Source organism: Oryza sativa, chromosome 2 (genome assembly GCF_034140825.1).
Source record: "Oryza sativa Japonica Group chromosome 2, ASM3414082v1".
Lineage (NCBI taxonomy): Eukaryota > Viridiplantae > Streptophyta > Magnoliopsida > Poales > Poaceae > Oryza > Oryza sativa.
The window spans coordinates 19,943,458-20,014,676 of record NC_089036.1 but is presented as its reverse complement, the minus strand read 5'-3'; the positions used below and the strand labels follow the sequence as shown (position 1 = coordinate 20,014,676).

Here is a 71,219-nt window from a genome sequence, read left to right as displayed (position 1 = left end):
GGTCCTGGGGATGCAATCGATGTTTATCTGCAACCATTGATAGAGGAACTGATAGAACTTTGGGAAGATGGAGTTGACACATATGATTCATCAACCAAGACAAATTTCAAGCTACGTGCACAGCTCTTCTTTGGACAGTGCATGACTTCCCTGCTTATGGAAATATATCAGGCCATAGCACAAAGGGAAAGTTGGCATGTCCAGTTTGTCATAAAGAAACAAATTCAATGTGGCTTAAGAAAGGTCGGAAGTTTTGCTACATGGGTCATCGGCGCTTTCTTCGCAGAAGCCACAGATGGAGAAATGACAGAACTTCTTTTGATGGTACAAAAGAGAGCCGAGAACCACCAAAGGAGTTATCCGGAGATGATGTGCTCAAGCAAGTGCAGGATTTACAGGGAATTATATTGTCAAAGGATATGAGTAAGAAGACAAAAGTATCACGCAGTGATAGGGGAGATAACTGGAAGAAAAGGAGCATTTTTTTTGAGTTACCATATTTTAAAACTCTATTGCTACGTCATAATCTTGATGTGATGCATATAGAAAAAAATATATGTGATAGCATTATTGGAACACTAATGAATGTCAAAGGGAAGACCAAGGACAATATTAATACCCGTAGTGACTTAAAACTCATGAACCTGAGGCCAGACTTGCATCCAGTAGATGATGGAGGAAAGGTGGTTTTGCCACCTACGCCTTACACGTTATCTCCAGACCAAAAAAAAAAGCACTGCTTAGTTTTTTTAAAGAATTGAAAGTTCCTGATGGATTTTCTTCAAATATAAGTCGTTGCGTTAATATGAAAGAGCGGAAAATGTCAGGATTGAAGAGCCATGACTGTCATGTTATTTTAAATCGTATACTCCCTCTTGCTCTGCGTGGACTGCTCCCTGAAAATATTTATGAACCACTTGTGGAGCTATCCCAGTTCTTTAAGAAATTAAATTCGAAGGCATTGTCAGTTGAACAGCTTGAAGAAATGGATGCTCAAATACCAATAATTCTTTGTAAGCTTGAAAAGGAATTTCCACCATCCTTCTTTGATGTCATGATGCATTTGCCTGTTCATTTGGCTAGAGAAGCTCTAATTGGTGGACCAACCATCTATCGATGGATGTATTTATTTGAGAGACAAATTCACTGCCTAAAATCACTAGTTCAGAATATGGCTCGCCCAGAGGGTTCAATTGCTGAGGGATACATTGCAGATGAGTTTATGACATTAAGCTCTAGGTACTTGGATGATGTCGAGACAAAACACAATCGTCCAGGAAGAATACATGACACATCTATTGGTAACAAATTTAATTTATCAATCTTCTCCTGTGCTGGAAGGCCCATTGGTTCTCGTAAAACTCGAGATCTTGATATGCTTGAATCAGAACAAGCTCATATTTATATTCTGCGGAATTGCGATGAAGTCCAAGAATATATCAGGTATCCCTTGATAAAAATGGCACTTATTTATGTCATGTTTCTTACGATTCATTTCACAAGCTTATGTAATTTCTAATTTAAAATGTTGCAGTGAGTACTGCAACAGTACAGAGGGTTCTTCAATGGTACAATTTACCTCAACATGGAACAAAAAATTCATCAACTGGTTTAAAGAGAAGGTAATATTTATATAATTACATATATGGAATAAACCGTTTCAAATATGTATATTTGTTGATGTTATTTTTTTTAATCTTTTTGCCCTGTAGATATATCAGCAGCACCAGCATGATAAGAGTGAGGTCATGGAAGACCTTTTGTCATTGTCGCGTGGTCCGCTGAAGAATATAACATGCTTTACTGGATATGACATGAATGGGTTCAGATATCGCACAGAAAGACGGGACAGCCGCAGGTGTACACAAAACAGTGGTGTGATGGTTCTTGGTGATGATGTGGAATATTATGGAGTTTTGACAGAAATACTTGAGATTCAGTACTTAGGTGGAAGGAGGGTGCCGTTATTTCGCTGCAACTGGGTTGATGTATTTAATAAAGACCGTGGAATACGGATAGATAAATATGGGCTTACTAGTGTTAACCTACAGCGGTTGCTTCAAACAGACGAGCCATTTGTTTTAGCTAGTCAAGCTGCTCAAGTATTTTTTGTGAAAGACAATCAGATCAAAGGTTGGCACTTGATTGAGAAAATGCAACCACGTGACACTTACCAAGTACCAGCAGGAGAATCAGATGACGAAAGCACTGAAGTTGAGCAAGATGATGGCAATGAAGAAGACATACTAGATGATTCTCCCTCAGCATCACTAAAAAGAAAGAGAAAACCATGATGATGCTTGTCCTTACATTCCTTGTTTGCATAAAGATGGAACATTCGCAGTCCTTCTGTGTTCTTATCTGACAATTATATTGATCCATAATAATGATAATTTCCTTTTATCATTTCAAATTTTATTGATAAAACATAAACATTTTATTTTATCTTTTGATCGCTATCAGATAACAATTGTTAATTATTTTAACACTAGTGTAGCCTTGTAGGTTGTTGTGATGATTTCTGGAAGGTATGGAAGAAATAGAGTGTCTGCACTACAAAACAACAACTCGAAGTTCATTAGTCCTGGACTACTTCAGCAACAAGTTGCAAGACGGACAGCACCTTCAACAGCTGATGATTTATTTGGGTCACCAGAGAACATGGTGTCAGCTACAGCTATTGTGCAAGAAGGAAAGAGCAAGCCTGTCTATGTAAGGCAGAGCAATCTAAAGTACCAGAAACACACTGCTGTGCCACAACCTGGTAATTATCCTTCATGAATGTATATTCAAAATTAAATAATATTTACCAAGTAACAATAGAATTAATATGCTTCTTTTCTGATAATATTGAACAAATAGCTAGCTAGTATGCTTATTAAAACTAATTTCTTGTTTTCTTAGGAGAGGAGGATGATTCAGACGAAGAGTCAATAGACACATGGCTTCGGAGAGCTAGGGAATATAACAATTCCAAAAGTTAGAATATTCCCCTCTCAATATCTACTCTACTTATGCCATATATATTTTTATATCAACAGCATTAACATGTATTGTAGACATGGGCGATGCAAATGATGATACCACCGAAGAGGATGGCGTACATAATAGTAATCAAGCTGCTAAAAGAAGACTTCGTCCGCAAACTAATTCACGTGCTCCAAGTGATGGTACGACAAGAATTTATTTTATTTTCTACATAAAGTACTTAGTATAATTTGTTTTTCAATTGTTTTAGGTTCTCAATCAGTTAAGCGCAGTAGCTGTGGCAAAAACAAATGTGAGGACTGCATCGTCTCAAGGAGTAAACTAGTAACAAAATGAAATATTGTTAAGTTACTTATTTTGTCCTCGTATCAATTTGTTGTGTCATGTAGATATTAGTAATAGCAATAATGGATCCCATGCTTCGGATGATGCACATAACAGTATCCTTGCTGCAAAGAGAAGACGTTCTACTCAACCTAATTTGCAAGATACAGAACAAGGTATATTAAAACATTCAATACAAGTTTTTCCATTCAATAAATAAATTTACTATAATAGTTGTTTTCTTGACATATCTGTTAGATACTGAGCAAGATGTAATTGAACGAGTCCAGGTGCAGAGTTTGAATGGTACCTTACAAAATGGTATGCACGATAATTCAACTATCATTTGTTTAATTCATATCTAGAGTTCATATTTTTATGTTTATCTAATTTGCCAGGTACTAAAATGGTTCAGCACAAGGGCCATGGCAAGAACAAATGTAAGGAAGTTGCCAAACTCAAGGAGAACCAAAAAATTAAAGTTGAGTTTTACAACAATCGTGCTCTTTCGAATAGTTTGTCACGTCATCTGGGTAGAATTGTTCGTGATCGGAACATTACTCCGGTCAAAGTGAAGAAATGGTCAGACATTAGTAACACAGAGCAGGAACACATATTTGCCTCGATTACAGTACGCATCTGTCTTCCTATGAAATGTTCTCTCTTGTTTTCAATAAAACTATGCTTGCACTGAATCATTTGTTTTTATAATTTTGCAGGACAAGTTTGAAAATGAAGATCCAGATATTAAAATTGATGTATACAAAGATGAGATAATGGAACATGCCAAGTCTCTTTGGATTAACTGGCGTGGAGATTTGCATCGACATTTTGTGAAACCGGCAAAAACTATGCAGCAGGCTACAAAAAATAAGCCAAAGGATTTTGACCCATCTGATTGGCAATGGCTTGTCCAGGAGCATTTTTATAGCAAAGATTTTATTGTAAGTGATGATGTCCCCTCTTTTTCCAGTATGTTCTATGCATTTTACTTGACTTATATTTGCCCAAAATGAGTCCGTTTGTTAACTAAATACAGGCAATGAGCCTTAGAAACTCTCGGAACAGAGCAGGCTTAAAAATGCCTCATCGCACTGGAAGCAAACCCTTCAAAGAGATAATCTACAATATGGTATAAATAAAAGAATTATGTACATAATTTTTCATTAAATCACACTTGTTTTCTACTATATACATTTCTCTGCTCGAATAGGGAGGAAAGGAAAACAGACCACCAACTTTGGATGAGTTATTCTTTGAGACTCGCAAGAAGGGAGACACTTTGGTGGATGTTGAATCTTCTAGGATGCATGTAAGATTCAGGTTTTGTGCAGAATAACTATCCTGTGAACGCCTCTTAGATAATGCATAGTTTCATTATGGTTTCTAGTTGGTATTGACAGTAGCATTTGTCCAACACTATTATTGGTTCATTTCAGGCAGAACTTGTGGATGTAGTTAGCTCAGATCCTAATCTCTCCAATGTTGAAGTTATGGATAAATGTTACAACGGTAATAAGCGGCGTGATCATTTAATTGGATTTGGTGGTGGTGTCAAAGCAAGAGATGTACGAGGCCCAGCACTTAGCAAAGCTGAATTGCATGCTAGACTTCGAGCAACAGAGAGGGAAAACAAAATGCTTCGAGAAGAAAATAGTCAGGTTGTTGAGTCTGTAAATCAAATGCAGAATGAATGGGCTGAGATGAGGAGAGACTATTATGCTAACTGTGAAAATAGAAGTGACACTGGCTCACAAAGACGTCATGAGAGGTAAATTCATGCACCTAAAATGACTTTCATATATGATATGTGAAATATAGTACTCATTAACTTGCGTATCTAATATATATGTGCTCATGGCAGGATCCACAGTGAAAGAGATGACTATGATGCAAATGAAGATGGTACCTGCTGATGAAGGGTTGATTCCTCGTAAAACATGAAGGAATAGTCCATTGCAATTCCAATTTCAGATTGAAATTTTGTTCACCATAAGTTCTAGTGATTGTTTAATTAGGCATCATGTTGGTGCTGTCTGAATAATTTATCTAGTTGGATGCAGTGAACATTATTATTTTGTATTTGCACCGAGTAAACACGTGGCTGCTACAGGACAACTCAATGTTATATTCGTTGTGCTGTTAGACAAATGTGGGAATCAATATATTACAAGGTGTGGTTGTTTAAACTGATCCGTGAGTGTTATTGATGTATTGCTAATGGTAACACATTATGCCATCGTGAATAATTATATGATGCATTATCATGGTCACTAAAAAAATTAGGAGGCTACAGTTTCTCGGTAGTCTATAAAATAACAATGGTATAGTTTCACGGTCGTTAATAAAAATAGCGACGACGGAAAAGCACGATCGTTAAAAGAAAAATGAAAAACGATGGCATATTATCACGGTCGTTAATGAGATTAACGATGGCAGGATATCACCGTCGTTAATGAAAACAACGATGGCAGAAGAACACCGTCGTTAATAAAATTAACGACTGGAAAAAAATCGGTCGGTCGTTAATACTTTTAACGACAAAGCCTTTAACGACCACTGACGACCACACTTCTGTAGTCGTTAATGACCTTTAACGACCACATTTGGACTTTTAACGACCAAATTTCCGGTCATTAATAGTCGTTTCTCCAGTAGTGCCCGCGAACCATCAGTCCTTCACTTGCTTGAAGACTATGGCTCGTCATCTTCCAGTACACCACGCGACGTGTTTGCCATCGGTGGAACTAGCACGTATGAACAGGCTAACGCAGAGGCGGAGAACCAGACGGCCACGCCAGCCCAACATTTCGGCACCGTTAATGCAATATTGAGAGAAGCACCCTATGACCCCGTGCTTAACGATGACCTCGCACGATGGACGGAACGACTACGGGAATCGGTGGCCAATCTCAGTAACGCATTCGAGGAAGCTACTACCAGAGCACAACCGGAACGACCAACAGCTGGCGGTGCCGACGGTGAACCACCGGAGTAGCGGACGTAGCCTGCACGAGCTACCCCTCCACCTCGCGGCACCGGCGATCTCCGCGACCATCTGAACGGCCGTCGAGAAGCATGACGCGCACGAGACAACGAGAATTGTTCCCGACATCGTGTTTCCTCACGACGTCGCGAGAACGAGGAGCGAGGAGGCCGCTCGAACGAGGACCAACATCACCGTGATCGTCATAACCGCCGCGATCGCGATAACCGTGAACAGCGGACACCAGAAGATGATGGTCGAGGGCATCGACATGAAGAAGATGATAATGGTGACCGGCGTCAGGACAACAATGGTGGACGATGACAGATTTCTCGAGAACCTGAACGTCGCCCTCGGAATCGCACGCCGGAGTCGAGTGAGTCATCGTCGTCATCGTCATCATCATCTTCGTCTTCGTCATCCGATAAACGTCCACGGAGGACACACGATCGCCAACAACCCGCTGCCCCCAGCGCTGGGTGTAGAGCTTTCAACCGTTCTCTACGTGATGTCCGATGGCCCGAGAGATTCTGACCCGGAGCAATAGAGCAGTACGATGGAAGTACTGACCCTGAGGAATTCCTCCAAGTCTACTCCACGGTACTATACGCTGTTGGGGCAGACGACAACGCGTTAGCAAACTATTTGCCAACGGAGTTGAAAGGTTCTGCGCGTTCGTGGCTGATGCACCTCCCACCTTACTCGATCTCTTCATGGGCAGATTTGTGGCAACAATTCGTCGCGAACTTCTAGGGAACTTACAAGCGCCACGCGATCGAAGATGATTTACACGTGTTAACACAGAATTAGGGTGAATCTTTGAGGGACTATGTTCGGCGCTTTAATGAGTGCAGAAATACGATCTCCGATATCACCGATGCTTCTGTGATCCGCGCTTTCAAAACAGGTGTCAGAGATCGCTATACTACCCAGGAGTTGGCAACAAGGCGAATCACTACTACTCGAAGGTTGTTCGAGGTTGTCGATTGATGTGCCCACGCAGACGATGCGCTGAGACGCAAAAACGACAAACCAAAGGCGGGAGGAGAGAAGAAGCCAGCCAAGGACGCACCCGAATCAAGCAAGAAGAAAAGCGGCAAGAGTGGGAAGAGGAAAGCTCAAGCAGAAGTCCTTGCATCTGAATACGAGCGCCCGCCCAAACACCCAGACCCACAGGACGGTGATACAAAGAGAATATGGTGCCCCATACACAAGTCGGACAGACATTCTCTGGAGGAGTGCCTCATCTTCAAAAAATCGTTGGAAAGGCAGCTGGCTTTGGAGAAGGGTAAGCGAGTACGTGTAGTCAAGAAGGCAACTGAGACAACTACTCAGGACTCGGACTCCGCGTACCCAGATTCCGATCTTCATGTCTCGCACATCTTCGGAGGTTCCACAACGTACTCTTCAAAGCGAGAATACAAAAAAGTGGAGCGTGAGGTTTGTTCGACATGGCAGGGGGTCTTCGGAGGTTCCACAACGTACTCTTCAACCCAAGATGAAGTGGGCTGAACAGAAGATTGAGTTCTCAAATGAAGACCACCCCAAGGCTGCTGTTATAGCAGGACGATATCCGATCGTGGTCGAACCCACTATTCGGAATATCAAAGTAGCGCGAGTCCTCGTCGATGGCGGCAGCTCCATCAATCTTCTCTTCACCAGCACTTTGGACGCAATGGGAATTCCACGAAGCGAGTTGACACCTACTGATTAACCCTTCCATGGAATCACCCCTCAATCTTCGTCCAAGCCATTGGGCAAGATTATGCTCCCAGTGACTTTCGGCCAAGCAAGCAACTTCCGAACGGAGCAGATAACATTTGATGTTGCTGAATTCGACACAGCATACAACGCCATCATTGGAAGAACGGCACTCGCGAAGTTCATGGCCACATCTCACTACGCGTATCAGGTACTTAAGATGCCCGGGCCGAAGGGAACAATCACTATCCAAGGGAACGCAAAGCTGGCGGTCCAATGCGACAAGCGGAGCCTCGACATGGTCGAGCACACTCCCAGCCCACCCACCACAGCCGAGCCACCCAAGAAAGTGATCAAAACGACTAAGACGCCGAAACCAGACGGCGCAATCAAAATCGTCCCACTCTCTAGTGCCAACCCCGACAAGACGGTCAAGATCGGGGCATCACTGAACGAGAAATAGGAACTCGCGCTCATCACCTTCCTCCGCGACAATGCGGACGTATTCGCTTGGCAGCCGTCCGACATGCCGGGGGTCCCCAGGGAGGTGATTGAGCACAAACTTATGGTGCGACCCGATGCCAAGCTAGTAAAGCAAAAACTGCGGAGATTTGCACCAGATCGGAAACATGCCATACGAGAAGAGCTCGATAAACTTCTTAAGGCTGGTTTCATCAGAGAGGTACTCCATCCAGAGTGGCTAGCCAACCCATTCATGGTGTGGAAGGCCAACAGGAAGTGGAGGATGTGCGTCGACTTCACTGACCTCAACTAGGCGTGCCCCAAGGATCACTTCCCTCTTCCTCAAATAGACCAACTGGTGGACTCAACAGCTGGTTGTGAGCTGTTAAGCTTCCCTGATGCTTACTCCGGCTACCACCAAATCAGCATGGCAAAAGAGGACGAGGAGAAGACAGCATTCATCACACCGTTCGGTGTATTCTGCTACGTCAAAATACCGTTTGGACTCATAACCGTAGGGAACACTTTCCAGTGCACGGTCCAAGGGGCACTTAGCGATCAGTTGGGTAACAATGTTGAGGCCTACGTCGATGACATTGTTGTCAAAACCAAGACAGGCGACTCATTGATTGACGATCTACGGGAAACCTTCGACAACCTCAGACGATATCGCCTCATGCTCAATGCTGAAAAGTGCACGTTCGGGGTACTGTCGGGCAAACTGCTCGGATTCCTCGTCTCTGGCAGAGGAATAGAAGCAAATCCCGAGAAGATCAAGGCAATCAAGAACATGAAGTCGCCCACAAGGCTCAAGGACGTACAGAAGCTAACCGGATGCATGGCGGCGCTAAGTAGGTTCGTCGCTAGGATGGGAGAACGAGGACAACCTTTCTTCGCACTGCTAAAAAAGCAAGACAAATTTGTATGGACACAAGAAGCCGAAGAGGCGTTCATCGCACTCAAGCGCTACTTGTCAAATCCCCCTGTACTTGTTTCTCCCCAACCTAATGAAGAATTGTTCCTCTATATTGCTGCTACGCCCTACTCTGTGAGTACTGTCATTGTTGTCGAAAGAGAAAAGGTGCAGAGACCAGTCTATTACGTCAGCGAAGCTCTACACGACGCAAAGACAAGGTACCCACAGATCCAAAAACTGCTCTACGCAGTAATCATGACGTCAAGAAAGCTACGCCACTACTTCCAAGCCCACAAGGTCACAGTTGTCTCCGCCTTCCTTCTTGGCAAGGTCGTGAGAAACAAAGACGTTGTCGGCCGTATTGCGAAATGGGTAGTCGAGCTAAGCCAGTTTGACGTCCACTTTGTACCACGAACAACCATCAAGTCTTAGGTTCTCGCCGATTTCGTAGCCGATTGGACTATGCCTGAAAACAGGTCAGATAGTCATATCGACAACGAAACATGGACAATGGCGTTCGATGGCGCGCTCAACAGCCAAGGAGCAGGTGCGGGGTTCATCTTGACATCACCTTCAGGAGATCAGTTCAAGCATGCAATTCACCTCAACTTCAGGGCAACCAACAACACAGCCGAGTACGAAGGACTACTCGCTGGGATGAGAGCTGCAGCCATACTTGGGGTCAAGCGACTGATCGTGAAAGGGGACTCCGAACTAGTCGCAAACCAGGTGCACAAAGATTACAAATGCTCTAGCCCTGAGCTGTCCAAGTATCTCGCAGAAGTCAGGAAGCTGGAAAAAAGATTTGATGGGATCGAGGTCCGACACGTATATCGCAAGGACAACATCGAGCCGGACGATCTAGCATGGTGTGCGTCTAGACGAGAACCACTCGAACCCGGCACCTTTCTGGACATCCTGACAAAACCATCAGTGAAAGAGGCAAACAATGAAGATAGCCCAGTAACCCCCGACATCAGCCCGGGGGCTACAAAGGCAGAATGCGCCGTTGTCGACATCGAGACCACGGACGACTGGCGGACCCCACTCATTAAATTCATAAACAGAGACGAGTTGCCCCAAGACGACGCAGAAGCCGAGAAAATAACCCGTCAAGCAAAAATCTACTGTATGATCAGCAATGATTTATATAAGAAGGCACCGAACGGGGTACTTCTAAAATGCGTCTCGTCCGACGACAGCAAGCACCTCCTCCTCGACATACACGAAGGGGTCTGCGGGTCACATGCCGCCGGTCGTACATTGGTCGGAAAAGCCTTTCGACAAGGATTTTTCTGGCCAACCGCCCTTAAAGACGCTTGCGACATGGTACAAAGGTGTGAAGCTTGTCAATTTCACAGCAAACACATAAAGCTACCAGCGCAAGCACTACAAACCATCCCTCTCACTTGGCCGTTCTCATGCTGGGGGCTCGACATACTCGGTCCATTCCCACGAGGACAGGGCGGCTACAGTTTCCTGTTCGTGGCGATCGACAAATTCACCAAATGGATCGAGGCAACACCCACGGGAGAAATCAAGGCCGACAACGCCATCAAGTTCATTAAGGGGATATTTTGCCGATATGGATTGCCTCACCGCATCATAACGGATAACGGCTCCTAATTCATCAGCGCCGATTTTCAAGATTATTGCATCGGACTGGGAGTCAAGATATGCTTCGCCTCGGTTTCTCACCCTCAGAGTAATGGATAGGTCGAAAGGGCAAACGGCATAGTACTACAAGGGATCAAGACCCGTATCTACGGCAGGCTCATGTCACATGACAAGAAGTGGGTCGAAGAACTCCCCTCGGTACTATGGGCCATGCGCACCACACCGACAACGTCCAACAAGGAGACACCCTTCTTCCTCGTGTACGGCTCAGAGGCCATGCTCCCTACCGAGTTACGACATCAGAGTACACGAGTACAGAAGCACTCCGATGAGGATCAGGAGGAACAGCGAAACGATGACGTGAACCTACTCGAGGAATATCGAGAACAGGTCGCCGCAAGAGCAGCTAGCTACCAACAGGCCCTCCGCCGATATCACGAGAAGCGCATCCGAGCACGCATACTTTCGATCGGCGACTACGTCCTCCGACGAGTTCAAAGCCAGGCAGGGCGAAACAAACTCTCGCCCAAATGGGAAGGACCGTACACGATCACACAAGTCTTGCGGCCAGGCGCATTCAAGATTGCAGACGGCGATGGTCGTGAGTTAGCAAATTCTTGGAACATTGACCAGTTGCATAAATTCTATGTATAAGTCAATAGTGTCCATACTTGTAAGACATCTTACAAATTCAATAAAGTTTGTTTCAAGGAACAGATTTCAATCACAGTGCCCCTTCCCGATTATCCCTTACCCAGACGACTGAAACCTATCCTCATGTCCCTTTACACCGTCTTGACAAGGCCTCCGAGGAACCTAAGGGAACTTCAGCTGGGGACGCCCAGAGCTGATAAGGCCTTGTCGGATCCTTCAGAGACGAAAGACTATGTAAGATCTGGTCGTGTAAGAGTTCTCGCCGTGCGTATTAACCAAGCCGTGTAATCGGAAATGGATTTTTCCAACTTCACGGCTGGGGGCTAGGATCAGTGCTTATTCAACTAAGGCAAGTCGAGAGTCCAAGAGTCTTATCTTCCGAGAAGAATCCTCCGACGACAAGGCTAGGGGCTAGGGAGAGTGTATAACTCAAGTGACTGATCGAAGTCGCGAAGTGAGAAGACACTCGTGCACACCACATCCAGAGTAAGAAAGCTTAGTTAGATAGATTTCCCTTCTATTTCACAAGCATTCCTTACAAGTCGCAAAAAATTCCAAAATATATTACATTTTTCTTAAGATGTTTTGTCACAGATATACAAGCACTACCAGGAAGGCCAACGCCAGTCCATTGATTGGAAGATTTTCTCCGCTAGCGGAGCCATCGACTTTGCTAGGTTGTCTATCTCCATAGGATTCCTCCGAGAATGGGAAAACCCTTCGTGAAGGAACTCGAGGTGCAACTGCGGACGATGATCTCGTATACACGCCAACATGTGCCCTCCGGCGTATCGGCTCGATCAACGACATTCCTGCTTCAGGGCCTCGTCGATACGCCCGCCGATGCCTTCAAGCTGAGCACAAGCCCCGTTCAGCCACGAGATGTAGCCAGCCGCTGACTCCTCGGGACCCCCGCAAGGTACTCGGAGCTCTCTGCAGACAACGGCCATGGTTGTGCAACAACTCCTGAGGTACGAGTTGAACCATACCTCGCGACCTCGGAGCATTTCCACAGCCCGGTCCCTCTTCACCTCCAATATAGTTCTCTCAAGTTCGGCCACCTCAAACTTCGTCCTCCAGTACTGAATGCGACGGTCGCGATCAGCAAGCACACTCTCGAGGTCCGCCCAACACGCAAACACCTAAGTCAAACTAATCAAGACAGACGAGGTAAAGGAAAGGGAGCCGACAAGAACCAACCTAAAGAAGTCGATGCCACGTCCGTCTCCTCAGGCGGATCCTGGTCCATGTTGTCCCGCGGCACGTACGGCTCGAGCTCAAGTGCTGGAGCGACTACAGACAATTCAGGCTGCCCGCGCTGCTGGACATCCTCGACATCAACATCTCTACAAACAACAGACAAAGTACCCGGAATCAAAATGCCAAAGAAGACTAAGGCGACGGTTGCACACACAAAAGCAATCGAAATCGACGAAAAGTTTTACATAACGCGATTGGTTAAGGGGTACAGACAAGCGGCGGCCCTACTCTTCAAAGAGCGGGAGGATAGACTCCCCCAGATCACCGACCTCTTCCATCACATCCTTGCGCGCGTCGCTAGCCGCCCCCTGATCCAGGATCTTCTGAAGATCGAGTTCAGGATGCGCCAGCCTCACACACGCAAGGACATGGCACGCCCCGGTATAGATCCCGTTGGACGTCTCCTCTCCGATCCTAGCCGCATGCTTGGAGGGGATTGCCTCCATCGCAGTCGCCAGTTCCGCAAGCGAAGACGTCAGCGAGAACTCGTTGGGATTCGCCGAGATGGTGGTCTTGACGCCACACTCCCCGGCGAGCTGGTGCAGACCGGTGTAGGTGACCCGCAGCGAGCCACGGATCTCCAACAAGTTGTTCTCGAGCTCCGACATATGGCGCTCGAGCCCTTGCCGTTGTCGCTCGTTGCCGGCCACCAGCTCCCTCATCTTCTGGAGGTCCTTGCGAACCTCTGCCAAGTCGCGCGTCAGCCTGTCGGCGCGCTCATTCACCGCCGCCTCCGCCACCGCCCTCGCCTCCGCGATCTTGTGACTAATGCCGCGAGCACCAGCCTCGAGGATGCATCCCATCTCGACCTGGAGCTCTTCCCAAGTGAGGACGGCAGCTGGCAGGCCTCGACCAGCCGCGATATCACTGGCCGGGCCGCTGGGCGTCACCTTGCGGCTCCTGGGCATGACCACGACCTCAGTTGAGGCCACTGCAGGAGATGCGCTGGAGTTTGCTCCAGACCCATCTTGCGCCACCTTCGCCCGCGCCCTACAAAAGACGGTCACGTCGATCATCGCAACGAGATGATAAAATCCGATTAAGTCAAGAGCCTCAAATCTCGTCCACTTACTTCTCGCCGAGTGTCACCAGCCTCTGCCGTCGCGGAGGCGGGGGAGACGCATCCGAGGCCTAAGTAAACCGAGCACGACATGAGGGCGACATTCTCCGACTACGTAAATCAATGACCTGGGAAGCTTACCGATGGAGTGGGCATCTTCCAGCGGTTGCCGAGCACGGAGGAAAATTTCCTCCCCGTCTTCGGAATCTTGCCGCCGCTGGTCGTTGCAGCAGCAGCGGCAACAGCCGCATCGGACGCCTCCCGGGCAACGTCCTCCTTCAACGAAGCCGCCGTCTGATGGTCCACGAGCGGCCCGATGACGTCAGTCAAGGGGAGAGCCTGCGCGACATGAAGTCACGATGCGGTCTAAGTATTGAAAGGGAAAGGACCGTCGACTACACTCACGTTGATCGCGGCTTCACGCTCAACCGCCTCCCTCTCGCAAAAAGGGGTGGGGACGTTGCTCGTCGTCGTGGGACCGCTAATCATCACCTGGGCAACATGGTGTTCCATGGTTGCGCCGCTCAGACCTGCAGATCGAGAACCAAGTTTCAACAAGTCGGGAGGAATGCGCATAAAAGGAGAGGAACCCAAAATACAAGAAAATACCCCGAGGAGAAACCCGGGTCGCGTCCTCCGGCCCAGAGTAGCCAAAGGCTGGATGGGCTCGAGCCTGGAGCGGCTGGATCCGTCTACCAATGAAGTTGGCAGTGACTTCATACCCCGACAACCCCCGTACTCGGAGGTCATCAATGATATCGATGAAAGATTGGAGGGATGGGGTCAAGGCGGGTTTGGCGGTCCAAGATGGAATCTTGTCTGGTTGCTCCTCAAGAACAATGAAGACTGGATCCGAATCTTCTATCTGAAGATAGAACCACCTCCCCCGCCATTTGTTGCGAGATGAGGGGCACTGGAAGGGGAGAGAGAGAACGACGGCGCGAGCTCGATTCCGACGGGGAGAGAGAACGGCGAGTGGCGGAAACGGTGGAGGGAGGCACGGGGAGCGTTTAAATAGTGTTGGGAGGGGGAGAGAACTGCCGGATGAGGGGGAATCGGCCGCGGAAGATCCGGCCGCCATTGATGCGCCGGCGAAGTTTGCGGGAGTGTTTCCAAACGAATCCGAGGGAGAGAGAGGGAAAAGTGGGGGGAAAGGGAGAGGGAATCACGGGGAGTGATTTCCCCCTCTTTATTGCGCGCGGGGGCGGCGGGATGCGGCGGAATCCGCGGCGGCGGCGGCGCTAGGGCACGGGCGAGGCGGCGGGTGCGGCGCGAGGTAGGGGATGACGGGTGGGCCCCACCCGTCAGCGAGGGTGGCGGGCGGGCCCGCCCGTCAGCGGCGCGCGCGCGGGGGAAGGCCGGATGGGCCGCGGGGGAGAGGAGAGAGAGGGAGGGAGCTGGGCCGAGCCGGCCCAAGAGGGGGAAGGGGGGGAAAAGACTTTTTAGGGTTTTTCTTTTTATAAAACCTTTTTAACTTTGTTTATTTCTTCTTAATTATTATTTGTGCTCTGAAAATTCCACTAAAATTTATTTACGCATTTTAGGCTTTTAGGAAATATACAAAAATCCTCCAAGCCTTATTCGACTTTTAACTTTGCACATTTTAATTGTTGGAGGCTTTCACATGGATTTTACTTATTCTAAGCACAAATTTGAGGATGTATTTTAGAGTCGTTTTGGGACGCGACAATACCCATGGACAATTCAGGGCATAGTGTCCTTGTTCTCTACAATCGTGACAAAAGGGGACATCCTCTTCTGGCATTGGAAGCTCATTGACCTGGGTGGCAAATGCTCGATCAAACACATACTGATTTTGGTCTTGACTTCCAACCAATGGTAGCTGTGAACTAAGCAGCATGCTTGGAATGGACCAAGGGTGTGCCCTGGTTAACTCTCTTGAGGCCAGTGGTGGATTGAGTTGAAAACTTGAGTTACTTGAGGCATACCCGCTGACATTCTTTCCTTTTTCTCTGTTAAACATCTGTTACAGGGATTGAGGTGAGAGAGGAAACAAGCCAGGAAAGAATAGACCAGAACTAGAGACAGGACCTTAAAGGAACTAACTCTTCTTGCTGATGTGTTGTTTGTTTCACTTATTCTGCAAGTTGATTAAGCAAACAACCTAGCATGGTTACATCACAACCCACCGATGCAAACCACGCGCTACACACACAAGCAAGGAACACACGACTAACAACACTACCCTATAGGGTGGCTTAGGTTCTGCGACGGGTTCCCAAGATCTTCACTCCTTCACAGCTGGCTTCACTACTTCCTTCGCTTCGCTAGCGGATCCTGCAGTCTTCCGGAGCTTCGGCAAACAACTGACGACATCTTCTTCTTCGCAAAGCTGACCATCTAGTACTAGTTGAAATTTGAAGAAGGAAGAAAAGGGTAAACCTTTTGCAAATAGCATTAGGGGAAGGAGAAAAAGAGGAACTTTCGCAAATAGTTTTATTTATAAAATATGTCCTTAGTTTTTATCCACTTGGCTTATCCTACAGTCGAGATGGCTCTGATACCTGCTTGTCATTTACTTCTAACTTGCCACCAGCTTGTCGCGACCGAGAAAATTGCCTTTTCCCGAACGCTAGTGTATTAATCCCCGTCCCAGGAAATGCCGGGGTACACCAAACAAACATGATACAAAAGGCACATCTTTATTATATCGATTATATTTACATTATTACAAAGGCACTTCAGGCCTGACAATCAAAAATAAACAGCAGCGGACTAGCGGGCCTACGGCTCCATCTTCACAGGCGCTCAACTGGGGTATAAGCCAAGACTCCACCTAAGACTTCTTCTCCCAAAGCTTCTCTTACTGAAGGGGGGAGAAAGATAGAGCAAGAATGAGTACAACCACAGTACTCAGCAAGCCACACCGGCGAATGCACGATTAATGCAAGGGGGTAAAAGGGGTAATGATATAGGGGTTAAGTTTTGCAGAAAACAGCATTTAAAAGTCACTTAGTTGCCCAAAGCCATTTTATAAAGACGATCCTAGAGCTACACAGTATTATTAATCAAGGTCGTGAACCCGCACGAACCTGCCTTAACCCAAGGCCTACGATGATTCAGACCGAACTGGCAACCCGACCCTGGGTCCCAGCTCGTCCCAAGCCAACCCAGGCCAACCATTCCATATTTTAGTTGTTAAGCCAATTTTAAGAATTAAAACACTAACTTGGGTACATTGCTAGGCTTGCCCATAACCGAGGGCGCGGCTATTCGAATAGATTATACTCTGATCAGAGGTGTACATCTTTACCCACAAGACACATCTTCCTCACGTGTAACCACGTACCACATACCACCACGGTATACGGACGGAAGACGTGACATAGTTCCCAACCCATCCTAGCCATAAACAAGAGTACCGACCCAACCCCACCTACGGCCGGAACCCCCGGGACAGGCAGGCAGGATTGAGCCCCCTAGCAGCAGGACACCGGCCCTGTGCCATGACATCTCGACTACCGGGCCGCAGCTCGTGTAGCCTTCATTTGTCCTAGAGATGTCCATCGACCCCCGACTTCGTCCATTTCCATCCGTGTACTTTTGTTTATAACCAGACTGAGCCACAAACTAAGCCTTACCCACTAGACATGTGGAAGTACGGTAGTGCTTTGCAACAGAGGCCCGAGCTTAATCCTTATAGTGGCCGGGGTGCTACTTCCCACAACTAGCATGCACCCAAACCCCACCGAAAAACAGGTTTTAGGGGCTTTGAAAGAGGAAGAGAGGGGTATGTCCAATTCCACAATAAGCCAACCATTCCATAGTATCCAAGTGATATGAGAATTCCCCAAGTCTAAACTTATAAAACCACCTAATGTTGCCTAATTAAACAGCGAAGCATCTACCTAAATTCATACTAGTGGAACCATGAATAGAGTGTCCACTAGTTGGGGTTTTGTTTATTCTAGGGTGAACAAGGTAATAATAGCAATAGCAATAATAATAAGGTCATAACAAAGGTAAATAGGCATGGCTAAATAAAACAGTGATAACGCAGGAATTTAAATAAAGCGATAATGCATTAATTTAAATCAAAATAATTTTATAAACTGGGATTCAATATGCTCAAGGATGATGTGACTTGCCTTGCTCGCTTTCCCAAACGTCGGCTTCAACCTCCACGAAGAGCGGATCTTCCGAAGCTGCAGCGTCTACACGACCAACGGAAAAGAAAAGGCTTTACTCTAATAAACTCCATATAACAAGCAGGAACAAAGCACAAAAATGGGTTCTTGACTTCTTAAGGAAAAATTAGAGACTTGAACGGTCCAATTCCGAGTTCAAATGGCCAAGTTATGGCCATTTGAAGTTTATATGCTCTTTAAATGGATATTTGCGAATTTCTTCATTTAAATTTTAATTTAAAATTGGATTTATTGCGTCAGCCGAGGGGAGGGGCGCGCGGACCGGGTCCACAGGAGTGGGGCCCACGCGGCAGCCTCACGGTCCACGGTGGACCGGGTGCACCCGGCTCACACCGGTCGGCGCCGTGGGTCCCACGCGTCAGCCGCACCCGAGGGCGCGGGCGGCTGACGGCCGGGCCCCACATGGCAGCCGCGGGGCGCGCCCGAAGGCGGCCACGCCGGCACAGCCGACGGGAGACGGCGCACCCGCGCCCCGATGGTCGCCGCCGGTGACCACCGGCGCGGCGGAGCGGCGCCCGAGAGAGGGGAGGGAAGGGGGAAGCGAAACGGCGGTCCACGGCTCACCCCGGGTCGACGGCGGCGACGGGAACGGCGACCGGAGCGGAGGAAGGCGGCGGCGCGGCTCGGGTAGACGGGGACGGCGGCGTTCCGGCGGTCGGCAACCGAAACGGAGAGGTGGACGAGATCGGCGAGGACGCGGCGGAGCCGAAGGAGGCGACGCCGAGGCGGGAGAAGGTCCGAGGCGACGACGGCGGCGGACCGGAGCTCGACGGTGACGGCGGAGAGAGAGAGCGACGGCGCGAGCTCGATTCCGGCGGAGAGAGAGAGCGGCGAGTGGCGGAAACGGTGGAGGGAGGCACGGGGAGCGTTTATATAGCGTTGGGAGGGAGAGAGAGCGGCCGGAGGAGGGGGAAACGAGCGCGGGAGACCCGGCCGCCATTAATGGCGCCGGCGAGGTTAGGGGAGGGGTTTCCAAACGAATCCGAGGGAGAGAGGGAGGGAGAAATGGGGGGAAAGAGGGAGGGAATCACGGGGAATATTTCCCCCCACTTTATTGCGCGCGGGGACGGCGGGAGGCGGCGGGATTCACGGCGGCGGCGGCGCTAGGGCACGGGCGAGGCGGCGGGAGCGGCGGGAGGACAGGGATGACAGGTGGGCCCCACCCGTCAGCGAGGGTGGCGGGTGGCCCGCCCGTCAGCGGCGCGCGCGCGGGGAGAGGCCGAGTGGGCCGCGGGGAGGAGGAGAGAGGGGGAAAGAGATGGGCCGAGCCGGCCCAAGAGGGGGAGGGGGGAGGAAAAAGACTTTTTAGGGTTTTTCTTTTTATAAAAATCATTTTAACTTTGTTTATTTCTTAATAATTATTATTTGTGCTCTGAAAATTCCACTAAAATTTGAGGGCTCCTTTTTGACCAAGGAGAATTTAACAAAAATTCTCCGGGCCACATTTGAATTTTTCTTGTACGTATTTTAATGTTTGCCAATTTCTTTTCGAATTTTAATTAATTCTATTATTCCTTTTAGAGAATGATTTTTATTTCGGGATGAATTTATCAGGACGTGACACGAACCTAGGGTTTGTGTGGGAGCGGAGAAGACGAAGAACGTTTGGAGGCAGGAAGTTTCTCACAAACGCCGGACTCTAAAATGTATTCTCAAAACTCCCTTAAATAGGCGCACTACCGACGGTGCGAATTCCAAGGAAAGGAGAGAGGTGGCCGCCGGAAATTTCTAGGTCCGTTACGCGAGGCGGTTTATTGGACTTCAATTTAAATTCACTCATAACCGTTGGACTTCACATGGTGTTGTCGAATGCTCTTTGTCTCTACGGCCCTCACACCGAGATCGACCAGTCAGGAACGACAACAATTCCGATACCAGAAGTCGCGATTGGTTACATGAGTTCATTTAAGTTGAAGTCGGGGACTACTGTCAGGGTTACGGATAAGGTATAACCTCTACCCTTCGATATATGCTATATGGCAATACAGTATATCGGTGCATATACGGACATTCTCTGAACACGTTAAGGAAATCCATCACAAAGTCTGCCAATGGAAAGGTTACTACCCGTATAGGACTGGGTCGTTACTATATCGTGCAGGGTCCGGTGTCTCCGAGTCCTACTTAGAGACCGTTTGACCTGCGATATAAAAGGGACCCCCCGGGGGAACTTAAGGGATCGAATCTCAGAGCCTACACAACGACCATAGCCTACGAAGTCGGAGACTACAGGAGCCAAGTCGCCGGGTGATCTAGGCGAATCAACTTGACTATGGTCTCGTCGGTACCGCTGAGTTTTACTACTCCCTTTGTAATCTGTGGTTCTTTCCATATAATCCCATATCAACTGGATTAGGGCTATTACCCGCTAAGGGGCCTGAACCAGTATAATCTTTGTCTCTTGTTTCCTTGATGTCGTATTACGTAGATCCTCGTACCAGCGTACCCCAATACCTTCTATATCCGGTCTACGGGTACTCACCGTCGACAGAACCTCACATGGAAAAAAAAGGAAATTCTTAGAGTAGAATAGACAGTATGGATGCATGGTTGAATTTCGTGTAAGATCACTATGGTATCGACGATTTATTTGATTAGGCCTTCTTTAAAACAAAGGAAAAACATAGAAATTCCAAAGGATTTATACCCTATGAAAAATAATCCTATAAGACCCTTTGAAATAAATGATTGATTCCTACCAATCCCTTTAAAATTCCTATGGAATAAAGTATTGTAGAGGAATTTTGGAGGGAAATTAGTATGATGTCTTATCTCGGGTCTCATCTTTTCGCTTATGCTTATCAACCAAAATTTGAATTTTGAACCTTAAATTTGGAGTTGATTTTTAGGTTTTTATTTGAAGTTTATTTTTCAACATTTGCTTTTAGTTCACTAAGAACACGTATGTAGAAGTTTTATTCATAAATTACTTTTCGTTTGCAAATATGCTGTTTGAATAAGCGAAATGATGGCTCCGCTCGTGTTTTCTTCTTCCCGTGTCTTGAATTTCTACGTTTTTCCTGTATAACTATCAAACGGTAGTTTTAAAACTTTTATGTGTTTTTAAATCCCGTAGGAATCCAAACAGTCAATTCCTACTTTTTTTTCTATACCCGTATTTTGACAATCCTGCGTACCAAAGTCCTATATTTCCCGAGTACAAAAATCCCCAAAACACAGCGAGGTCACACGAGAGAAGGGCCCTCAGTGCTCTCATTGACTCATCCAACGGCTGAAATGCTCACCGACCTAATCGAACGGGCGAGAACGCGGACACGAATCTTGGGAAAACCCCAACCAATATACACATAGGAGTTGTACAAGAAGCGGTATAGGAGTAGTACAGAAGCGGGTCGTGGCGAACGGCGAGCGCCGGCACGCCGCCGCATTTCATCCGACCGCTTCCACCGCCCCCCAAACATCCGAGCCTCATTTCCACCGCATCTCCGCACCCCCACGTCTCGCGTCTCCCTCCCAGTCCCACCCCCACGGTTCGCGGAGCCCGAGAGAGCGGCGCGCGCGTGCCAGCGTCTCCGCGTCCGCATGGGGGCGTGGGTGGGCTACGTGTCGCCGCGGCGGCAGGCAGGCGGAGGAGGGCAAACACCTGGAGCGCGGCCGCGGCGACACCCACTCCGCCAGTCGCCACCGAGCGTAGCGAGCCAGCCCGTTTATATTTAACCGCGGAGGGGGGTGGAGAGATGGTTCGAGATCCCTGATGCTCGTCGCCGCTCCCTCCTGTTCCTCGCCCACGCGTCATCATGGTCTGCGCTGTTGTACTTGTGCCTCCTCTGCTCTTTGCATTGCCGCCTCCATCTTTTTCTTTAAACTTTTAATCCATTATTCATAGCAGCTTTGATCTTATAGTTTGCAGTTGTTTGTGTGGACGGATTGTTTCTTGGTTGGCCCTTAACCTTTGTGAGTGTTCAATTTGTAGTAGACTAGTAGTAGCTCTTTGTTTTCTCTGAGATTATTGAGTATTAGTAGTGTGCTTTGCTTGCAGCTTGCTAATCAGGTTCGCCAATTGATGGTAAAGATTATCTAAGATTCAGTAGTTTTGTTGGGTAACTAGTTTATTAGTTGCTAGTTCAACGATTCTGAATAAGTAGATTCATATGTGTTGGAATCAACTTCACTAAAGCTTTAGCCTTCAGGAATTAGGAGTTAAGACATCTGTTTTTCCAATCATGAGGGAGACCCCCAACCCCAAGTCGTCTCCAGTTTTAACAATTGGAAAGTGGTTATTTTCAAAATAATCACTTTCCAATTGTTTGTGCGAATCTCATTTTGAACTGTTATTATCTTTTCAGGTACACGAGACAAGATCACGCACACTAGCGGCTTCCCAAGAAGAAGGGAAGGCTGCTCCGAAGAAGCAGAAGACAGAAAGCAAAGAGCAGGAAGGTGGCCAGCAAGCGCCCTCCAAGAACAAGAAGACAGCCGACAATGAAGAGCACGACGGGGAGCAGGAGCCATCAAAGAACAAGAAGCTCAAAGCGGAGGAATCTGACCTGAATGGGAAGGCAACAGCCGTGAAGGAGTTCTCTGAATTCTGCAAGGCCATAAGGGAACACCTCACGATCGAGGACATGCGCAAGATCCTCCAAGGCAATGAACAGGATGCATCTGGATCAGAAGATGCAGTTGTCCCAAGATGGTATTGTCTATTTAAAAATATGAAACTATTCTTTTATCAAAATATCGAATTTAGTCTTATGGTGGATTCAGTGTAACGATTTGCTCCATCGCTGCAGTGAGGATGTGATGTTTTATGGGCCTCTTGACAAGTGCCCCGTATGCGGTGGTCAGCTCGAGTGTAAGGGATTGAAATACAATTGCACTGGGACTCACAGTGAGTGGGCATGTTGTAGCTTCAGTACTAACAATCCTTCGAGGAGAGGTGGTCCTATAAAGGTCCCTGATGATGTCAAGAATGATTTCGTGCGCAAGGTAACGAAGCTGCATTTTGAGTATTTATTTGCTATCTTTGCTGCATGTCTTGGGTTACTGTATATAAGCTGCATTTTGTTTCTTCTTCTGCAGTGGCTGAAGCAACAAGAAGGGAATAAGTACCCTAAACGTAATTTGGATGACGAGGGTATCTTCTCGGGCATGATGATTGCATTGTCTGGAAGGATGTCACGCTCACATGTAATTCCTCTGAACATTGCTTCCAATTCACTCTATGTTAATGGGTTTCAGGAATCTAATTCTGTTGGTACTAAAATGGACAGGGTTATTTCAAGGAGCAGATTATGAAGCATGGAGGGAAAGTCAACAACTCCGTGATTGGTGTGTATCTTATCTATTTAATCTAGTCTGATCTAGTTCATCATAATGCAAGATAACACAGTTGGGAGTCCATTCCTTTGTGCTCGCAGGTGTCACTTGTGTAGTGGCTTCCCCAGCTGAGAGACATCAAGGTGGCTCTGGAGGATTTGCCGAAGCACTGTAAGCCCTTGCCTTCTGTTCTTTGATATATTCCTTCCTCTGAACAGCGATAGAATGGATTAAGATGGTTGAATAAAAATACTTGCGACACTGGATGATGGAACGTATTACTGAATATTGATTTCTTCTTACATCTGGGACCATACCACAGGGAGCGTGGAACTCCTGTTGTGAGTGAGAATTGGATAATTGATAGCGTCCAGAAGAAGGAAAAGCAACCTTTGGCTGCTTATGATATTGCATCTGATGTTGTTCCAGAAGGCCGAGGGCTGCCGCTGGGCAACCTTGATCCAACTGAGGAGGCTATCGAGACCTTGGCTGCAGAGGTTGTTGCCTGGTCAAGTGCATTTCATAAATTGCACCTTTGGTTTTAGTATCTCTAGTAATTTGCTTGTTTTTTCTTCAGCTTAAACTTGCAGGCAAAAGAGCAGTGCACAAAGATTCTAAACTGGAGAAAGACGGAGGACATATCTATGAGAAGGATGGCATCATCTACAATTGTGCCTTTTCTGTGTGCGATTTAGGAGGCGATATTAACCAGTATGTTTATATTCTCATTACATATTAAGCATTATGTTCTCATTACATATTAAGGGAATGGGTGGCAGTCAAGTGTATCTGGATTTAGCAACTTAAGACGGCTCTTTGCAGGTTATGCATTATGCAGCTGATCATGGTGCCTGAGAACCATTTGCACCTATACTACAAGAAGGGTCCTATTGGACATGACCAGATGGCAGAGGAACGGGTTGAAGATTTTGGTAGTCGTTTCAATGATGCTATCAAGGAATTTGTCCGTCTTTTTGAGGAGGTTACTGGAAATGAGTTTGAACCATGGGAGAGAGAGAAGAAATTTAAGAAGAAGTGTATGAAGATGTATCCCTTGGACATGGTACTTCACTCTTCTAGCTTATTTCTTTTTGATTTCATACCTGTATTACCCATGAATGTTGTTGTATTTTGTTCTCCTTGATAGGATGATGGTGTTGACGTGCGCCATGGTGGTGTGGCTCTTCGTCAGTTGGGAGCTGCTGCAGCACACTGCAAGCTTGACCCTTCTGTTACTTTTATCATGAAACAACTATGCAGCCAAGAAATATACAGGTCTTATATAAATCACTACTTCTGAGTTACTCAGTTGAGACAATGTGGTTCTTTTATTATTATTTTTCCGCTTGGATAATGAACTATCATGTGTTTCTTATGGAGCTTACTCTTAGAGCTTCTTGTCACAGGTATGCTTTGACAGAGATGGGCCATGATGTGCCAGACCTTCCTATCGGGATGCTTACAGATCTCCATCTGAAAAGAGGTTAGGTTATCTTATTTATTGCATTTAGCAGTTACTTCATCATCGTCGCGACTCATGGCGTGCAGAGTTCATCAACTGTTCCATTTGGCAGGGGAGGAGACGCTACTAGAGTGGAAACAAGATGTCGAGTCTGCTCCAGAGTCTGGGCCTGCTGCTGACGCATTCTGGATGGAGATCAGCAATAAGTGGTTCACCCTATTCCCCACAACTCGTCCATATACAATGAAGGGATATGAACAGATTGCTGACAATGTACGATGCACAGTGCATCTATACTCACACTGTTATTTTTATGGTCTGTTTAATCTGCTTTGTTGATCTTTCTTTCTTTCTTTCATAATTCGTATGGCATGCAGGTGGCTTCTGGTTTGGAGACTGTTCGTGATATAAATGTCGCTTCTCGTCTTATTGGTGATGTGTTTGGTTCAACTTTAGATGACCCACTGTCTCAATGCTACAAGAAACTAGGCTGTTCTATCAATCGTGTTGTTGAAGACTCGGAGGACTATAAGATGATCCTGAAGTATCTGGAGAAAACCTACGAGCCTGTCAAGGTTGGCGATGTGGTAAGATGCCAGATTGTGCTACATTGGACTCCCATTCATTTTGGTTTAGAAAAAAAGAATCTTCGTTTAAATTCGTATTTTTCCTTTGAAATATGCCTATTTTCATCAGGTTTACAGTGCTACTGTCGAGCGGATATATGCTGTTGAATCGAGTGCTCTTCCTTCTTATGATGAAATAAAGAAACTTCCGAACAAAGTTCTCCTCTGGTGTGGTAAGTGTTTATAACTTTCTACTCAACCCCCTCGCAGATATTAAATTTATGTCACTTTTTGGGTACTCTAGGCAATGGTTTACCAATTATCACATGAGCTTCTTCTCTTTTCCACAGGAACAAGAAGTTCAAATTTGCTCAGGCACCTGCGCGATGGTTTCGTGCCTGCTGTCTGCCATATACCAGTGCCGGGATACATGGTAATAATTCGTCGGCCATGCAAATCATTTCTCATCCTAGCATTGTGCTGAAAGATTCTAAAAGACTATTCGATCCATGGACGCAGTTTGGCAAAGCCATAGTTTGCTCAGACGCAGCAGCCGAAGCCGCGCTCTACGGCTTCACGGCGGTGGATCGTCCGGAGGGTTACCTGGTCCTGGCGGTGGCATCTCTGGGGAAAGAGATCCAGGAGATAACAGGCACGCCAGGCTCAGAGGTACTCTCTGATCTTTGATCTTTGGATCTTTGACATGTTTACTAGAATGTTGCCATTATCTAAAAAACTAGAATGTTGCCATGGTTGGGTCCTGACGCTGCTGCCGTGTGGTGTTTTGCTAGGACGTGAAACGCATGGAGGAGAAGAAGATGGGCGTGAAGGGAGTCGGGAGGAAGACGACCGACCCGTCGGAGCACTTCACCTGGAGGGACGGCGTCACGGTGCCGTGCGGCAAGCTGGTGCCGTCCACGAACAAGGACGGCCCGCTCGAGTACAACGAGTACGCCGTGTACGACCCCAAGCAGGTAACAACTACATATTGGTTTGGTGTGGTGATCAAATCTCAGCAGAAGTCAAGAGTCTTATCTCGCTTTTTCGGCTTCGGCTGACGACGATTTCCTTTGCTAATCTGTGCAGGTGAGCATCGCGTTCCTCGTGGGCGTGAAGTACGAGGAGCAGAACATGGAGGTGGTGCCGGACGAGTGATCGATCGCCGGCCGGTCACCCGACCGAGGCCGGTGGCGGCCATCTGCCGTTCTGCAGCTTTTTAGCTTAGAGTAATGGTAGCGAATGCATTTTGGGCCCGTGTCCCATTTTGGGCTGTGTACTTGCTGGAGCCCGGCAGCGACGGTGGTGGCTGGTGTGTTCGACGGTGGCAGCCCGTGTCCCGTTTTGGGCTTTGCCTTGTTCTCTTCTCTTCGTCGTTTGCCGTGCGGGTGTGCAGCGCAGCCACGCTCTGTAGGCTGAAAGAACCCGTTGTCGCAGTGTCAAAAGTTTGTACATATTTGTTATGTGAATCGTAATGGGATGTCGGGGTTATCAGTTATCACTTACTTTTCAACCCTTCGTCCTTGCAAAGCCATGTGCAGCGTGCTTTCAGTGTAGTACGTTTGTCTCCGCCATGAGAAAAACGAAACGGAACCCCCCCCCCCCCCCTTTTTTTTTTGCCTTCTTTTCTATGGCCTTGTGCGATTCACCGTAGGTGTAACATGTGAGGGCCACGCTCTACTCGACATCGTTGAGTTGTTTCTCTGCTCGATCTGTCTGTTCAGCGTCTGCTTCGTGTTGCCAAATGATCATCATGTTTTTCAGTGAAGTGGTACCCGGCATGGTTTGGCGCTTGGCATAATGACTCATGATCAGGTGCTTATAACTGCTGGATGCATGTGTACACAACGTACTCAGTACCATTTGGCACTGGGCATTATGACTCATGATCAGGTGCTTCACATGATACATGTATACAAAATTCCCTGCTTTGTCTGGTTATTCAGTGCTGGTCCCGAAGCTCTGCTTGAAGCCCATATACAGTCATGCTCATTACAAGGTGGCTCTCGGCGTTTTGCTTGGAGTGTGATGACTGTCAGATAGTAACAGCAAAGATGTTGGATACTCCTTCCTACTAGTTCCTATGGCTAAATTAACTGAAGAACAACGAGAGTAGATCTTGGGGAGAAATTGCTAGCGCAGCCGCGGAGGAGGCGGCGGTCTGAACTCTGACGTACGTGCAGCCGGCCTGCCCATCTGAGCAGCCACCCCCATCCGGCCGCAAAACTAGCTGCGAGATAAGCCCTACGCAACTCGCCACCCTTTCTTTTTCTCTTTTTATCCGTTTGTTTCCTTGCTTTCGTTGCTTGTGAAGGTTTAAAAGAAATTTCCCCTCTTAATACAAAAGAGCATGTTCTGCCAAAAAAAAAAACTGGAGAAGCGGATGGTCCAAGGCTGATGGACCAATTTGATGAATTTATTATCTACATTAAGATATTTCATAGAGAAAATTGTATTGTCGGTACAAAGTAGGTACAATTTAGTATATGAACTTATAGAATACTTGCTTCGGTACATGAACTTGTCTAGTTTGTGCGAACTATAACCAAAATGGCTTGGCAATGTTACTTTTACAAAATTGATGTTGATTAGGATGTAATGTGCATACGTGTAGTGAGTATGCATAAAACGTGCTATATTTATAAATCGGGTCTCTATTCTTCAATGGAATGATGAATTCCATATATTCCTAACCCTTATATCGATGCTCGATTTTTCCTATCTTTCTCTAAGATAACTAAGGGATTGTTTACTTTGATGCCATTTTCAACTATACCATTTTTTGGCAAATTTACCAAAAAAAAATGTCTACGTTTAGTTTGTTGCTAAATTTGGTCAATAAATCCTGCCAAAATTTTGAAAATTTTAGCAACACTGTCATCTTGTCAAAATTTTGGCATTGCCAAAACTTGGTAAGATTTATTTTGGCTACAATCTAAACAGGCTCTAAATCCCATTCTTTTATTAAAGAGGTGAAATCAATAAGTTAGCCATGTAGTGTTTTTTTAGCCTTTCTCCACACACACCAAATAAGTTCATGCATCAAAACGAGCATTTTACAAATTCGTGTACTAGATTGCACCCACCTAACAGGTTCGGCTACCGCTGATACTACTATATTTGATATCGCAAAATCTAAATCGAGAGCGCTCTCGATTTAGTCATAACGAGCGACCTCTATCTAGATATGTGTTAACTTGAAGAATCTTACTTTACTATAGTACTAATCCATTAAGTAAGTAGGAGAAATATTTATATCATCTATGCTTCAAATAAAAATTTCTCTTAAATTACTCATCCGATTTACAATCCGATTACACCGTTGTGTTCGTAATAATTAAATATTTACAACAAGATCTTACATGATTATATTTTAATGAAAAATCACAAATTACTTTTATGATATGTCTAAATTACTTTTAGATTTCACTAAGTACTTCTTAGACATATAAAAGTAAATTAAGTAAAGCCTAAAAGTAATTTACATATATTATAGAAGTAACTTATAAAAAAAGAAAGTAACTTTAATTAATGCCTTTTTTTCATTGAACAAACTATCATATATATAATTATCATATATACAACTTACTTTAAGTGCCTATACATTCATGATGCTCTGAGGTGATTACTTTTATTATTGTTTTTAGTTAATTACATAATTTGTGCTGATTAATTTAATTTCTAGGTAGAGTCATGTTTTTATCTCTACAACAGATTTACTTCAAATGACATGCCAAAGTTACCTTCGTTTTGCTCTAAGTTACTTCTATAATATATGTAAAGTAATTTTAGGCTTTACTGAATTTACTTTTATATATCTAAGAAATAACTTAGTGAAATCTAAAAGTAATTTAGACATATCATAAAAGCAATTTGTGATTTTTCATCAAAATATAATCAGGTGAGATCTTGTTGTAAAGATTTAATTGTTACGAACACAACGGTGTAATCGGATCGTAGATCGGATGAGTGGTTTAAGAGAAAATTGCATTTGAAGTATAGGTGGATGGTATCTTTTATAGATGGAGTAGTAGTTGGTTTAGACAAACCAGCTACAACTAGCTGTGTAGTTACGTCCATTTGATATGCATGTCAGCTTGGAGTTGGAGTGATACTCTACATGGAAGAGAATATTGACGAGATATATATGCTTATATTCCTTGTTATGGTTCGATTAACAGGATAAAAGCTGTAGCACGTTTCAATTAAATAGATTATGGACATAGGAAAATTGCAAGGAACTAAATATTATTAAGGCTAACAAATACTCCATTATTTATAAAAAAAATTATAAGCAATGTTCATAGAAAGTTATCTTTTTTCGAGATTATAGTTTTGGGTGCACGACACAAGATAATGTTATAACTTTGACTATCAATAACTTTAAAATACTAACTATAGGAAAAGTAAAAATATATTTGTTTAATGTATATATTATAATAAAAACATAGTAAAATATATATTTTGAAAATTGTGTCGTCATCCAAAAGGTCAATAATTATGGAACCGAAGACGGTATTGTGCTACATCGATATAGTAATTTTGAAACTTAATTAAATCAATAATTCACAAGTTATAACTAATATGTTGATATCAACTTCTCTAATTCACTACGGTTAGATTCCGGCTAGATATTCCCTCCATTCTTATTTACTTGACACCGGATACTATTTGTGCACAAATTTTAACTGTTCATCTTTTTAGCAAAAGAATATAAATATTTAAGATGTATTATCAAACCACTTTGCATGCTAAATACAAATCTATACTACTTGTATTCTTTAAAAAATTTAAAAGTTTTTACTGGTCAATAATATAAACGTTTTTATTGTCCATAATACAATCATGCATTGGTCAACGGTGTCAGAGGGAGTAGATAGTTTAGATGGCAAAATTACTTACTCCCTCCGTTTTAAAATATTTGACACCATTGACTTTTTAGCATATGTTTGACCGTTCGTCTTATTCAAAAACTTTTGTGAAATATGTAAAATTGTATGTCTACATAAAAATATATTTAATAATGAATCAAATGATAGGAAAAGAATTAATAATTACTTAAATTTTTTGAATAAGACGAATGGTCAAACATGTGCTAAAAAGTCAACGGCGTCAAACATTTCGAAACGGAGGGAGTATTAAACTACCCCATCACTCTAGTTTGAGATTCCATCCCATCATCCATTTTGTTGCGAAATTTCATCCACCCAAGACACATGAGTAGTTGGTTTGTCTCATTTCTTCCGACGTGGATTCACAGTGGATCATATCAGTCAGGTCAGGCTCGTTCAGCGTGGCTACGAGGTAAGTCCAATTCGAGTTAGCTAGTTCTCATGCACAGAGGGAGCAATTTCGACATGGCAGTGTTGGTGGGTTAGCTTTTGTAACAACATGAATTAATTATAGGGTGGAGTCTCAAAACTAGAGTGATAATTGGGGTGATTTATGTAATTTTTCCAATTTAGATTTATCCACAAAGATACATTCAAGACTATTAGCCCATAATGACCTGTCCAAACTCGTTATCGTCACGAACACTATAACAATATTCGGAGCTAGTATATCTCTTGATTTGTTGTACATGCCGAAACAAGGTGAGGAGCTATGTTCTTCACGTTGTCCATCATATTGTTGAAATGGATTATTTAATCTGAATTTAGAAAAATGTGTTTTCTAAAAACATTTTTTTCTACTACATTATTTATATCACCTGTTTTATGCTATTTGATAAGTTTATTTTTTAAACTACTCAATTTATTCCCTAGAAATAATTAATCTGTCTAACAGTCTAAATCAAACATGGTCATGGTCTGATAGTAGCTTTTAGCGGAATGAGTGAAGAACACATCCTCACGTTTTAAGTTCTTTTCTTTTCCCATAATCAATATTTTATCTAATGTGGGATTGAATCCAAATAAGACGTCAAGAAAGCTCCTGATTCATGGTTTGGTAGGACAAATGAAAAGGCAGGGTACTCAATGCAGAATGATGATCGATGCTGGCGTGTGCAGCACAGGGAAGATGTGATTGCAGTGAATACAATCTTTGGATTACCTATTTTGCACGTACACAGTTCATCTCTCTTTTTTTTCACGATGTCTTAATCAGCCATATCATGCATGGCAGAAAAATATGTAGCGCAACTTTCATACTGAGTGTAAACCTTTTTTTTTTTAATAAAAATTAGACGTTTAAGATTTATTCATATCACCGTAAGCAAAATTTTTATTTCTTGTAGTTTTACTACTAGAAGTACTCAATATAGCGTGAACAAATCTTAAACATCCATTTTTATATCTAATTGTTGGTTTACACTGCATTTTAAATTTTTACACTATATATTTTGAATTTTTATTATATTTTGAACATTTTATTTTTTTTAATTTTAAATAAACCAATCTAAAAAATTATTTTTCAAAATCTAAACTCTTTGGCCACGTCATGCGGGTGGCAAAATAACACTGTCATGCCAACCGTAGTAGGCATGACAATTTTATCCTGCCACGCCACCACATTTAGACCAGCCTGATAATGTTGTTTTGCTAGTTGTGTTTGCCTGACCAAGATTCAAATTTTAAAAATAAGTATTGGAAAGGCTATTTTTAAAATTAAAATTTAAAAAAGTTCAACAAATAAAAAAATATCACATATTTTTCCATGCATGATGCATTGTAGTATCAGCCACGTGAGGTAAGTGTTGAGCATAAACATATACTAGTACTATGTGCTAAAAAAACAAAGCTATGTATATGTACCTCCAATTAACCTGGCTATCCATTACAAGGATATCATGTTAAGACTACATACCAGTGAGCAGAGAATCCAGAATTCAGCAACTGAAAGTAATTAAAAACGCCTTCCTAGTTGACATCCACGGCTAAAGTTAAAACACACACACCCCCAAACACCTGCAGCACCATCACCATGCATCCACAGTGGCTCAAGCAAGCATCCGCTTCTCTGTGACCAAGCAGCTGTGAGCTCGTGGCTATAGCCTACTTGGACTTGGAGGCTGACTTGTCCTGCACCGGAGGCGGGCCAGCGTGGCGGCCGGCGGCGGCGGCGGCGTTCTTGCTGTCGTTGGCGACGCCGGGTGCCGCGGCGGCCGGCGACGGCGACCTGGCGAGGCGGTGCTTGAGCTCGGAGAGCAGGGCCTGGTTCTCCTGGTTGAGAAGCACGGCCGCCTTGCGCAGCCGCTCGTTCTCCTTGAGCATGTAGCAGTTCTGCAGGTACAGCTTCGTGTTCAGACTGTCCATCGCCTGCACACACAAACTAACACTGTCAGAGTTCATCAGACAAGAAGCAGTAGCAGTAGTAGTAGCTTCTGCTCCACCATTTCATGGGCCAAGGGATTCTTCTTCTATTTCTTTGTAATAAAAGAATGCATAGATACATAACGTATGCATCATTACATCGAGATTAGAAGAAAAGATGACACCCACTCACTCGTCTCGAGCACATAATTAAACAAAGACAGTGGAGGCACTCGACCAAAAAACAGAGCAGAGTAGACAGACAGGCGGTGCAGTGCAGTGCAGAGAAGACTGGAGGTATACCACGCCGTGGCCGGAGCTGATGACGCAGACAGTCGGTGCAGAGCGAGGAGACCGGAGCTCAGGCTCGCGGCGGCGGCGGCAGCGTGAAAGGCAGAGGCTGACGACGTGTGTTGTGCGTGGGGGCAAAAGGGCAGGTGGTAGGAGGGGAGCAGAGCAGCAGCAGCAGCAGCTGTGATTTGTGTGCTTGGTGCGGCGCAGTGGTGGGGTGGGGCTTTATTTATAGGCGCCGCTTGTTCCGGTAGCGGCCTAGCGTTAGCGAGCTCACGCTCACCGGGAGAGGCATTTCGGTGCATGCCATAAAATAGTGCGACAATTTTTTTTGAGTAAATTTCATAAAACTACATATTTTATGTTTTATCGTTCAAGTTGCAAAAACCACACACATTTTGATACTTGGCACTTAAGTACATATATTTTGGTAGTTTAGTTTCACAAAACCACGCTATCAATGAATGGATTCACCTGTGAGATGAGATGATTGTTCCATCTAGGATGAGGACGTGGCATCCTATTAATTTCGTGCGATTGCTGGTAATAGGATGCCATGTCCTTGTCCTAGGTGAAACTGTCATGTCATCTCGCAGGTGAATTCATTCATTGAAACTACACTACCAAAATATATATACTTAAATGCCAAGTGTTAAAGTGTGTGTGGTTTTCTTCAACTTGGACTACAAAACGTGCAGTTTTGTGAAATTTACTCATTTTTTTAGACAGTGGAGCCCATTGGTTACCCTAGTAAGTCAAAGCAAAAGTTAAATTTTAATTTTAAATTTTGAAATTGATTCTAAAATGTTTTCAATGTAAGTTTTTTTTCAGCATTAACATATATTAGGGAATATGGGTAACCAATAAGAACTTGGAATTCAATGATTCAATCCAACCTCTACATTGAGATGTATGTAGCCAAAATACAGTTAAAAATGATTTATAAAAGGTTTCTTAAATTATTTAAAACCACTGAGCCAAAACTATCGTCATGTCATATGAGTTATCAGTTTTCTCATAAACATTTATAGCCATGTGCACTACATTCTCAAGCAGCTAAGACTTTGCGCGCGTGGAACACCGCAGAACTTTTCACAAGAATTTCGCAACATTTCACGGGGAAATGATAATTCTTCCGGCCCTCAGTGGGATGGGAAGATTGATCAAGCTACAGAAGGTGCAGTGTAGCCAGCGGCTAAACGAAGCTTAAACTGAAGTTGATCATAGCAGTTGCTGAAAAAAATGGTCACAAACGCGGGAGCTGCAAAGTCCAGCCTGTCGGGCATCATTGCTGATGATTCTCCTCTTTTAATTCAAACAGTGCCCTCCTCCTACACCATTGGCGCTGCCACTGCAACATCTCAATCTCATCTCGCCAACACGAGACATTTAACATCCCATATCAAGCAATATGCTAATTGCAAAGCATAACGGACCGAAAGTGCAAAATAAAGAGAGGCATGGTAAAAATCGAAGAAAAGCTACCGCTGCAATAGTGAGGCACTCGAATGGGAGGAGGAGGAGATCATGATGGGTGGAGATGGTGGTAAAGGAAGAGGGAGATGGAGTAATTCTTGTGGGAGGAGGAGGAAGAAGAAGGGATTAAAAGATGGGGAGAGGAGCGAGGGAAAAAAAGGAAAGGAGGAGAAAACAGAGCGGGGCGATGATGATGAGCAAAGGAGAGGAACCCGGAGATGAGCCATCATTACGAATCTTGGGCCGGCCAATCGAGGCCCATCATCATCATCATCATCACTGGGAATCCAGCCCTCTCTGGCTCTCTTTGCTTGGACGTTTTCTTCCTCCTCTCTCTCTTGAGCTTTTCTCCTCCTTGTCTGCCTTCATCCCAAGTCTACTGCGAGTAATTGCCATTTCTAAATATACTAGATTGTCCATGACAAGTATTTCTAGATTGTGAATTGTTTGGAGTGATAATTCATTGGTCATATTTTTAATTGTTTGAATTTCACTCCTAAGAGCACCCGCAATGGTAAAGTAAGGTGCTATCTATAAAACATGTACATCTCAGCAATAGATCAGATTAATAGTAAACCACTTGAATGGTATGTCTACATGGGTATCTATAGCTGTCTAATCCATTGCCTCGTTTTTCTCTATAGACTATCTCTAGGTTAGTAGATAGTTTTGCTCTCTCTCTTTATTTAATCTCTTCCAAGTAGAAAAATATGCTGACATGGATCTCTTGTAGAGAGCCTATAGATAACTATTGTGGGTGCTCTAAGCATTTGAATGACTTAGGCTCTGTTCATTTGTCCAGGTTCTCAACCTATCCTTCTCGTTTTCCGCGTGCACGCTTTTCAAACTGCTAAACGGTGCATTTTTTGCAAAAAGTTTCAATACAAAAGTTGTTTAAAAAAATTATATTGTTCCATTTTTGAAAAAAAATTAGCTAATACTTAATTATTCATGCACTAATGAACTGCTCCGTTTTCCATGCCGGAGGAAACCGTCCCCAACATTGAGTGTCCAACACAGCCTAAAATGCTTAGATTCTCGAGTGTTGGAATCAGTGTTCCGGAGATACTATATCTCTATCTCTACTATTATAAAAAAAATTAAAGATATTTTTACTGGTACTTAGGGGCGGATCTCGAAAAAAATAATATTGGGGGCTGAATAAACTACATCAGCATAAATCGAACCTCCAGTCCCCACATCCTATGTATCTATGGAAAAAAATTTAGTGGGGGCTTAGGGGGGTCTCCACTGTCCCGGGGGCGGTAGTGGGGTCTCAAGACCCCACCGCCCCCATTGTGAATCCGCCCCTGCTAGTACTTTGGTATGTCATCCATGTATGAGTTGATTTTTAAGTTTGTTCGATTTTGAATATACAGATTCATATTTGAGTCGGATTTTAAGTTCGTTCGCTGTTAGAAATACAAAAGGACTCGTATAAGATATCGCTTTAAAAAACTCGCATGCTAACATAAGATAATTGGACTACTAATTGCAGCTTATGATTTTTTAGAAATATATATATCCAATTGCATTCCCACAGTGAATTTCAACTTAACTAAACCATATAACAATAATAAGATTACAATAACATTCATCCGTTGCAACGCACGGGTATTTTTTCTAGTTACATACTCCCTTTATCCCGTAATATAAGGCGTGCACACATTCCAAGATTCAACTTTAAAAATATTTGACCAATAATTATTATAATATAAATTAAATTTCATTGCAAAAATTAATATAATTGGATTGACATTTAAATTTACTTTAAGATGGTTATAATTTCGTGCAATAAACCTTATAGTATATGAGAAATTATAAGTAAAAGATTAGTTTTGAAGACCGTGTCAAGTTTGACCATGCCTTATATTATGAGATGAAGGGAGTATAAAATTTAAATACTAGAAATATATCCGAGAACAGAGGAAGTACAAAAATGCCAATTCCTAAACATGTTAATTAGGTTTTTTATTTGGAACGTGGTAATTTAAGTACTTAATTTTGGCAAAGGATATCCAAAACCATGCACCTAAACAGATATGAAAGATGCTTGAACCATCCCAATATGACTTGAATCAACTATGCGAAATACTTAAAAAATCCGTGCACAATTTATGTGTTACAAGAGTAGCCTAAGGACATACAAAATATGGTGCCTTATTGAGTAATATATAGTCGGTCATATAGTCGGGAGTAGTTATAGGAGTAGTTATCTCGTAGGGTGTTAGCGTGCCCTTTGTAAGGCACGAGTGCCTTAAGTAGATAAAAGTGCAGAAGCAGGACTGCAAAAGGCACTTTGTTGTGATTCCACATGTCCTTGACGTGGACAAGAAAACATAGGACACATGATCTATAAAATCAAAGTTCAGCGGCACCGGATCTAAGATCCACATTGCCGCATAAGAGGATGATGACATTATTAGATCAGAGGTTGGCAGCGATCCTGAGTTGGGAGGGATGACGTGGATGAAAGAGGTCGTCGGGATGCCATGTCTCCCTATTGAGACAGCAAGCTCAATGGGGGTGGCAAGTGAAGAGAAAACGGCAGTCGTCATTATTACTGGTTCCGTTATCGAGCGCCATCCCAGGCAGATCTGCTAGAGAGGGGAGAGATCCACGGTGACCCTGTGCCACTATCGAGGCCACCACTTCGAGTCCCCGCACGATGAATTAATCCCCACAGAGTTTCCGTCGCCAATTATATGTGTAGCACAATACATATAGTCATATTTTATATCAATATATATCCACTAGTTGACATGATAAAAACAAAATATTGTTATTCATCAAAGATCGCATGTAACATAATGACATGACGTGAAGAAAAAAAAAAAGAATTTAGAGCCCCTTTCTGCGTGTCTCCGGGGGAACCGGGTACGTAGGATCATCCCCATCCCCTGCAAAACAGGAGAATTCTTCGTGGGAAATTTTTTTTTGAAAGGAATTCTTCGTGGGAAATTAATTTCAACCATCCCCTCTATTAACAGGAGAATTTCCCATGGAAAATGGGGGCAACTTGCCTATGCTGATTTGATCGAATCTTGACCTGAAGATCTGGTCTGGAATCGGGATCATGTAAAATCTTGACTGGAAGAGCTCCCCACAGGGACACCAGTCTCATTTCATTTCATGATTAGTACGTGTGCACTTCCATGCCCTCTTAAATTCCTTTTGTAATACTATTAGTAGCAGCGGAACTAGAAGCTGCTTAGCCTTGTCATATTAAATGTTTGAACACATGTATAAAGTATTAATATAGATTAAAAAAATAACTAATTACACATATTACGACTAATTTGTGAGACGAATTTTTTAAGTCTAATTGCTCCATGATTTAACAATGTGGTTCTACAATAAATATATACTAATAACGGATTAATTAGACTTAATAAATTCGTCTCGTAGTTTACTGACAGATTCTGTAATTAGTTTTTTTAGCGCCTGAACATACCATGCGATACTCTACGTAATACCCGATATGACACGCCAAAACTTTATGGCCCCGTCATCTAAACACCTCCTTAGAGCAAGTTTAATAGTATAGCCAACTACTAGCTTCAATTCATCTATATCCAATCTAATAACTCATTCATACAATAGTTACATACTACATTATTAATACCTGATCCCACTTATTATACACTCACTGTGTCTTAGAGTCCGTACTACAGCTTGCTATAAATCTGTAGTCCGCTGCTCTTCTCTCTCTTTATTTATCTTTTTAAAATATATTTGCAGCTGGTTGTCTTATTACTATTCAGAAACATAGCAGGCGATCGGTACACCATATCGATCTGGTCGTCGAATCCCTGACACTGCAATCTTCACCAGAAAAACACTGTAAAACAGATGCATCATCATTTGTTCATACGCCACGCATACTGCTGCTGCTGCTGCTGCTACTGCAGTGCTCCAGCAAGGCATGGACAGTGTGAGAAGAGACCAGCAGCAAGCAGTGGAGCTGTGGAGATGGCCGGCCAAGCGACGACTGACTGACTGACTAGTATCATGCGCATGATTACAAATTAAAAGTAAAGACATCATTTGGGCTTTCCTTTAATTATTTCCTCATGCATGCACATGCAGCAACGACGTTGCCGATCGATCGATCGATCGCAGCAGTGCACACTGTTCTTCGTAGTAGCTTTCTCGATCTTTGTTGGTGCTGCCGAGCGAGCAGAATTATTCCAGAGCAAGTCTCATGAATTGTTTGGTTCACTGCAAACTTTATCATACTTTTGCCAAACTCCTTTGGTCTACTGTTTGGTTCAATTTAGTGTGCCACGATTTTTTAGCTTCAGACCACATGTGTGTAATACTTATAATTTTAACAACTCTTATCCAAAGTGTGATCAACAATTTGTTAGCAAAATGCGTGGCTCGCAATACTTTAGCATAATAAGTAGGTGTGGCAATGTAAAATGTTCAACCAAACATGACCTGATAATATAGCTAACTGCTTACTCTAAATTTACCATATTGTATATTATAGATATGGACATTCATGATTTTTTTTTCTTTTTCTCACTTCCCCTTGCATAAGCCGGTCTATCTGATTGCGTTGTATAACAAGTTTCACTTCTTCCAAGTCTCCCAGGTGACTAGCATGACTAGAGATACGCTTCCTCCAGCGGCTAGCTAGAGGCCAGTACTGTCAACTCCCACTACCGCTATAGTTTTATTATGATATACAATATGTTTTATTTTCTCAAGTGCACTAAAAAGTGCACACTCACAAAAATAGCAAAATATCCAATATATCTAGCCCCACCTGCTAGATATATCTTGCCAGACGGGAGGAAGCCGGCAAAGGTGACTTGTAGCGGCCGGTGGCAGGAGGGCCTTCGAAGGGCTCCTCCAATCCACTCTCCTCCTAGATTTGGCTCTCCCTCTACCAGATCTGACCGGAGAGGAGGAGACTAGCCGTGGCTGCAGCCTGCGACGACAAGAGAAGAGGAGCAGATGGCAGCAGCACAGCGGAGGAAGGTGGACTAGACGGCGACGACAACTGCGAGCCATCGATAATGACGACGGCCTCAAGTCCATTGCAATCAATCGCTTCATTGCAGTTGTTGTGCGGCTTCGTGTTTTTTCTTGTAAATCTTGGTTGGATTTGTGAATACAAAATTTTGTGGAGCAGCTTGATTTGCAAATATGATGAATCGATATTTCCCTTTTTGCTTGATTTTTGGATTGATCTATACGGAAATTGATGTGGCAACTGGCTGCATGCAAGGGAAATTATTTTTTTATTGAAAATTATTATTTCCAAACGAACGGTATAACTGAACCGGCTAGGAATATCAATTTTCACAAACGGGCAGATGCTCACCTGCGAAAATAATTGACTTTCATAGGCTTTAATTCGTAAGCGACGTGACGGGTTACCCATGAAAACTTGTTTCGGTCGCCTGGAAAAACGTTTTCATATCACTATATTTTGTGAAAAGGTATTGTACAATACTTGAGGTATCACCTTTTTTAGTTTTAATTTTGATATCTCTCAATTAATACTTCCTAGAATTAAGTTATAAGGTTACCATAACACTGGAAACCTTGGCCACCTCTTGGCCGGCCGATACATGCTTACTGTAGGAAATATTTTATGAAAATATTCAAGGGGGGCATGGCTATAGAGGCCACTGAGAGGGTTGAGTCCAACGCCTCTGGTTAAAAATCTATATATATCATCCGTAGTTGGTTTTGGTACTAGTCAGGCAAATAACTTGAATTTTTTGCGATGCCCAGAAATTCCAAAGCGTGTTTGTCTGTCGCGACCCAAGGAATTGGACATCGTCCACCCGTGTGATTTCATCTTCCCTATCAGCATGTAGCATGGTATCACGCGTGCTTGCTCACAAGGACAGAGAAATTGTTGGATAATCATAATGGTTATTCCTCTGGAGGATATGCTAATGGATCCATTTATTTTCTAGAGTAGTAGCATTTTTAATTTCTAGGTTATGTCCTCCTGGCGTTTGTCCGTCCAACCAAGTTGAATGCCATAAGGATACTTTTGCCCCATCACCAAATTGTGTCCATCGATATTATTTTGACAAAAAGTTGTCGGTCTATCTCGTCACTGGGTTTCAGTTGCCACTCATGGTAGGAGTGTGTGAGATGCTACGTGAAAGTTTGGAAGATTGTCAGTGTATGGGTGCTGATGTGTTTAGGTTATTGAGGTGCTCGAGAAAATATTTTGCAGTATAAAGAAAAAATAACCTAGTCTAGGGTACAGGGTGATCTAAAGCCACTACTACAAAATGTTTTTTTCCTGATGTTACCTATTTTTTTCTCGAGAGGATAAAATAAAAAACGCTAGTGAAAATACAACCGAGGTCCCTAGTTAGTAACTACTTGCGAAAATCTATTTTTACAAATGATTGTCCTAAAGTAGCAGCTTGTGAAAATAATACTATTTTTACATGTGACCGGTTAAGAGAACCGCTTGTGAAAATATAGATTGTCGTAGGCAGTTCTCTGAGACAGTCATCATAAAAAATTCGAGGTCGATATGAAAACTTCCCTCTCCCCATGGTCCCCATTCATTCTCTCCTCCCTCTCTATCCTTCACCTTCTTCCTCTCTGTCTCTCCAACCCTCTCTCAGATCCTGTGCCTTCATCACCTTTCTTTCTCTCGGTTTGATGGGGGTTTTGGCGGTAGCTCGGCAGCAACAAATGGATGGTGGCGGTGGCTGGTGGTGGCCAAGGGGACGGATTGCGCACGCGGTGGAAGACAGGGAATGGTGGAGGCAGCGGTGGCGACGAGGTCGAGGACATGGATTCGAGGCGGATCTATCCTAGCCGCTCTCCTGCCTCTCCCACACCTAGCCGGTGGCGGTGATGGTGGAGGGGACGTATCAGGCGGCGGCGATGCTTGAGACCGCTAGATCCACCTCCACAGCAGCAAATGAGAGGGGTGGTGGCGGTGGAGGAGGTGGATCCGGCGGCAACAGTACTTAGGACCACCGGGTTCGCTTTCACAGAAGCGAAGGTCAGGCACAACGGTGGAGGAGGTCAATCCAGTGGGGCGGTGCTCAACATCCTGAGGTCAACTTCAATGGCGAGCTCAAGGATGATGACGGCTGCCACGACAATGACAACGACAATAGGGCCTTGAGAAGGTTCCTGCGGCTCCTCCACCCCCTCTCCTCTCCCAGATCTCTCAAACACGCGGCGGCTCAGGCCCCGAGTGGTGGATCCGACAGCTTGAGGTGGTGGGGTCACCACAGGCGGTGGAGCTCGGTCATGGGAGGCGGGTGACGGATCCGGCAATGGCTCGGGGTGCAGCGGATCTGGCTATGGCTTAGGGCGTGGCTAGCACATCCAGCGGCGGAGCTCAGATATGGGAAGCGGATTTGTGGATTTTTTTTTGTGCACGCAAATCATTTTTCCTGGGAGTCAGCTTAACTTAGCCGCTTGTGAAAATCAATCTTCACAAGCGGTGAAGTTCCACATGTGAAGATTGTTCATTTTCATTGGTCCTTAGTTGTTGGCGGCAGAGCCGACCACCGTAGAAAACGCGAACAACCGTTAGGAAAAATCCATTTTGTAGTAGTGAGTGAAACTTTGTTAATATAAGATAACCTCAAAAGCAATTCACTCTTTTTCTAAAATACTTTTAGCACTGCTCTTTTATTTGCGGTGAAATGTAGATGGTTGTGTCATTTGTGTAAAGAGATGCTTGAATACATTCTACCGCATAATGTACCGAATTTTCAGTAACCTGAAAATTTTCACAAATTTGAATCACTTTTAAAAGGCTCAGATTGAGCTAAGATCCGTGCCACATAATAATGCCTATCTTGTTCTCCCCTTTTCCTCACCACGATGTACTCGAGCTTGACCACTTGCCTCCTAACCCAGTATGCTGCCCCCTAACCTCATCGGCATTGGAAGCCACCAAACACGTCAGTGTGCCAAGCCAGATCGACCGCTCCTCCCTTCCTTGTCCCTATGGTCCTCCTTCCTAAGCCTAGGTGATGGCGAGAGGTGTACCCTCCGCATCTATCTTTCTCGTCATTGGCTACTCACATTGCCAAGACGCTCCCAATTCCCATCGCCCCCTTCCTAACCAATGCAGATCTGACGCTATTGTCGTCGACCCTACCAACCAGCCTATGACTCAGATGGTACCGTTGTTGTCTCATCGCCTGCTAGTGACCATCAACCCCGCAGCTTAGATGGTACCATTGTTGCCTCGCCACTCATCCGTGACTACCGACCACCACATGTCCGCTACCTCCTTGGTATCCCTCTAATACTTTTGTCACTGTTACTAGTGAGTCTTTCGTCGCAAACCCTTCTTCTCTCCCTCTCCCCTAGCTAGAGCTTGAAGACAACTCCTAGCCATTCGATTTCAATCCAACGGCCGCGGGCCAGAGAGTAGGTTGATTGAGATTTGATGAAATCTTAGTCACCTTTAAACTAGCAATTCTTTAGAGTATCTCATTTAATTTCTACGTCAATAGATGCACACGCACCCCATCTATGCATACGTGAACGTGGGCGATGATGCGTTGCATTCATGGGGATGTACGCACATGTCGCCTTTGAATCAAAAGCTACCCGGCCACTTACCCATCATGGCAGATCGTAGATGTGCAAGGATCGATCGAGTTCGATTGCGGTGTATGAAACTCGATCGATACGTACTGATCAACATCATGACGCGAATGACGTACGTGAGCAAAACGAATCTCAACTTTTGTAAACTTCAAATGCACAGCCTTTTTTCGTTTCAAAACAAAAAAAAGCACGGACTTCTTACTTCGTCCTTCATGTACATGAAAGCAAGCACAACAATTGTTGATGATTTGATGCAGATCATATCAATTAAGCTACTCTCTTCGTTTCAAAATATAGCAACTAAGATTAAATAAACATATAATATTATGAATATGAACAAACCCCTATATATATCCAGATTCGTTGTATTATGGTCTGTTTGATAGAATTCTAAGTTCTAAATTTAGCTTTAAGGGTTGGGTTTGAAGTGTAGTTGTGGAGCAGACTAAATCCAGCTATACATTTCTAGTTCATTTTTTGATATTACTCCATCCAACTCCACTCCCTATTTAGGTGAAGCTAAAACTGTTTAGCTGAACTCTGGAGCTAGAGCTGAAGCTGTGTTAAACAAATCCTTAGAATAGATCCTATTCGATCCTAGCTAGCTTATTAATTATATTTTAGAATGCATGGAGCAGCAACTCTCTCAAATCCACGAGTACGCCTACCACTAAAACTTGGATGCTCGTTGCTACCGATGGAAATTAATCTATCATCCATTGGCCATTGCACACACGTACATGTAGACAAGTAGGTGGTTGCCTACGTACTACGTTGGTGGGAGTTAATTTATGGGCGATTCGATCGATCGGGAATTCGGGATGGAGCAGAATGATACGTGACGAATTGAAGGTAGCAATCGATTGGCTTTCGACTGTTTCAACCACAACGAGAAGTACTCCCGCAATTATTCTGTCCACGCACCGCCAAATCGATCGCCGGAGAGATCCATTATTCGACTCGATCGATCGGCGTTGGATTGAAAGAGGCGTTTTTTTTTCTTTTGGACAACTAATGTGGCGTATGTACGGCTTAATAAATCGGGCCACTCATGGCCCGGCAAGGTGGCAAGGCACGCGTACGTGTCGTTCATCGATGTGAGACGCGACCGCGCGATCGATCCGCGTATCCGGCGTTTATTTGCCTCCCTCATCTCTTCCGCTTAATCATATTCCTGAACCATATAACGGTTATAAAGCCTCCCTTATCTTCAAAAACCGGTGCAAATCAGCTCCTTTTTAGTGGTTTAGGAAGCGGTTTTCATAAGTGGGAGTGTGGGACCCACGTGTTATTGAGACATCGCAAACATAAGCGGTGAGCCCACATGTAAGTTGCTTTTCTTATTTCCCCCACTTCTCCTCTCTCTCTCTCTCTCTCTCTCCCCCCCCCCTCTTGGTGGCAGCTGTAGATGTCACCTCTCGGTCTCTTCCCCCCATCTTGTGCGAGAGAGTGTGGCCATGGAAGCACGCAACGACACTACTCCAATGCTCGGTGCTGCCACTACTGCTCCATAGTGCCCCTTACCGTCTCGTCCTCCTCCTCTGTGGATGGCACGGTGGTGGCTAGCAAGGGGATCGTTAGAGATGGTGGCTACCACCCTTGAGGAACGTAACAGAGATTGGGAAATGTGGCTAACAATGGCGAGATGGAACCAGAGAGCGAGCTATGGAGATGTCGAGGATGGCGGGCACCGAGAGGTGGATGTGAGATGGAATCCTCTGTGGCGGATGTGTATTGGAGGGCGCTGGGCATAGCAACGATGGTATAGACCATGCGTGAGCTTTGCTCCCTCCTCCATGCGCGGTGCCCGAGAGCCCACCTTTTCATCCATGTGCGGCACCACCATCGCCGAACTCCTTGTCCTCATTGTCCGTCTCTGCCCACATGCTTCTACTCCTCCTCTGGCTACCTCCTTTCCCCTTCTGCGCATGTCGTGCGTGTGGCTGAGCTCCGCCTCAACAACTTTCGCAACAACCTGTCTCCGTTCCCGGCCGTCGACCTTGAGGTTGCGGCTGAGGAAGGTGGTAAGGCGGAGATAGGTGGCGGCGGCGGTGACAACTAGTGAGGAAGGCAGTTTGCAGCGGTGGAGGAAGAGAGGAGGGAGGCGACGAAGAAGGGCGGGGAGGAGGGAGGTGAGAGAGTTGGCGATACGTCGTCGCTGACCCAATGTTGTCTGCCATCCCGATGCACATTCTGTCCACCCACATCCTCCCCTGATGTTTCGTGCTCTAGGAAGCCAGCGGCAACAGCGATGGTGACACAGCACGTCGGGGAGGAGGCGAGCTTTCAAGAGCCGTTTTGGAGGAGGGAGCGGAGAGCCCGTCGGCGGAGGCTGTGAAGGCGGCAAAACGAGAGAGAGAGAGAGAGAGAGGGGGGAAGGAGAGAGAGAGAACGGATAACATATAGGTCCTACTATTATTCTTTAAAGTTTTTTCTACTGACTCATCCTAAACCGCTTTCTAAACGACTGAAGGAGCTAATAACTTGCATCGGTTTTTGAAGCTGAGGAAGATGTTATACCCGGTTTTATAGTTGAGAGATGAGATTCAATCTAGGGCAAAAGATGAGAGAGATAAAATAGACTTTTACTCCTATGCCTATCATCCTAGAAAATCAAACATGACTGGGGTCCAATAGTTCTACTCCCACCGTTTTAGGTTATAAGACGTTTTGACTTTGGTCAAAGTCAAAATAATTTAAGTTTGACTAAGTTTATAGTATATTTTAGAAGCCCATTAGTGCAGGAGGGCGAAGCCCTCTCTTGGCTGGTTAGGCGGTTCGAAGAAGTTAAGTTTTGCGTTGCTTCATATTGTTTGGTGCTTATAGGAATTGACATGTCCTGAAGGCTGAAGCTTATAACGTTGATATATGATCATATAACCAACAGATTTAGGTTTAGTGACTCATATCAGAGGACAATACATGACATGCGAAAAGGCTAACGGCGATCGGTCGCCCCTAGCGATCACCCCCCCTCCTTCATGTGGTTTCCTTTTTTGGCACTGCGTTACTTTTCTATTTTAGTAAATTTATGCACCTAAAGTTTGTACAACTCAAATTTACACATCTAAAGTTTAGGGACCCAAAGTTTATAAGTCAAAAGTTTATATATCCGATTCAAATTTGAATTTGAATTCAAATATTTTTAATATCGTATTTCTATACATCTAAAGTTTATACACCTAAAGTTTATAGACCCAAAGTTTATAAGTCAAAAGTTTACATACCCGATTCAAATTTAAATTTGAATTCAAATATTAGTTTATAGACCAAAAGTTTATAAGGCAAAAGTTTACATGTCAAAAGTTTACATACCCGTTTTAAATTTGAATTTGAATTCAAATATTAGTTTATAGACCCAAAGTTTATAAGTCAAAAGTTTACATAACCGTTTCAAATTTGAATTTAAATTTAAATAACTTTTATATATAGCATTTCTATACATAAATTTTTTCAACTTTGTATTTTTTAATTTTTTTAAAATTTATGGTGTAGTAGGAAGAGAAGAATGGGAGGAGGAATGGGAGAGAGGAGCGTATATGGGGGATGGGGCCATGGGGGTCACCCACCCATTAGCCACGCCCCATGACATGTCCCTATTTATTTAGGGACCACCTATACATTTGTCAATAAATTTTCTCCTAAAAATTTGACAGATGTAATTATAGTACAATCGTAGTGTAATTACATTGTAACTTATATGTAATTACACTATAACTTGCACGTAACTACAGTGTAACTTGTATATAAGTTTCATATAATTTTGAATCTTTAGATATATTACAAGATTTGTTTTGGTGAGAAAGAAAAATAAAATCACAGCACACACATATGTGTAAGGATTTGTTCCCACAACCTCTATTTTACCGAAATAACATATTACGTAGAGATTTTTGAAAGTTACATACAAGTTACACTATAGTTACAGTGTAATTACACTACGATTGTACTGTAATTACATCTGTCAAATTTTTGGGAGAAAATTTGTCGACAAATATATAGCAAAATCGTTTATCTATCCTAAAATCTGAATGAAGCGTAGGGCAGAGACGACTCATTTTAATACTTGGATGTTATTATGTTTTCGTCATGAAAAATCATGATGCTTGTAAACATAGCACATGTATACCCATATTTGATTCTCCTCTCGTGCGGTCTTTAATACTGTCAACGTAAACATTACATCGTCTAACGAACAAAAGGCCTGCTTTCTTCCGTCCAAAAGAAAAAGGCTGCTTTCTTCCGAAACAAACAAGAACAGCTAGAGGAGAAGTTTGGCCACCATCTTGACAAACTGACGGTCTCCCTGTACGTGCAAACGTAACTTCCGGCAAAGTACACGGCGGAGCAAAAGAATTGACAAACTCCGCTTGATTAGGCGCCCGAATTCCATTTAACAAATCCACGCTCTCAGTTTCTTCCCCCGCAGCGCTTGTTAGTTGTTAGTCATGACGTATACGGTACACGCGAGTGAAGTGTGTGGACATACGCGCTCTCATTTTAACTTTTTTTAATCCAACATCTTTGTAGCTTGCGTGACCGGCCACCCGTTGTTTCCATCGAAATGTTGTCATCGACCAACTAATCCTGCGACTTGTTCGCCCTCAAAGAAAACTACCGCTGCCTTCATAAACTAATCTCGTAGTATAATCGTACATCAAATTTTCCAATGTTCGGTTCGGGTTTGGTCACGGTGCGCTGTAATCTAATCTACCTGACCTATTCTGAGTTCATCGCGTTCGCAGTCGATTTCATTTCCAATTTCGAGTTGGCATTTGGCAATCGGGCAATCGGCTCTGAATAGAAGGAGCAGAGATATGAACTCATTTTCATTTCAGTCGCATGCATGCATGGCTGGCTGGCGATTTCACCGCCGGCCGGCTGTAGCTTACATAATAATAAGCGTATTTAATTTGGAATCCAACCGCGCGTTCTTCCGGCGGCGACGGGGAGCACGGCAGGTGGGGAGGGATCAGATCTTGTCCTTGAGCTTGTCGCCCTTGATGAGCGGGTTGGCGCGCGCGATGGCGTCGCGGCCGGCGGCCTTGAAGTCGAAGCCGCACGCGTGCCGCTCCGGGTACCGGTGTGCGCCGCAGAACGTGCCGCCGCACCGGCACGCGAACCCCGTAAGCCCCACCCGCTTCCTACAGCTCGCGCACCTGCTCGCCTTCGCCACCGCCGCGACGACGACGCCAGCCTCGGCGGCAGTGGAGGAAGGCAAGAACGCCGGACAAGACGACGAGGATGGCGAGGAAGGATGAGTAGCCGGGCAGGCCGAGGCTGCGGCGGCGACGACGACGGGTGCAGTACTCTCCCGGCCTTGGCGGTCGCGGTAGCACTTGGAGCAGAGGTCGAGCGTGGCGGGGCTACCGAAGAAGCCGCAGTTGTTGGCGCACAGGCGGTGGCAGCCCTCCTGCCACCTCTGCTCCTCAGCCATGGCTGGCCACCGGCGGCTGTAGCGATCGCTCTCGCTCTCGCTCGCAGCAACCGGAGAAGGTTGCAGAGCGGATGGATGGATGTAATTGGAGTGGACGAGATCGACGACGTGGGTGGAGGCAAGGGGCCGGAGGGAGGCGGCCGGGGAAGGGGTTAAAAAGGGGAGGCGTGAGGCGGCCGAAAGGCGGAGACGGGAGGGAGGGATCGATTTGGCTTTGGTTTCAAGGAACGGGAAGGGATCGCGACAACGGTACGACAAACAAATCGAGCGACGCAGCGCAGCGCAGCTAAAGCCGGCCTACCGGCCCTGCGTGCGCAACTGCGCAGGCGTGCGTGGACAAGGGACCCGACCGCCGAGCGCGACGGGCCGCTCCGTGCTGCGACCTGCGATGCGATTGGGCAGCGGCAGCGGCAGCGGCAGGGGTGACGAAGACAGACGGGCGTTTGGTTTGCTGCAAGCCCACTTGCGCCTGCCGACTGATTGCCGCCTTTTTGCTCTGCACGCACGCCGCACCGCCCAGCGGGTTCTCGTCCCTGCTACGAGCGTCGTTCGGTTGCGAATCAACGGTTGCTAGGCCGTGCCATCGTCCCAATGGTCCAGTCCTAACGCATCGATGCAGGCCTCTGACCGCCTGGTTGGTTTAGAAAACCGTGCAAGCTTCGCCCCTGGTACTTGTCAACTTGAAGAAAGGTTGATTTGCTGCGTGCGACGCATCGCCACAACGAGTTCAGGCGTATGCTACTTGGTCTATCCGGCAAATGGCTCTTCTCGGCGTCAGTTATCCTCGAGGAAAGCAGGCGCCACACACAGCAAGAGATAAGGAGGAAAAACGGGTAAAGTATGTAGCTCTAGTTCGTGTTTAGTACAGTACTTACAATCTTCCATCCTGCAGTCAGAGCCTGTCACTGTAGGAACAATTTAATCTCATGGTATTTCTGGATGATCGCGATCGCCCTGTAATGAATCACCGCTGATCAAATCTTCAGTCCAAAATATTTTATAGAATTATAGTAGTAGAAACTTAGATAATGGCTAGAATGTTGCTGCCATTCAGAACGGGGCTGCTCGATTCAATTGTTATGACAAAATTAGTCTACGCCATGTAATTGATCTTTTCTCAAATCTCGTTGACATGCAGTGCTCGGTACAAGTTGCGCAATGGCTCTCCACACGAATTCACGTACTTACTGCACGAACTGTGATGACATCACGAGCACATCACGAGTTCCGTGTGAACTCGCCGTGACTTCGCACACTCATCCGTGGCAATGGGTATACTTCTACCAAGTCATGCTAAACATGTATATTCTATAAAATCGGTGAAAAAGGGTATTATTTTCAATTTTTTTCCCTCTTCACCTAGTATATGGAGATAATATTCTCTTTTTTGACCGGCTCATCTATCTCGCCTTTTAACTAAACACACAAAAAAAATCGAACGATCATCCTCCGTTCAGTTCCATCCACCAAACCAATCAAACGCATTCTATCCTAGTTGGCATAACCAAATGCAGCCATAGTTTGAATATAGTTATCGAGATCAGAGAATGCCCGATTACTAATCATGCAAAAAGGAGTTTAAATTTAGACTTTCAGTAAACTCCCCACATCATCATGTTATTATCGCATACTATGCATGTGCATGAAGATGTCCCAACTAGTATAGTAACTCCCAAGCCAGCAAAGTGGATCGTCCTGAGGAGGAAAAAGTTCATTTGACTCCTTAAAAGTAACCCGAATCTAATTCATAAACCATAAACCGCAAAACCGGATATCTCGACCCCTAAACTATTAAAACCGGTGTAATTTGACTTCCTACACGGTTTTAGAGAGCGGTTTTGCTGACGTGGCGTATACGTGACGGTATTAACCGGGTCTTCTTTACACGTGGTGCTTAAGTGACATTAGAATTAAAAAAATATGCGTGGGACCCATTAATCATTCACACAAAAGAAAATGCGGACCCACTGACGTTGGGCCCCCCTGTCTCCTTCCTTCTTTCTCCTCCCTCTCTCTCTCCTCTCTCTCTTTCTCTCCCCTTCTTCTTCCCCTTCAGCTGATGGTGCGTGGCAGCAGGCAAGCCCGCCGCGGCGGTGGCAGAGCAAGCGGCGACGGACGGCGGCGCAGGGCAAGGGAAGAAACAATAACGTCAGGTTCGTGCAGCCGGACAAGCCGCGTTCCGGTCGCAGCCGATCCCTGGCGGCAAGCCGGCACGCCGCGCGACATCGAACCGCGGCGGCCGGATGATGTCCCGGGACAGGCGCTACGACTCGTTCAAGACGTGGTCCGGGAAGCTTGAGCGGCAGCTCGCCCATCTGGCTGGCGCCGGGCCGGAGTTCCCCGAGGAGGAGGAGGACGGTTGCGACGCCATCAGCAGCCACCACACCAAGTCCATGCCTCAGGTTGATCGCTTCTTCGCCGCACTGGAGTGCCCCGAACTGGACAAACTCCGGGTAAGTTTCTTGAGCTAATTCTTCTGTAACCACACATCGATCTCTGTGCTTTGATTTGCTGGAACACTGGAGAGAGCTCACGGTGTGTGCTGTGTCGCATCAGTCATCGGAGGAGCTGGTGCTTCCGTTGGACAAAACGTGGCCGTTTCTGCTCCGGTTCCCGGTGTCGGCGTTCGGTATCTGCCTCGGCGTGAGCACCCAAGCGATCCTGTGGAAGACGGTGGCGACGTCAGCGCCGACCAGATTCCTTCACGTCACTACCAAGGTGAACCTGGTGCTAGTGCGTTTCCGTCGCGCTCATGTGCGTCATCGCAGCCATCTACGCTTGCAAGGTGGTCTTCTTCTTCGAGGCCGTCCTTGAGCGGCAAGGGAGTTGGGCGGCAAGCGGGGGAGGAGGTGGGTGCGCTCACCGCGAGGAGCGGGGCGATGTGGTCGCGGTGGCAGGGATCCCGGCGAGCCGCGCAGACGAGGGGGAGCGGCGAGCCACGCAGACAAGGGGTAGGAGGCGGGGGCGCAGCGGCGCGAGGGCGGAGGCGGAGTACATCGCCGGCCTGCACGCCATGGCGATGGCGGCGGCGGCGGCGGCGGCGGTGGCGAACGTTGTCGGGGAGATCCCCCACCTCACCCTATCCATGGCGGCCATCGCCACTCTTCGCTCCCCGGCGTCTTCGCTCCCCGGCGTCTCCGCCGCTCGCCACCGTCTCTCCTTGCCCGCCGCCGCCCTTCCGCCGTCTCCCAACCACCGTCCCGACCGCCGGACGCCACCGCCATCCCCACTGCTGCTCCGGGGGTGAAGAGAAAGGCTAGGGAGAGAATGAGAGAAGGGAGGGAGGAGGAAGAAGGGGAGGAGAGAGGATGACATGTGGGCCCCACATGGTCTGTGGGTCCCGCATGTCATCCTATGTGTGAATGATAAATGAATTTTTTTTAATTCTAATGCCACATAAGCGTCACGTCAACGCCACGTGTAAAGAAGATCCGGTCAGTACCGCCACGTAGGTGTCACGTCAGCAAAACCGCCCTTCAAAACCGTCAAGGGAGTCAAATTGCACCGGTTCAATAGTTAAGGGTCGAGATATCCGGTTTTGTGGTTTAGGGTCATGGATTAGATTCGGGAAAAAGTACACCGAAGGTCCCTCAACTTATCAACGGGATAAAAAACGTCCTCGAACCGCAAAACCAGATATGTGAGATCCCTTAACTATACAAAACCGGTCACCCGAGATCCTTCGGGGATTTTGACCCCAGTTTTGGTCTACGTGGCGGCTAAGTCAGCGTAGGTCCCACGTGGGCCCCACATGTCAGATGTCCACGTCAGCCTCCTCTCCTCCCTTTCCCCTTTTCTCTCCCTTCGTCATCTTCGTCAACGTCACGGCGAACCCGCGGCTCGGCGAGGCCGCGCTCCGGCGGGTCGGCACGTCGGCGGCGGCGGTGGACTGGCTGGTGGAGATGCTCACCTGGAACGGCGCCGCCGAGGCCGCCGCCAGGGCGTCCGCCGCGCTCGTCGTGTCCAAGCTAGCCAGCAATTAAGAAGCGGAACGCGCTCCGTGTCGCCGGCGTCCCTGGCGATATCAAGTCTGCGTCGTCGCTGCTCTACGTCGCCGACGAGGAGTGCAACCTCCAAGGCCTCCTCATCATCAAGAAGCTGACGCGCAACCACGACACCTGCAGCAAGATTGGCAACGCAATGTATTTGATAGGTGGAGCACATGCTGTCAAGAAAAAACCAAGTTCCATCACAATTGAGTTCTCCCGTGGGAATTATAATAAGATTCTATCGTGCCTCTTCTCTACCAGTGATTTGGAATATCTACAGATAGAAAGATGCATCATGAGCTTGCCTCGAGAGTTTGAAGGTTTTAAGCAGCTAATTGTTCTGAATCTGCATACACCTAACCTGTCCAATGTGTATGTTACACTCGACAAAACAAAAGTTGCAGACAGGAGTAAAAACTATATGATGCAAAGCTTTTGTCAGCCTAACTGAAATAGAAACACTTGTTATGAAAAGATGTATGGTTGCGTTGCCTCAAATTTTTTTTTTGATGAAAGGCCAAGGCCCAGCTTTCATTAGAAAAGCATAAGAGTACATGTATGTCACACCCCAATCCGGCACCGCCGTACAACGGCACCTGATAGGAGCGTGTCGTAGGAAAAACGGCGCGAACCACTTCCTACGAAACCGCGATCTCAGTACCAGTCCCAGGACATAGTGCTGGTACCCACAGTGACAAATATGAATCATTGCAAATCCTTAAAATAAATAGAGGACTTAATTACCTTAACTTAGGTTGCAGCTCAAAACAGCCCGAGAATGCAACCGACGACGCGAACGAGGAAACACCAACAACAGCAGCAGCAGCGGAACCAACGAACTAACACTCAACACCACAAGCGACGGCTGGGAACCAAGACGAAACCCTATTCTTTACTTCACTTCATCTTCAACTTCCGGGCGGAGGAACTATATATATTTATATAGAGCAAGGGTGAGTACTTTCGTACTCAGCAAGTCACGGGAATTTAGGTGTTTAATGCAAGCTTGGAAGAGAGGCTAGGTTGTTTTGCAAATCTTTTATTTTGAAATCATTTTGAAATCACTAAGTGATTTATTTCTTTCTAAGTTTGGGCCGAAAAGAGACTTGCGTCTCGATTCGACTTTAAGAGATGTTTTTCAACAGCTCATTTGGTAATGTACTGACCTCCCGGGTCAGATCATTACTTCTCGGCTCCCAGAGCCATTCCACTTGATTAATCGGCTCCCAGAGCCTTTTTCATTTTCTCGGACTCCCAGAGTCCAGCTGCCCAGCAGCACAGCAATCCGCTTCCACTCGGGAAGCCTAGTCTATGATGCCCGTAGACATCCCGAATCACACAGATTCGTTTCTTGACCACTCAGGTCATCCATCTGCCACATAGGCTGATTCTGGTAACGATTCTCACACCACAACAACTTTTCACAAAGCACAGGCAAACAAATCTACGCTACAGGAAACACCTCACATCCGCCCATGACCGTGGGCACAGTTGTTCGAACAGTTAGTTAACCTCTGCAGAGGGGGTACACTTTACCCACACGACATTACTAACCCGGATCACCCAGCCCGTGAGATCAGCCACGTCGGGAGACCCTAAGGCTTTCATGACAAGGCATTTCGAAAGCCAACACAGGTTTACCATATGCCAACGAGAGGGGTCCCAGACCAACACCAGATTAGGTCCCAAACCATACTGTGCCAGGAAGCCCGGGGGTTCTCCCCGACACCACCCCGTTGAATCCACATGTCTCTTGGCATCATGGCTCTCTCGATTAGCTAATTACTTAGCCAGGGGCGTCCCATTGCACCCGTGTGGTCGCACTTGTTATATGCTCGGATGAATTTCCCACAGGAATCGGTCCTTATATGCGAATACGGGACAGTGCCACACAGGCATAACCCCCGCATCGCGAGTTTTCACAATTTATTTTATTTTCAAACACGCCGACACCACATGTCGGGTTTTCAAGGCTTCTCAAACCCATTCCCCAAGTTATCGACAAACAATGGTGTATGTGGAATAGTTGGTATAAGCGCTCAGAGAGCACGGATACCGAAGTACCACAAGAGTGGAGCGACAAGGAATCAGGGTAATACGACCTACAGGAATTAGTGCGACTACTGGGTAGGTCCGTCGGTTTGGCACGCAAACCGAGGCCAAGCATGTTAAGTGTGTGATTCTACTAATGCAAGTTGCAAACAAAATAATAATGATTTTCCAATTATAGGAGCAATTGGTCAAATGGTGACTTGCCTTGCTCAAAGTCTTCACGAATCTTCGAGAAATCCCCCGATCGACAAAAATCCGGTAACCACAACTATACGCAAACAATCGAAAACCTAAACAAAAGACCAAAAGAAAGATCCTATTTAGACTAATTAGTAGTGCCATTAGATAGATCTCAATTTTAGAGAATTACTGGAAGTGTAACGGAGTCAATCGGAGTTACAGATCGGGAGATATGAATTTTGGAAGTTTATTTGGAATTTATGGAATAAGAGGAATGGTTTATGGAATTTATAGAAATAATATTCTCAAGAATATTATTGACAGTCACAGACGCGCGGGACCAAAGGAAATGATTTATGGAATTTTAGGAATAAGGAATTGATTTATGAAAAAGGGAAAAGGATTTATTAATCCTTTGGATAAGAAAAGGAAGGAGGGATGGGATTTAGACTTCCTTGGGCGGCTCGGGTACGGCCCAAGGGATAAGCGCAGCACGGCCGAGCCAATGGGCCGGGCGCGGGCGCGAGGAGGCGGCCCATGGCCGGGCAAGGCGTGGCCCAAGCGAGCGGGGCACACGGGAGGAGAGAGGGGGGATGGGTCCGGGTGGACCGGATCCATCGTGCCGGGTCCCGGGACGGGCCCACGAGTCAGCGACTCGGCGCACGGGGGAAGGGTTCATGCGGCGCGGGGCGCTAGGGTTTTGCGGACGCGGCTCACGGCGCGGCACGCGGGTGGACCAAGAGGTGGAGGGCCCATGCGCAGCCTAAGGGCTCTCCGTGGACCGCACGCACAGAAGAAAGGGCGGTGGGGGCGGCTGACTAGGTGTTTGACCCGGTCGCGGCCGATGTGGCGCCGACGTGGCGCCTTCGTGGCAGCCACGCGAGCCGGCGAGAGGAGGAAGAAGGAGGCCGGCTGATACGGACGGCGGACGGCGGCGGCTTCACCGGGAGCACAACCCGACGATTCGAGAGGGAGGGAGTACACCGGAATGATGACTAGGATAAGAGGGAGTGAGCCTCTAGCTCGGATTCGCCGCGGGGATTCAATGGCGACAGATTTCGACGGTGGCGGCCGGCGGCGATCAAAAGGGGAAATCGCGGCGGGGCGACGAGAGGTCGATTCCTAGGGACTTGAGCATCTACGCGACCTCCAGAGTTCATTTCTAGAGTCGGATTGGGTGGAGCTACACCGAGGAAGGCCGGCGATGAGCGGCTACTACCGAGTTTGGGCGGCGACGGCGGCGAGCCTACGGCGAGCAGCGGCGGCGGTCGGGGCGGCGCCAGCTTGCTACTGGAAGGCTACTCGCACTACTGCCCAGAGCTAAGGAGAGGAGAGGGAGCGAGGAGGGAGAACGGGAGATGCACTACCGAGCCGAGACGGGCGCTGTGACGAGTGGCCGACGACGCGGGAGCGAGCTCTCCGGCCTCGGGCTGGGGAAGGGGAAGGAGACGGCGCCTGGAGTCCCGCGTCAGCTCCTCGCGCGCACGCCGGCTTCACCAGCACGCGCGATGGAGGAGGGAGGCGAGGACGGCGGTAGCAAGGCGGCAAGGGCACGGTGGTGGCGAGGGAATGAACGAGAGGGAGATGGGGCGGCTCGGTTTAATAGATGGCAATGTCGGTTTAGGGAGGAAGAACCGACATTGGCGGTCAAGGAGGAGCGAGCTGGCGGTGAGCTGGTGCAGTCGCACGACCAGCGTCCGCGCTTTGGCCGCGAGCGGCTGGGACCATGGATGACCTCGGCGGTGGTCGGGAAAAAGGGGAAAGGAAGAGGGAAAGGAGGGCTTGACCCTTGCTGAAACGGGAAAAGGAGGAGGGAGAGGGGAGTGAGACAGGGGCTGCCTCTCTCGGCCTTGGAAGCTAGCGGCGTGGAGCGGCGGAGCGGCAGGGCACGATGCAGGCGGCGCCAAGGTTTGACGCAGCGGCGACCGGGGCGTTGGCCACGCGCAAACCCGCACGGGAAGGGCGAAGGCGGTGAGAGCGGCGTCCTTGCCGGTCGGCCATGCGCGAGCGCACGGGAAACGGCGACACGGCCGGAATTTTGGGGCGGCGTCGGCGGGAAGCGACGCCGAGAGAGAGAGAAAAAGGAGACGGCGCTGTCTCTCGCTCCCGAACACGTGCGACGCACGCGCGAGAGAGCTGGGCCGAGAGGAAGGGAAGGGCCGGGAGAGAGGGATCAGCCCATCGACAAGGGAGGCAAAATAGACTTTTGCTGAAAGATTTTGATTTGGAGAGATTTGGAGTTTGGGTTTTGAATCTAAATTTGATACTTTGTACACAAGGGTTCAAGGAGTCAAGGAAGGAAACAAAACGGGAGTTTGGATATTTTGGGATTCGGAAATGTATTTGGCGAGGATTCAAAGGAAGGGATTGACTTTCGGAATTAGATTTCGGAGACTTGAATTGGAAGAGGAAATTTGAGGCGGAGGATTTTGATTTCGATGAGAGGGAACAACGGGATTTGAATTGAGATCCATGGCACGACTTAGACTCGCACACAAAGAACAAAATTTTCGCAATTAGGATTTTACCGAATTAGTTTTTAACGTCTCACGAGAAGCGGAGCGTTACAATGTAACTGCTGGGGATTCCAGCTTACAAGTAGCGCAGAAACAAAGACAAAGGCAGAAGCATGAGATGTTGACGCAGCAGCAAAACACACACCCAGTAGACAGACAGAAGAAGCAGGAAAAATAAATCACTGAAAAACTCCTAGCTGCTTGAACCTCCTGTCCCGCGGACACTGGCAAGCAGTGATCCTCTGGCCTTCTCCATCTCGTCCCTCAGCTGCAGCGGCAATAAGGGTCCCCACTGTTTCAAAAATGACAGAGCTTTGTGAGGAAATGAGACCGTTGCCTCAAATGTTCGAAGGTTTCAAGCGGCTATCTGTCTTGAATCTGAAATATATATACTCAACATACGCCTCCTCGACAATATCATCGACTTCTCCGCCATCGGCGCCGGATCAGTCGTGATCACGCCGACGTGCGCTAAGGCCGTGAAGCGATCGCTGCAAGTGATAAGATGCTCACGGAGATGGCGGGGAGCACCGGGAAGCTGCTCCGGCGGGAGGTCACCGAGATCGTGTTCACGGTGAGCAACATCCGCGCCGTGCTCCAGCATGGAGCCGGGCACCTCGAGCTGCAGCGGCTCGGCGCCGAGGTGCGCCGCGGCCGCATGGGGCGTAGCCTGCCGCCATCGCCTCCGCTTCGCTCTCACGCCGCCTCCACCGGCCGCATCCTCCCGTCCGCGCTCTCCGCCGCGGAGAGATCGAGTGCCGCCGCATCCTCCTGTCCTCCCCCTCTGCCGACTCCCTCCTCGCCGCATCCTCTTCAATGGAGAGCCAGACGAGGCCATCTGGCGCGAGGCGGGAGAGGAGATCCAGTCGACGACACGGCAACGGGCAAGGCCGACGCTAGTGCCGCCCGAGCTCCTCCAGCAAGTGCCGCTTCGATGGCGGCTACGTCCCCCGCCGGTCGCCGCCCGTGCAGCTGCTGCCCCTCCGCCTCTGCCCACCCGCGCGCTGCTCCGCTGCCTGCGCCCGCCGGCTGCCGCCCGTGGAGGAGAGAGAGAGAGAGAGAGGGGTAGGAGAGGTGAAGAGGAGGGGAGAAGAGGCTGACACGTGGGGCCCACGTGGGTCCACGCTGACTCAGCCACCGACGACCGTGGTCAAAGCGCCACGTAGGACAAAACCGGGATGAAAACCGCCGAGGGACCTCGGGTGACCGGTTTTGTATAGTTAAGGGACCTCGTGTGTCTAGTTTTACAGTTCGAGGATGTTTTTTATCTCGCTGACAAGTTGAGGGACTTTCGGTGTACTTTTTCCTTAGATTCGGGTCACTTTTTAAGGGAGTCAAAATGAACTTATTCCTACTGAGGAGGAGGTCCCCTGCCACAGGTCCAGTATCTCCGGTTTGCTGTGATTGGGTCGTTTGCGCCAATGGGCTTCCAACTATCTGGGCCAAAATGGAAAGCCCGGACAAGATGCAAATCACATTCCTTCGGGCTAGCAAACATGCAAGGAATAAGTTCACTTGTTGTCCTTCCATTTGTCGCCAAGCTTAAAATTTGTTCTGGAAACGAAATACCACTTACTCCCTCCTTCCCTAAATGTTTGAGGTCATTGACTTTTTTAAACATGTTTGACCGTTCATCTTATTTAAAAACTTTTGTGAAACGTGTAAAACTATATGTATACCTAAAAGTATATTTAACAATAAATCAAATGATAGGAAAAGAATTAATAGTTACTTAAATTTTTTGAATAAGACGAACGGTCAATTTTTTTAAAAAAAGTCAACGGCGCCAAATATTTTGGGATGGAGGGAGTATAACCCATCCCTAACTCACAATACCATGTCAAATTTGGCCCCTCAGTAATATAGTGACCAGTTTTTTATGACGTTGCGAGTGGGACCCATATAGATCCACATATCAAGTGCCAACTCTTCTCCCTCTTCCCTCTCTTTCCCATCTCTCAGATTCTCAAGTGTTGGAGCAGGGTGTTTGCTAACTGGTGAGGAGGGGGCTGCGATGGTCTGCCCCCATCCAGCGAAATCTCTTCACTCTCTCCTATCAGTTCAGTCCTATGGTGGCAGCTCGGTGGTGGAGCGATGCTCGGAGGAAGGCGATCGGGGCGCCGCCAACATGTTTCTGGCTTTGGGGCCGGCACAGCATCAGTGGCGGAGCTCGCGAAGGAGAAAGGTGGCAGCCGACGGGGTGGCGGTGGTTGGCAGTGGATCCTCGGCTCCTCGCCGGTTGTTGCTTCCGCCACTGGTGGAGAGATGGTTTGTAGTCCCGGTTGGTAATCCCTTTGTAGTCCCGGTTTTCCACCGGGACTATGAATCCGGGACTAAAGATCACTATCTTTAGTCTCGGTTGAAATAACCGAGACTAAAAATACATCTTTAGTCTCGGTTGGTGTTAGATAGTAGCACAGTCCCGGTTGGTCACCATTTTTTTCTTTTCTTATATTCTCATTGTTTCTTTCCAAAGAGTTGCTCCTTCCCAAATCTCCCCAAATATCCCAAAATCAAAGTATCATCCCAAGTCAATGAATCATTCACATCACAAATTCTCAAAAAAATACAAATCAAATTCTTAAAGAAATACATCACAGATCAAACATCAAATAGATCACACATCATATACATCACAGATCCAAACATCACAAGTTCTTAGATCCAAATGTATCACAAATTCAGAAAAAAAAAAGAAAATTGTGCTTTCGTTGCCGCCTCCCTCCTCCGGCAGAGGAGAGGGCACCGCCGGCCGCCACTGCTACGCTCCCTGCCGCCCGCGGCCAGCCGCCAGCCGCCGCCGCCCGGGCTCGGCCCCCTGGACTTACTCTGGTAGAGGAGGAGGAGGAGGAGGAGGAGGAGGTGGGGAGGGGGAGGAGAGGGGAAGGGGAAGGGGAGGAAGGGGAGAGGAGAAGACTTGCCAGCCAAAATGCCAGATCCGATCTGAGGACTTGCTGTTTATGAGAGCATAGGGAGTAAAGAGAGAGAGGAAGGGGAATGGATCGATAAGATCGAGACTCTGGCGCGCGCGGGTGGTTTATACCAACCGGGACTAAAGATAATTAGGGTCTAAATTCGACCCGACAACTTTTTGAACCGGAACTAAAAATGATCTTTAGTCCCGGTTGGTGTTACCAATTGGTACTAAAGATCAAAATTTTTTTAACCGGGACTAAAAATCGTTTTTAGTCCCAATTTTTAATGGAACCGAGATTATTATGGAATTTGGTGGACCGACCAAAGATGGTTTTTCCACCAGTGCGCTGTTTTCATTCATCAATATTCAGATAAACACATCGATAGTTGAGACTGAAAAATCAAAAGAAAATCTGAAAAAACAGTCACAACGTGCTGAAGTTAGCTCCAACAGATCACATCAATCATTGCTAATTTGCTATAGCCAACAAAGTGGACCAAGGACTAGCGACGGGGGCGATAGAACTAGGCCTAGGTGATGCAAGCAAGAAGGATCGAGGCAAAACGAAGCTAGTTGAGCAGATCGAGCCCGAGACGGCTCCGGCGGTGCAGATCGAGGCACGCATGCTTTGCCCCACGCCTTGGGATGCAAGCGGACCGACCGGCAAACCTACTTATATGTTAAATAAAAAGTAATCCACAGGTTTTCGCGTTATGACTCTGCTTGCCGCGTCATAGAGGTGCAAATGAAACAACCCATAAACTCATTTATAGGCCAAATTAGTAGGTAACCCGCGGGTTACTCACTAATTTTACATATAAGCGGGTTCGCGGGTTGGCTCACTTGTATCCCTACCCACGCCCCCTCCATTCCCATCCCCACGCGTGCCAGTGCTGTCAACCTCGAGCTCGATGGGCTCATGGTCATCGTCGACGCATCGTTGCCTTCATTCACTGCTAGACCCAACCATCACCAGATCCCCTCTTGTCGAGTCTCCTCTAGCTGCTGCGGACCGCCGCATCCCCTCCCCCCACCCCCCCCCCTCCCCTTGCTAGCCACCCTGCTCCAACGCTTGAGAATTGGCAGTCGATTGTGAGGCTCACGTGGATACTACTCATCACGTCAGCCAAAAACCAGTCACTATACTACTGAGAGACCAAAGTTGACACGGTACTGTGAGTTGGAGATAGGATATAGCTGGTATTTCGGTTCAGGCACGAGTTTTAGACTCGGTAAACAAATTAAGGGACTTAATATGAACTTATTGCAACATGCAAAATCTCGATAACAAAGGTAATCTCAGTTAGACAAAAGGGTATACATGGGCCCAAAGACAGTAGCTCAAAAATTTTATATACCGATAAGGATCACCTATATATTTGTTGACAAATTTTCTTTCAAAAATTTGATAGATGTAATTATAGTACAATCGTGATGTAATTACCCTGTAATTTGCATGTAACTATAATGCAACTTTCAAAAATCTCTCCGTGACATGCTATTTTGGTGAAACGGAAGTCGTGGGAACGAATCCTCTCACATGTGTGCGCGTTGTGACTTTTTTTCTTTCTCACATGCATAAATCTTGAAACAAACATAACGGTTTAAAATTATATGAAAGTTACATATAAGTAATATTGTAGTTACATGTAATTAATTATATTACGATTGTACTGTAATTATATCAGTCAAATTTTCAGAAGAAAATTTATTGATAAATATATAGCAAAATTATACCGACATATACTGTCATTTTCTTTTTTGAAAATATATACATACGTAAAAATACTTATATAAATACGCACCCACTCACCCCTATAAATATTCACTATTCATATGAGCACCTTCAAAACTGAGCATATAAAATTCACGAAGTCACCGCAAACACATCATATATTATTGTTGATAGGTACGTCGTCTACATTAAAAAATAATCAGATGTAAATATAAATATTTATGTTAAAATCTAAATCCGTATAAATAGGTTCCGCCGCGAAGAACCTAAACCGTTAAGTTACTTCTCACTTGTTGGCAACTTGGCATATGCTATCATGGCTACATGCGCATCTTAATTCTTTCTAAGATTAATTTATTTGAGTGCAATTCGGCTACGTAAGCCCGATGCTAGTGCTGATACCGTTAGCACCGGCGAAATGCTCTCGCATGATTGCTTCTCCCAGACAAATCGGCCGATCAACTAGCCTAAAACCAGCTGGGTCCCAATTCCTCTTGGCCTAGGCACCACAAAATCCAGCGCGCTCTGATTCTCAGCCTGCTTAGGCAGTTGGCAGCATGTGAATATATCCTTAAAATGTGCAGTGCAATTAACAGAACTCGCTAGATGCAATTAAATGAACTGGTGATGCAAGTGACAAAAAGGAGAACATGGGATGCCAAACTCCAGCTTGGAGACGACTGTATATTTCAACCCATATGACTTCGAGAACCCAGGATATTTTTCTGTGATCATCACTAAAATCAATCAACCAAAAACCCATGCTTTGCCATGCTCTGACAACGTTACCACAACAGGATGAAATAAATAAACAAATAAGCTCAAACAGATGAAACGAACATGAGGTGAAAAACTGTAATTAATCAAAAGAGGAAAAGCATGAAAGAGGAAAACCTGGTGACATGGGGTGAAATAACTGGTAAGGTGTGTCTGATCAGAATATGAGAATATCGGATACCAAAAAAGTCAGTAGCAGCAGCAGCAAATGGGCAAAGCGATAAGCACTCCAAAAACTTGAGAATCTCGCAACTTTTTTGGGCAAGCGGGAGGTGATCTTATTTGTTGCAAACTGATTACAAGCAGAAATTGTACATCTGTACTACACAATGGGAGAAGAAAGATGTGTTGTACTTCGTGTACTAGTTGTACTACACACTACCCAGCCTCAACCAAAGCAGGATGGCTTTAGTTTAGCCCAGATCAGGGCATCTACAGAAAGAGAAAACCTCACATCGATCCGTTTGTGAGGAGGATGGGGGTGGGGGTGGCTTTTCTCCGGGGCTTTATGCGTGTTTGGTGCACGTCCACCCACCGGGCACCGGTCACCGTCTTCTGCTTCCTCGCTACGCATCATCTTGTCTATTTAAGGGTCCTCCGATCCATGAAGCTACCCCAAGTTATCTCCCGAATTCGAGTCCTGTTCTTTTTGCTGCTGCTGCTTCTTGTTCCTACTGCCGTGAACCATGGCCGCTGAGGTAACAATCTCCTTCCACGCCTTCTCAGATTGCATAGATGCAGTCAGTAGGATGGAGTAGGAGGAATGGATGAAATTTCTCGTTTTGCTTCTTTTTTTTTGTTTGTTTTTCTGGATGAGTTTCAGATACAAAGAAGTAGGCTGTAGGCCATGAGGTTGCTGAAGTTAGGTTCTTGTTAGATACAGAGAATTTTGCTGAATTTTGGCCATGAGTCCCCTTGTTAGATAGAAAACTGATGCTTGTTGGTCTGCTAAACGGCAATGTCAGAATACAAGATAATAAAAATGTTCAATCTCATATGATATGCAGACTGTTGTCCTCAAGGTCGGTATGTCATGCCAAGGTTGTGCTGGAGCCGTAAGGAGAGTTCTCACAAAAATGGAAGGTGACTAATTTCTCTGAGCTGAAACTGTTTTTCTGTTCCAAGACTAAGAATGCCTTTATTTATTTATTAGTGATATATGAAAACTGTTTGATCTAAATCTGTTTAACAACAACGAAACTGACGTGTGGTCAGCAACGGCTAGCTGGCCGCAATGGTCAACTTGAGGTGAAGAAACTGATCAATCATTAATCCGTAGCCGGGAAATCCAGACATCTAATTGCTGAACTAAATCAGAATACCATATAGTGTAAATTGTCCAACGATCACAATTGCTTATGCTCGATATATCTCATGGAACCAGGCGTGGAGACCTTTGACATAGACATGGAGCAGCAGAAGGTGACGGTGAAGGGCAATGTCAAGCCAGAAGACGTTTTCCAGACGGTCTCAAAGACAGGGAAGAAGACCTCCTTCTGGGAGGCTGCAGAAGCCGCTTCGGATTCTGCAGCTGCAGCTGCTCCTGCTCCTGCTCCGGCAACAGCAGAAGCTGAAGCTGAAGCTGAAGCTGCTCCACCCACCACCACCGCGGCAGAAGCACCTGCCATCGCTGCTGCTGCTGCTCCTCCTGCTCCTGCTGCTCCAGAAGCAGCTCCGGCCAAGGCTGATGCTTGATGATCACACATAATGCTTGCATTGACATCTGGAAATTGAACTCCAAGCGATTGATTTACTCTCTTTGCATTTAGCCTCTAGTAAACGGGGAGTGCAGTCTTAGCTTGTGTGATCTGCATCATAGCAGTGTTGCAATATGGTTATCTGTTGCCGGCCAGTGTAGCAGTTGAAATCCGAATTATGAATAAATCCAGTCCGATCCGCATGGTTTCGAAATATACGCAGTCGAATTCCTCACATGATTGTTGCTCGATCCTCTATAGGTTTGTTTCATCTTCCGAAATGCTATGTCGTCCTTTTCATTCGTTAACAGATTTGCTGTTGCACGTTTTTTTTGTTCTGACAGGAAAGGACACTAGTGTTTTAATCCTCACAAGAACCTGAAACTATTGATACAACCATGCAACATTGTTAAACCAATAACATATTATTAGGGAGAAATCCTATGTATTGATTCAGAAAGTCAAAACGGTCTCGCGGCAACAAAAATGGTAAATTCTATGTATGCTACATAGAATTTCACCTGTTTCAAGTCGGTCAGACGATGAGCGTCTAATAAGTTCTTTTGGTGGAGATTTGCTCCCTAGAAAATCAAAATAAAATTATATAGAGATTTTACGGTGTTTGCAAGGTGCTTAGAGATATTGAGAGGTGGAGTAATGTGGACTATTGATCAAGAGAATGGTAAGGTATGGAATAAAAATTATCGTAACCAATGGCAGTGGAGTAATTAACTAGTGAAATATTGCCATTATCGCCGAATTGAATACCTTGCTCCAATGATCGGTACTGTACGTTAGAGAAAATGTAAATCTAGTTAGGCATCGATTAGATCTACACGAAAAAAAAGGTTGTATCTTCTTTCACTTCTCTCGCATCGCTTCGTTCTTACTAGATTTGAAACTTATGAATTGGTTCACTAGAAAAAAAACCAGAGGGAAAACTGCCAACATGGTTGAGGATTGAAGCGGAGACGAGGTCGACCGGTCAATGGAAAGGCGAAACGAATCTGCTAAGATTACATTTACGCCATTGATTAGTGATTTACATAGCTCATAATTTCATTCATATAAAAGACGACTGAGTTCTCCTTTCCCATTTTTCTTTGAGGGTTTGAATAGGTGCACTCGCAAGGAGACACGGTCATCATGGTTGAGCATTTGTGCAATCTACAGCTCTGATAAAAGAATGGTCATCATGGTTGAGCATTTGTGCAATCTACAGCTCTGATAAAAGAATGGTCATCATGGTTGAGCATTTGTGCAATCTATAGCTCTGATAAAAAGAAAAACTATAGGAGGCAAAGACAAACATATCTCTGGATATTTAGCATGTGGTGCGGATGTTGCGGCAATTGCCGGCCTTCTAAAATGGTATGCAATCCGTGGACTGCATGCATGCACATATATGCCCGTTAAATGGACATGCAATCAAGGGGTGGTTTTCATATTATCAGATGAGAGGTGAATCAGGGAGATGGTTATTTTCGGGTCAATATTAAAATCTAGGTGTATGCATCACATTATAAAATAAGTTATTTAATTCCCTAAGACATATAAAATTTTGTTAATTAGTGAATTCTATAAAACATGTAACTAACGTAATGGATGATTACCGGGTGAATCTGTTCTTAAGAAAAAAATGTAAATCGAAAAAATAACACATAAATAACGTACCGGAGATGATAACTACCAGTACCGATGCGGTACCTATGTGCCTATAACTAATACTTGAGATAATTATACCCTTCTCTATCTAATAGAAAAATATCTTTTTACCCTTACTACCTAAGTACTTGTGCCAGTGTTTAAATACTTTTTAAGTGGTGCCTTTTATTGTGGAGCGTTGGAATTTTACCTTAAAAAAGTGCAAACACCGTAAAACCTCTCAAAATTATATTACCCTATTCCAATATGAGGATGTGATGTATTATTTGCTTACTTCCCTCTGTCCTAAAATTTAAACAAGAAAGGTAATTAAGTAACTATATTTTAGCACAAAGGTACTGACATTGCCACCGCCGACGGTGGCTTCTTGCTCCGGTACACCATGTAAACGCCATCAACACCACGCCGAACACGAAACCCAGCACATTGGGAAGCGCCATACGCGAACCAGATAGCCGCGTTGAGCAGCAGGAAAAAGGACAACGAGAATGGCCTGAACTCCACGCTCATCGTCTGGATCACTAGCCACTGCAAAACACCAACCAAAAACATGTCAGCTTGTTGATGATCGAGTCACTAATTAGCAAGATCAAGACACATTAATTCGCTCTGCTTACAATGATGCTTAGGGGGCGGTGAAGATGCTGAACGAGATGGGGACGTGGATCCGACGTGGATGAGGAGCTCGCCCCAAGAGAGCAGCAACATGACGAGGACGATGACACTGAACAGTCCGACATTGAAGCCGAGCAGTATCCACAGAGTGTGCATCCTCCGCGCTTATGCTATGCGTCGTTATTGTCGCCATTCGTTTTCCGCCTATCAGCCACCGACAACGTCCTCCACGTAGGGCGGAGGCAGAAAATAGCATGAGTGGATATCAAAGATCTATCGCTTAGGTAGACTAAGGAAGTAAAAAGTGCCAAGGGGGCATTTGCCCCCACTCGCTGCAAAATTAAGTGGGGCCTAAGGCCCCCCACTTGTTACACTCTAGATCCTCCCTCGCGGCTCCACCGCCGCGGTGAACCAGCCCCTTGTTCCGGTGATGGCGATGCGCCGCCACCACTTGACAGAGTGAGAGAGGGGATAAAAAGAAGATGGTTGTTTCACTTACATGTGGGACCCACATGATTTTTTATTTTTCTTGTGGTGCCACGTCATCGCCACGTCATCCAAAACTGCTTTCAATACTGCCTTAGGACTATATTTACACCGGTTTTAAAAGGTGGGGATGTGTTGTACCCGGTTTTGAGGTTTAGGGATGTGATTCAAACTCGTCGTCAATATGAGGGACCTAAAGTTAACTTATTCCTATACAGCCTAGCATTTGATGGGCTCAAATGTAAGCCCGAGAGGCCCATAGTTAGGCCCATCTCCACCTTATCCCCACCCTTTTTCCTGGCCACTCCATTCGAATCTTTCGTCTCTCGTCGCAGAGGCAGAGCAGCCTCCAATGGCGCTTCCTCCTCCTCCTCCCTTCTCGCTCTCGCGCTCTTCTCGCGTCTGCGTAGGCGTGGCACACGCCGTCCCCCACAGATCCGCGGAAACTGTACCAGATGCCGCCCCGCAGCTCTTGCTCATGCGCGCGCACGCGCGCGCCGGCCGCATGCAGCCCGCGCGTCAGGCGTTCGACGCAATGCTGCCGCGGGACAGGTCGCTCGTCGCCTGGACCGTGCTCATGTCAGGGTATGCCACGCACGGGCCGGCCTCCGAGGCGCTGGACCTGCTGCTCCGCATGGTGGAGTGGCCGCTGAGGCCCGACGCGTTCGTCTTCTCCGTCGCGCTGCGCGCCTGCGCAGCCGCCGGGAGCCTCGGCGTCGGAAGGCAGGTCCACGCCGCCGCAGCCAAGATGGGGTACGTCGGGGCCGACCTCTTCGTGGCGAACGGCCTCGTCACGATGTACGCGAGCTGCCGGTCGTTGGGTTGCGCCGAGAAGGTGTTCAGTGGTATTGCCGCGCCGGATTCGGTTTCTTGGACTTCAATGCTCAGCGCCTACACTGAAAACGGCTGCGACACTCAGGCGCTAATGCTGTTCCTGGAAATGATCCATGGTGGCGTTTCATGTGATGCGTACACTCTCTCTGTTGCACTCCGAGCAGCTTCCAGCTTGGGCCATGTCCGTTTGGGATATCAGCTGCATTGCTACATGATCAAGTCAGGATTCGTTCCCAGTGAATTCTTGGAGAACTGCCTGATCGAGTTCTATGGTAGGTGCAGGGAATTGCAGCTGATGCAGAAAGTGTTTGATGAGATGAATGCGAAGGACTTGGTTTCTTGGAATATTGTCATCCAATGCTATGCGGACAACCTGTGTGATGAGGAGGCTTTGGTTCATTTCCGGGATCTGATGTACAAATGCGCAGAATGCGATGAGTATACACTGGGCAGTATTTTGCATGTTATTACTAGAAGATGTGCTTTTGATTATGGCAGGGAAATTCATGGTTACCTCATTAGGGCTGGTTTGGACTCGGATAAGTATGTCATGAGTGCTCTCATGGATATGTATGTCAATTGGGCCACTCTGCGCAAGAGCCGGTCTATGTTACCTTTGAGAATGCTTAAGTACTATTTATCGGTACAGGGAAAGCTGGATCAGTTCATTGTGGCCAGCAGTTTGAAGTCATGTGCTTCTGATCTTGATTTGGCTGCAGGACGGATGCTACATGCCTGCGTATTAAAGTTTGATGTGAATCCGGATCCTTTTGTGATCAGTTCATTGGTTGACATGTATGCTAAATGCGGTTCTTTGGAGGAAGCACATATTCTATTCTCGAGAACTAAGGATCCTTGCACAGTTGCATGGTCCGCTATAATATCAGGCAGCTGTTTGAACGGTCAGTTTGAAAGAGCGATCCATTTGTTTCGGACAATGCAGTTGGAGCATGTACAACCTAATGAATTTACATACACATCTGTACTTACAGCATGCATGGCTCTTGGGGATGTTGTAAGTGGAATGGAAATCCATAGCAACTCGATCAGAAATGGTTATGGAACCAGTGATTCTGTTCTGAGAAGCCTGATTAGCTTTTACTTAAGAGAAGGACAGTTCAACCAGGCCCTTCGCTTGTGCTTGTCACTCTCAAATAGTGAAATTTCTTGGGGTACGCTGTTTCAAGAGTTTGCTGAACTTGGTGATCATCTTGGAATACTTAATCTTTTTCATGTAATCCAACGTTCTGGTGGGGTGCTTGACTACCCAACTGCATGTCTTATCTTGAGTTCTTGTGGAAAGAAAGCACATCTTCCTGAAGGGTTGCAAGCACATGCCTACCTTATGAAGCGTGGACTTTCTTCTACAGGCTGTATGTGCGATTACCTTATCGACATGTATTCAGGTTGTGGTAGCCTCACACATGCATTTGAGGCCTTCAGAAATACTTCAGGCAGGAATTCTTCTTCTTGGACCTCAATAATCATGGCTAGTGTAGAAAATGGTTGTCCAGAGACAGCCATTCGCCTGTTTGTGCAGATGTTAAGGAAGGAGAAATCACCAAATTCCCTAGCATTCTTATCGGTGCTGAAGGCCTGTGCGGAAATCGGCCTTGTAAATGAAGCTTTCCAGTTCTTTGTATCCATGACCGAGGTTTACAAAATACAACCTTCAGAGGAGCATTACTCCCACATGATTGAGGTTTTGGGCCGTGCTGGCATGTTCAAGGAAGCAGAGCATTTCATTGATAGTGTAGTCCCTTCAGAATCTGGTGCTTCAGCCTGGAGTTTACTCTGTTCTGCTGCCAAACAGAATGGAAATGCCAAAACCATGAGGCTTGCAGCAGACAGGCTATCAAAACTTACTCCGGATGGTTGTTGAGCAAATGCTCCACCTGGAAAATCCTCACAAATCACTTCCATGTTAATATAGCACTAACATTATGGAGATACTAACAGTCAGTTTGTCCAGTGGAGGTATGAATTGTCAGCTTGTAGGTCGCACAGCATCCGCACATTTTACCAGCGGACCAAGAGAGTCTCCACTTTCCACTCTTGGAGTCTTGCTTTGAAAATTCCTGTATATGCAATTCTTTTTTTTAAGGGAAATGCCTTTACCAGACAGAAATTTGGCCTTTACCAGTGGTATCGTTCGACAGTTTATTGCAAAAGATTCTGCAGGGTTGGGGGTATTGTATAGTATAGTGGCAGTAGTGAACATTGTAACTGCAAATTGTTGTACTCCTAATTTGTATATATAGGTACTACACTTTAGACGATGTACATAATTTCTTCTGTCTTTGGTTGGAATATGATTCTTCTAGCAAAAAGGGGAAAAGATTCCACTGGGTTATTATGATTAAAAGCAAGATCTCTTGTTGTATTTTGATTCAGTAATACAACAATGTTGAATCAATGCCTACAGTAAAAATTCACACTCCAAGAAAGTTCTTAAGTCAACCAACGAAGAGATGACCATTGATTAGGTAGATTGTATTGAGAATTTATGATAAATAAAACACGGCATTACCATGGACTCTTTAGCTTTAATTTTCCCAAATTTAATAATTCAAAATTCGGACATAATAAATATTATATGATATTATATGAAGTGAACTCTCCATTTAGCATTTTATTAGTTTAATTTGGAAACTCAAAATTAATTATTATTAAGTTGTTACACACATGGAATTTTATTTCAATTTAAACCAATATAACTCGAAAATAACCAACAAACTACGTGCATATTAAAGTTTTAATATATTTCATAATATTATTATTAGTACGTGTGGACACGGATATAGTGACGGTGTACATAATAGCCAAAACCAGAGTAATTAATAACACAATAACGATAAGTTTTTTCCCAGATTTATAGCTAACTAGCTATATTTTGAACGGACGATTACATCTATTCTCTTAAAAAGACGTAGTCCTAGAAAGCCTTTTGTTGCTAATCACTTAGGCCTCCGTGTAGAATGTAGATGATAACAACATACTCCAGGTTGCATGCAATCCGCTAAAACCAGTATCATGAGCGACAACTGCCACGGTCCACGAGTGGTGAGAGACGTTTGCAATGCGTCAGGCGTCCCAAGCAAGGAACACGATCCCTACTTCTCCAAGTCTCTTGGAAAAATAAATTGGAAGGGAGAAATTAGAGGGTCTTTTCAACAAAAGGAGTTTGCCACGATGTTGCCGATAACGAAAAAATAAAGGAAAACATAAGATCTTGGATGATGGCAGGAGACAAGCGCCTAATAAAGTTGTTGCCATAGGTCATTGTCTA

General features: G+C 45.9%; 5 protein-coding genes and 1 long non-coding RNA gene across 9 annotated transcripts; 3 read left to right on the top strand and 3 right to left on the bottom strand.

Moving 5' to 3' along the window:
• Window positions 1-21,842: 21,842 nt before the first annotated feature.
• On the top strand, window positions 21,843-26,966 carry LOC4329546 (poly [ADP-ribose] polymerase 3-like). Of its 4 annotated transcripts, none has more exons than XM_066307014.1 (19): window positions 21,843-21,898; window positions 22,002-22,052; window positions 22,445-22,791; window positions 22,889-23,084; window positions 23,178-23,285; window positions 23,369-23,426; window positions 23,516-23,585; window positions 23,737-23,911; window positions 23,992-24,125; window positions 24,237-24,477; window positions 24,562-24,689; window positions 24,821-24,897; window positions 24,989-25,149; window positions 25,254-25,463; window positions 25,573-25,675; window positions 25,793-25,875; window positions 25,962-26,111; window positions 26,234-26,416; window positions 26,529-26,937. In XM_066307014.1, the coding sequence occupies exons 1-19, from the start codon at window positions 21,896-21,898 to the stop codon at window positions 26,595-26,597; spliced, it is 2,547 nt and encodes an 848-aa protein (XP_066163111.1). In that variant the 5' UTR covers window positions 21,843-21,895; the 3' UTR covers window positions 26,598-26,937. The 4 variants fall into 4 exon arrangements, with proteins under 4 accessions (XP_066163111.1, XP_025879373.1, NP_001403567.1 ...); XM_026023588.2 differs by having other exon boundaries at window positions 24,806-24,897; NM_001416638.1 differs by lacking the exon at window positions 22,002-22,052 and having other exon boundaries at window positions 26,529-26,966.
• A 5,198-nt stretch (window positions 26,967-32,164) lies between these two features.
• Window positions 32,165-33,178, bottom strand: LOC4329545 (protein LITTLE ZIPPER 4). Its single transcript, XM_015769590.3, has 2 exons — window positions 32,996-33,178; window positions 32,165-32,698 (listed from the first exon to the last, which is right to left on the bottom strand). Exon 2 carries the CDS (start codon window positions 32,693-32,695, stop codon window positions 32,435-32,437), a length of 261 nt encoding a protein of 86 aa, XP_015625076.1. The 5' UTR covers window positions 32,696-32,698; window positions 32,996-33,178; the 3' UTR covers window positions 32,165-32,434.
• Window positions 33,179-47,827: 14,649 nt separating this feature from the next.
• Window positions 47,828-48,590, bottom strand: LOC4329544 (zinc finger A20 and AN1 domain-containing stress-associated protein 5-like). Its single transcript, NM_001416637.1, has one exon. The coding sequence runs from the start codon at window positions 48,465-48,467 to the stop codon at window positions 48,003-48,005; it is 465 nt and encodes a 154-aa protein (NP_001403566.1). The 5' UTR covers window positions 48,468-48,590; the 3' UTR covers window positions 47,828-48,002.
• An 8,605-nt stretch (window positions 48,591-57,195) lies between these two features.
• Window positions 57,196-58,242, bottom strand: LOC107279893 (uncharacterized). The gene is made up of 2 exons (XR_010739525.1): window positions 57,607-58,242; window positions 57,196-57,496 (listed from the first exon to the last, which is right to left on the bottom strand). It is a non-coding gene; the product is annotated as an uncharacterized lncRNA (long non-coding RNA).
• A 5,008-nt stretch (window positions 58,243-63,250) lies between these two features.
• Window positions 63,251-64,546, top strand: LOC9272622 (copper transport protein ATX1). Its single transcript, XM_015767272.3, has 3 exons — window positions 63,251-63,331; window positions 63,641-63,716; window positions 64,018-64,546. Exons 1-3 carry the CDS (start codon window positions 63,320-63,322, stop codon window positions 64,326-64,328), a joined length of 399 nt encoding a protein of 132 aa, XP_015622758.1. The 5' UTR covers window positions 63,251-63,319; the 3' UTR covers window positions 64,329-64,546.
• A 2,863-nt stretch (window positions 64,547-67,409) lies between these two features.
• LOC4329542 (pentatricopeptide repeat-containing protein At4g13650) lies at window positions 67,410-70,260 on the top strand. Its single transcript, XM_015768475.3, has one exon. The coding sequence runs from the start codon at window positions 67,449-67,451 to the stop codon at window positions 69,810-69,812; it is 2,364 nt and encodes a 787-aa protein (XP_015623961.1). The 5' UTR covers window positions 67,410-67,448; the 3' UTR covers window positions 69,813-70,260.
• The last annotated feature ends 959 nt before the right edge of the window (window positions 70,261-71,219 follow it).

Bases quoted from the DNA above. Each gene is read 5' to 3' on its own strand.
- LOC4329542 (XM_015768475.3), top strand. From the start codon at position 67,449: ATGGCGCTTCCTCCTCCTCCTCCCTTCTCGCTCTCGCGCTCTTCTCGC.
- LOC4329544 (NM_001416637.1), bottom strand. From the start codon at position 48,467: ATGGCTGAGGAGCAGAGGTGGCAGGAGGGCTGCCACCGCCTGTGCGCC.
- LOC4329546 (XM_026023588.2), top strand. The intron at 23,427-23,515 runs GTGTGTATCTTA...TTGTGCTCGCAG, and splicing joins AGTCAACAACTCCGTGATTG to GTGTCACTTGTGTAGTGGCT. The intron at 25,464-25,572 runs GTAAGATGCCAG...TATTTTCATCAG, and splicing joins CTGTCAAGGTTGGCGATGTG to GTTTACAGTGCTACTGTCGA.
- LOC4329545 (XM_015769590.3), bottom strand. From the start codon at position 32,695: ATGGACAGTCTGAACACGAAGCTGTACCTGCAGAACTGCTACATGCTC.
- LOC9272622 (XM_015767272.3), top strand. The intron at 63,717-64,017 runs GTGACTAATTTC...TCATGGAACCAG, and splicing joins AGTTCTCACAAAAATGGAAG to GCGTGGAGACCTTTGACATA.